General features: G+C 36.9%; 1 protein-coding gene across 1 annotated transcript; it reads right to left on the bottom strand.

Annotated features, from left to right (window-relative positions):
* Positions 1 to 31,078: 31,078 nt before the first annotated feature.
* On the bottom strand, positions 31,079 to 66,592 carry LOC145111854 (uncharacterized). Its single transcript, XM_079048100.1, has 6 exons — positions 66,555 to 66,592; positions 66,313 to 66,465; positions 65,465 to 65,962; positions 64,877 to 65,023; positions 32,469 to 32,944; positions 31,079 to 31,783 (listed from the first exon to the last, which is right to left on the bottom strand). The coding sequence occupies exons 2-6, from the start codon at positions 66,443 to 66,445 to the stop codon at positions 31,163 to 31,165; spliced, it is 1,875 nt and encodes a 624-aa protein (XP_078904226.1). The 5' UTR covers positions 66,446 to 66,465; positions 66,555 to 66,592; the 3' UTR covers positions 31,079 to 31,162.
* Positions 66,593 to 72,089: the final 5,497 nt, after the last annotated feature.

Here is a 72,089-nt window from a genome sequence, read left to right as displayed (position 1 = left end):
GCAAAAAGTATTTTATGTGAATTATTGCCCTACTTTATTGCGATAATTATAGTAATTCAATAAAAATAAATTATTTTCTGAAAATTTCCAGAACTTCTTATTTTATTGATGGGATTCTGAGAAAAATCAGGTTTATGCATAAAATGAGTTTTAGATATTTTGGTGGATTTAATTTGTTTCTTGTATGAATATGAAACTTTTAACAACATACCTTGATGAATGCTTCAAGAGGGATGAAGATTTGAGTATAATAGATTGTTCTTGGATGAAATATGAGTATTCTTGGAGGAAATTTCGAGATTGAGAGTGACAGAAAGAATAGAGAAGGTTTAAGTGGTGAAGAGAATAATGTGTTGGGAGAAAAAGGAAAGGAAAGTGGATGGGAGGTGTGAGTGGGAGACCATGGGAATAATCTTTTTTGCTTTTGGTGGTCTTCATAATTTCCCACTAACACAAGCATCTTTTACATAATTAATATAAGAGTTTTATAAAATTTAATGTAAAGTTTATAAAAATAGAGTTTTATAAAATTTAATGTAAAGTTTATAAAAATGGAGTTTTATAAAAGATGAGTTATTATTTGATTATAACAATCTACTTTGATTTGAAGTTTAATTATAGCATTCAAGTTTGATTCTTTTAAATTTAATTAGAGCATTATACTTTGATTTGATTTTAATATGGTATCATAATTTAATTTGATTATAGTTATAACGTTGTACTATACTATGTTGCTATTAACGTCAATTTATATCGTAGTGTATGAGTTTTGATCCTATTAGCGTCAAGTAATCTTGAGTAGGGTTTGAATGAGATTGAGAGAGGTTTCGTTTGTGATCTTTTTGAGTGTCCGGTTTCGCAACGCAAGGTCCATAGACCCCGTTAAGCCATGATTTAGTGTCCTACACAATCCCGATGATTGTGCAATAGTGTTTTATCGCTTTGGGTCATTGTTTAACACTGTTAAGGCTAAGGAATATCAAACACATGAACTTTCCAAATGATGTTTTCTCATTAAAATAGCGAATTGTATAGTGATTACATAACGTAAACCCTAACATACAAGGGTTAATGGAGTTGACCGGTTTAACTTGTTGACTTTGTTTGACTTTGACTTGACCGAAATTTGATGGTTGTCACAAGTGAAGAGTATTGTTTAACTCTTATATAATAGTAATAATAGCTAGACTATTAATTAGTCTCGTTGAACATTAGACTAAACTCTAGTGGTAATGATACTAGGTTTTGTCAAAGGAATTGTTTTAAGATTAACGAAGTGCTGTCCGAGTGAAGAATCACCACCTTAACAGGTGAGTGCATAGTTACTTTCATCTTACACATAGATATGAAGTATTTTATATAAATTACGTGATATGTGTGCATATTATCTGTATACTTGCTATCTATGATGGATGAACGATTTTATACATGTTTTAAATGATTTAAACTGTATATGTATTTTATATCTACAAAATATGTTGGGTAAAATATGGGTAGATGAATTATGAGTTGGATGATGAGATGAGAGGTGATATAGACCACTAGATAAGGGTGAGAGGTGAACAATGAGGGAAGCCTTTTACCCAAGCGTTGGACCCGTCATCTAGCAGAGTATGGATGACAACCACAGACTATTCTAGACATTCAAGTGGAACACTAGCAGGCTCGCAACCTGTAGGTGTTGTGAACGATGTGTTCACCCGGTGTACTCTAAAACCCGGGCAACTATGCAGACTTAGTGCCCGAATCTTGGCGATCATGCAGACTTGGTGCCTAAACCCTGGCGATCATGCAGACTTGGTGCCTAAACCCTGGCGATCATGCAGACTTGGTGCCTAAACCCTTGTGAGCATGCAGACTTGGTGCCTAAACCCCGACGACTATGCAGACTTAGTGCCCGTTGTGTAAACTATGGCAACAATGGACTTCGTGCTGATTCCTTAGGATGATCTTTAGGAATGAATGAATGAGTAATAGCTGATTCTTAGGGTAGATCCTTAAGAATAAGGAAGATAATGGGGATGGGTAAGTTGGTTAATTGTTTGATGATTAAATATAATATAGTTATATTATTGTGGGTTGAAAACCCTATGTACTCACCGGGTTTCCCAACCTGACCCACTCAAGCTTATTTATATCACAGGTGTTGATATGAAGTCACATTACACTGAGAGTTTAAGGAGATATAAATCACTAGTGATAATGAATGTAAGTTCTGTTTATGCTTATGTTTTCTGTATTGACGATTGTTGGGTTTTTGGTATAATACAACATCCTATGGTTCACATACAACCCTAAATACCTTGGATCTATGTTTTGTCTATTATACATGCAAATATGAAGTTTCCAAGGTATTACCCTATACTAGCATACAAATATCATATACTACACAAGAATCTAGTTAGGATAACATACCTTATGGTGGAGCTTGAAGTCTTGATGTATCTAGCCTTATGAGCTTAGCCCCAATAGTGTGGAAGCCTCAAGTGGAATCACAACACGCCATGGACAAAGGATGAACTTGAGAGAGAATCTCCATGCACCCCAAAAATCACCCATGAACTCCAAGAACTTCATGTGTAATCACAAGTGGCGTTTTTAGGTCATGATGCATGTATTTATATGTGTGGTATTTCAAGAGTCATGGGTATAACCCAAATCCATACCCATGGGTTTTATGATCCATGGTTCATGTGGACCAACTCTTTATGTATCCATACATAAACTTGGTCCAACATGGATCATAAGCCCAACACATATAAATATAACTAATTAACATAATTAGTCCCCATAGATTTAATTAGTCTCTTTTGATCACTAAATTAATTCCAAATTAATTCTTGATCAGTACTAATTAAAACATATGATTTCATATTAATATATTATAAATTATAATATATTAATAAACCATAAATAACCTTCTCTCAAATGTCCATCCTAACAAATTGTCCTGATGATATGCAACCCAAATGGATCATGCTACTCTCGGGTCAAGTACATACCAATAATAGTTTTGGACTTAGAAATCTAATCCAACAGTCTCCCACTTGGATAAGTCTAACTATTATTACAAGTACGACTTTATAACCCGACTAGCAATCGTAGCTCTTAAAGCTGCTGTCGAACTCTGAATAAATCAAATGACACATCCATAAGATAAGGGATCATATATTACTCCATTCTAGATATCATATGGACTGAGACATGGATTATAATCATTCTCTCTGTCCATTTGTTGTTTCCCGATTTCCGATTTATGACGACTGACTAATTGAACAAATCAAATCAGTCCAGACTTGGCCAAGCACTTAGGGGTGTCATCACTAAATCATCGAGGGGCCCACAGATATCGCTTTTATCCCAAAGGTAAAAGGAATGGATAAACTTCGACTCATATGGCTTGTTCTACTACTTGTTGAATCATACACAAAGGCACGTTTTATAACATCGAGTTACCAATGCGTTTTCGTGCAATCAATGTATAACCAACTCATAGTAACAACTCATATCTCTAGGTTTGAAGAATATAAGATATTATCGTCTCATGATCACTCGTGATAAAATCCATGAAGTGATTCAAATGAGCGTGGATTAAATCCAATACTCAGAACTTATGAGTACCCATGAGTGTTGTAGTAACTCTTGCTATGCCCAACATCTTAGACATCTACAAGCCAACGCATGACAGTCTTGATTCATATCTACTTCCAACATATGACCGACTGTGGATGGTTTGAATAACTTAGTCATCCGGGAAGAATGACCTAGTTTATTCTGGAAGTCAAAACATGCAAAGTGAAACACAAGAATAATACTAATCCTATATGGCCCCAACACTTTGAGTGTAAATAAAAACACCTTTTATCTAAGCACCATATTGATTACTCATTGTTTATGTTTCGATTAATCAACTTAATACTTGAATAAAAACAATAGTCATGCCATGCTCCAAGCATGCACACTATGTTTGTCCAAACAATAGATATGCCATACTCCAAGTCTGCACACTATGTTTGTCTATGGTCCTTACTTTTGAGAAATAGATCAATTGAACATGATTCCAATGATGCTCATATCACAATCCCAATACTTATTGTAAATGTAAGAATGCCAAACTCTTGCCATTACACTATACTTCCAATTGGCCATGAGCAACCAATCTTTGGTAGACCTCAGATTGTCCTCGACAATTTCTTAATCATTTTAGTCATATGGGACATGAGTCATGCTACAAAATTTTTATTTTCCATGTTCTTACAATTCGAACTATGAAGAGGTATGCCGTAATCATAATCGAATTTTGACGACGCAACATATATAGAATTTCCTTATGTTGAACCATTCCAACATAACATTCATATATATCCTTGACTAAAGTTGATTAAAATCTCAATCTAAGCTTTTAGAATTGAAATGAAGTATATCCTCTCCCTTAATTATAGCAAAACAACTTTTCACAACGAATCGAAATTTTTGTTTTCTATAATTAACATTGCTAACTTGCAACACTTAGCATAATAATCATGCTCTCACTAGCACAATGATTATTATCTTACTATCATAACACTTATGCTCCCACTAGCTTTGACATGTACCCAGAAATCAACTGGACTTCTAGAAATCAATACTTTATTGACTTCCTTACCAAAGTTCAGATTTTTGATATGAGATTGCTTTGACAAGACTTTATCAAAATCATACACCTTATCTTAGATAACTCACATGTGTGTCTAAACAATTTCATAACTACGAAAAGAGATGCCGTAATCATAGTCTCAATTGTTTAGACCTTTTCATTTCTCATAAGTCCATGTTAGTGTGCCGGTTAACCACGCACGCTCCATTAACGACTTTGAGAATGCAAAGATCACAATTGCTATCTACTTAAAATCTACCCAGTGAAAATGTTTCCTCACCATCATTTTCATGAATCGGAGAGAAACCTTATGACACTTATAATTTTACGGTGTACGTGTTCCTATCCATGTGAATTTGTGAAACCATAATCACAAGACTAGGTTAGTGACAAATCCTAACTCATATGGACTGAACTTGTGAAATCTTAACCTTTTGCCACTTGGTAGCACAAGACCTACCATTGCTTCCAAGTAGTTATGCAAACAACTGAGAACATGTAGAACTCAAATGCATAGCCAACTTTAACTGGAATGGGCACAGATCTAAGAATATGTCAACACGATAGGTTATAAACCTCTAGTCATGTTCTAGTGATGAAATACATGTTTTATTCTTGATTAGTTCTTGAAACTATTTCAGGATCTTTTAGACTCCTACTATCCTCTTGACATATAAGACTCTCTTGCCAAATATTTTAGAGATAGTGTGGATTCTAATCAAGACAAACACTTCACACAATTGGCATTAGTTGGTCTTTGTTTTATCCAAAACAACACAACTTACCAATTCCAAATGTACAAGAGTAAGAAACATGTTACTCTACATTTGAAAAGTGTTATAAACCTTTCTTAAAATCATGTCACTCAAGTTACAATATTAGAGTATGACTCTAAGACTTTTTTTTTGGAACGAAGTATGATTTATCTTTTGATTTAACCATTTCAACAATTCATGATTCCTCTCCTTAGCCAAACAAATGCACTAAGATGTCTTTAGAGGATCAATTGTGATATGGTTATATAATCATTAAGATAATCATAAAACAAGATACTTAAAGTACTCTCCCATCTTTTCAGATTTGAGAAACTTTTATCCTTCTGCCTAATTTGATTCTTCTTATTCGCTCTGTCAATAATTGAAACTTTTCCAATATTTCAGAATTACACTTAAACTTGTAAGCATAACCATATTTACTAAAATTTAGTAAATCATGACGAATAGTCTTATTGACATTTTGTGGTGGACTTTGACTAGTGCACAAGAATGTGTACTTGATCCCTTAGTCCTTCACTTGAGCCACATATACATGTGAACAAGGACTTAGTCTTAATTTCCCAAAGATGACAATTCTCATTCGTCACACAATACAACTTGCATGATTCCAAGTTTCTATCCAACTGAAACTTGGGTGATGAGAATCTTTCCTTATTTGGTAAATTATGACACTACCACAAATGAAAGAATCAAATCCATTTTCCAATATTGCTATCAATGGAAACATGTAAACAACAATTTTTCACAAATGTCATTGTAAGGATACTTAAAATAAATAAATCAAAACTGTTTTTTTTATTTTAAAACTTGCGGAAAAATCTTATCCTTACAATGCAAATACATATGAAAACTTTGTTGATATCTATTCCTAAGCAAGTTATCGTAAATCTTAAGCAGTTGTTCAAAATTCTGATCACCGAACCAACTTCGCGATCAGAATCAGCATACTCTTTCCTTAAGCTTCCTTTGATTCTCTAAAACATCAAAATGTAATTAGATTACATTATGTATTAGGAATCTCCAAAAGATATTTAATAGAGTTAGATAATGGATTTTACCTGAAGTAGAGTCAAACTTTTGACTTTACCATATCTTTTAGGTAAATCTGGAAGCTTCGCAACCAATGCCCCTTTCTTTTGGCATATGGACTCTTTGGAAATGGTACATGAGACTATCTCAGACTTATCCTTTCTCTTTACCATTAGGTCAAATGACTTGACCATGGCCGATCCCTTTCCATTGGGAAGAGAAAGCTTTTCTGGACTTCTAATGTTACCATTGTCAATGTCCATGGAAGTTTGGGAAGTTGATCTTCCAATCAAATTTTGCTTTACCAGTGCCCCAAATTATTGCTGATTTAGTAGCATCAAGCAAATAGGTAAGATCATTAAGGGTCATGTCTTGATCTGTCATCAGGGTGTGACTGAAGAACCAAGTCAACAACCAGCTACCTCGAGACTCTGACACCCGACTCTCCCGGCTTGACAATAGGGATTGAGTGACCTTGAACTTTTCAAGTATGTGAACTTGTGGGATAGGGAGAATAATTGGAGGAGGTGGAGGAAGTGAAGCATGATTTCCAGTCCCATTAATGCACAACAAAGGGATTGATCTTTCACCTTGATTGCCATGTGGGATATCATCTTCATCAGGAAAGCTTTTTCCTAAAGATTTGGGAAGACCATAATCGTCTTAACTAGACATCTATAATGGGAGAAATTCAAGTTTAGTTGATTTAAAGTCATTAATATAACACCCAATATGAAATATTAAGGCTAGGACCCAACAACCTATTTATAACTGGAAGAGGGATGCCGTAATCGAAGTTATAAAATAGTTGAAGGTAGGTAAATGACGATTTACCAATTTCCACCATGAAAAACAAAATATAATTAAGTTTTAATTGGATTTGAAACTCCTAGATCTGTTGAGATACATTGAGCTTTCAATGGCATGTTTGAATCTCGATTGTGCCCTCTCAAGTTTGTGACTGGGATGCCGAGGATCACAAAAAAGGTGTGAATAACCATGCAAATTAACTTGGTACCCTTAACTTTATCACCTAATTGATGTGCCGGTTAACCACACACGCTCCACCAATCTATGATAAACTTAAGTTACCCTTTGCCACACATTGTCAGTCCCATGTTAGTGTGCCGGTTAACCACATACGCTCCACTAACGACTTAATAAAGGTGAAAAGTGTAATTTCATGGGTTAGCACCATTTCACAGTTTCCTAAGTAACTAAGATTGGGAATTTATAAGTGTTTAGTTACTTAGTATTTATCATTATACTTTTAATGTAGGGAGAATTATAGTCTTTATCATACCCGTTCGGCTAACGACCCTCCACCAGTCAAGGAAGCGGTGGGTGAGAGTGGACACCCATTAAACTACCATTTTATAGGCAGTAACCTTATACCCCCCTTAGAGACTGGCTTCGTGAATGGGGCCTACTAATGGTAAGATTGACTTATTCTTATACATATCTATATAATTAAAATTATAATAATAGTATAAGGGTGTATTTTAAACATTTAAAATACTTGGTGGTTTAATCTATTAATTAAACTATACTCTTAATTTAAATAAACTTAAACCATGTTTTTATGGAATTATTAACTATTTTAATTAAACACTTTAATTAATTTAATGAAGTCCATAAAGTTTGAATTTTAACTTTTAAAAATTCTAAGGGTTGGAATTAAAGTATACATGGGGAGTTAACTTTACAAATTCCAAAACTTGAGGGCAAGTTTTGAAACTTTTCAAAACTCTTGGATTTTCATAACTTATGAGTTTAATTATGGTTTAATGAAAAACCTTTCAAGTTCCATAACTTGAGGACAAGTTATGGAAGACATAAAATCATTTAATGATGACATTAAAAATAGAGACTCTTCCATTTTCATAACCTATGAGACTTAATGACACTTTAAAAAGAAAAACTCTTTATTTTCCATAACTTGAGGACAAATTATGGAGTTCATAAAAACCATTATGATCAAATATTTCAATTAATACAATAATCAAATAATTTTTTCTATGATCTAGATTAAACTCATAAGTAAAGATAATTCACATCAACAATTTTCAAGAAATTAGCTAATCATATAAACTAATACAAAACTTGAAACTTTGACAATTATCATTTGAAGACTCTTGGAATTCATAACCTAAAGAGTTAATGAATGAGACATTTCACATCCATAACTTATGGAAGTTTCAAAACTCTTAAGATCACAACTTTTAAAAAAAGACTTTTGAGCTCCAAAATTTTATGACAAAATTTGTAACTCCTTAAAAACATTTAGATCAAACTTTTAAAACTAATAAAATAATCATATCATTTTATCTTTTACTAAATTTGACCTAATTCAGCTCATATAGCAAATGATTCAAATTTTACAAATAATTAGTTTTTCACAAAAACAAGTAATTATCTTAAAATTTGACAAACTTCATGTTTTTTTTTTTTTTTCAACTTTGAAAATCAAACATTTGCATGAATATAACAGAAAACAACCCATGGCTCTGATACCACTATTGGGTTTTTTGGTATAATACAACATCCTATGGTGCACATACAACCCTAAATACCTTGGATCTATGTTTTGTCTATTATACATGCAAATATGAAGTTTCCAAGGTATTACCCTATACTAGCATACAAATATCATATACTACACAAGAATCTAGTTAGGATAACATACCTTATGGTGGAGCTTGAAGTCTTGATGTATCTAGCCTTAAGAGCTTAGCCCCAATAGTGTGGAAGCCTCAAGTGGAATCACAACACACCATGGACAAAGGATGAACTTGAGAGAGAATCTCCATGCACCCCAAAAAAACACCCATGAGCTCCAAGAACTTCATGTATAACCACAAGTGGCGTTTTTAGGTCATGATGCATGTATTTATATGTGTGGTATTTCAAGAGTCATGGGTATAACCCAAATCCATACCCATGGGTTTTATGATCCATGGTTCATGTGGACCAAATCTTTATGTATCCATACATAAACTTGGTCCAACATGGATCATAAGCCCAACACATATAAATATAACTAATTAACATAATAACCCCATAGATTTAATTAGTCTCTTTTGATCACTAAATTAATTCCAAATTAATTCTTGATCAACACTAATTAAAACATATGATTTCATATTAATATATTATAAATTATAATATATTAATAAACCATAAATAACCTTCTCTCAAATGTCCATCCTAACAAATTGTCCTGATGATATGCAACCCAAATGGATCATGCTACTCTCGGGTCAAGTACATACCAATAATAGTTATGGACTTAGACATCTAATCCAACAACGATGACATCCCAAATGTTTTAAAATGAATAAAAATACTTTTCTTCATAAATGCTTTGATAACGTATTTATCATGTTTTACTAAGAACAAATTCCGCAACATTTTTATTAAAAGAGATACTCTGATTTTTATAAAGCATAAACAAAATCGGTCTTTTCTGGCCGTGAAAATGGGGATGTCACACATAAGTTGTTTGGTGTAGAGCATTTCAGAAATAGATGGATAACCGAATTAGGAGCGCACTTGCAAGATGGGCATATCGTGCAGTGAATGAGGACACCTCTTTGCAACAGATTGTCCATGTTAGGCAGTTTAGAACGGTACCACATGTATATATGCAACTAGATCACTATGAGATTTAAATGATTTGAACATCTCATTAAATGCTGTGATAAATGACTCATGAATTATCGACATTTATCAGAAAGTCAACGTGAATTCCTATACATTCACAAAGCATTTTATGACACTTGTTTCTTTGTTATGTTCCTTTGTGATCGGTACATGTAATTTAAGAGCATCGCTTGGTGAGGTTAGGTTTGTTAGTGGGTAGTTAGATTTTAACAATGATTCCATTTGGAAACGTATTGTATTACTTGAGTATTTTACTCCTGCAATAATAAAAAAATCTTGATGTTTGTTTTTGAAAGTTGGTACCGTGTGGTTGGAAATGTTTTTAGTACATAGTGAAAGTCTTCCGCTGCATTTTTCCATTAAACGGTTTAAAAAATGGAGTAAAATGATGACGTTACAATTGACCACAATTACTGTTTAGATAATTGCTTCCAACTTTAGAACTTGTAACACTTGGTTCTGGTATAAGTTTATTTCCCCAATTGTTTATAATTCCTTTGGGAATCGACGAGCTGGAAGCTTCAACTCGGCGTGTTGAGAGGGTTTTGGCAGCGGAAATTAATGAACCAACTAGGCGAGTCGGGGTGTCCCAACTCAGCGAGTTGGCGTCTAGGAAGGAAACCCTAGTTTATAGGGTGTTGCACCCTATTTAAAGGCCTTAAGTCCCTTGGCTGGTCTCCTTACCAGCCTCCTCTGTCCAGAAACCCTAAATAATGTGTATCATCTTCTTTTGTGAGTGTGTGAGCTTGTGGAGGGTCTTGAATGTTGATCTTTTGTGCTCTTTTGAAGAAGCTTGGAAGTTGGAGGTGTAAAGCTTGGAGGGAAGACTTAGATCCAGAATCTCCCCACTTGTTGCAGTCTCTTTGTAACGCCCCGTTTCTAGTACATATTTGATCTACTTTTATTCCATTTGTATTAGTGACTCGACAAGTGGGAGCCCTAACTCGTCGAGTAGATGCGAGGTTGGGGCGCGGGTTTAAGTAATCTACTCGCCGAGTCCGCGCTTGGACTCGACGAGTAGGCCAGTCTGGATGAAACCCTAATTAAAGGGTTTGCACCCTATTTAAACAACATTATGAGCTTCAGGTCCAGCCTCCATCACCCCCAGAGCATTACTTTCACAACCCTAATTCCCTTTTTGGCAATCTTGAGCTTTCTTAGTAACTTGGAGGGTTTTTGGTGCTTTGTGTATCTAGTAGAAGAGTTGGAAGGAAGAAGGATCAAGGGAGAAGGACTAGATCCAGGAACAACATCAGTTTCTCTTCACTCTCAGGTAATCAAGCTCAAAACTTGACTTGTGGTTTTATATATTTTCTCTTTTGCCCCTTTATGGAGTTTGGAGTCAATAAGCTTGATCCTTAAGACCTGGACGTCCCAAGTCGATTCACCTTCAGATCTAGGCTCTAGAACCAAGTTCATGGCATAAAGATGCAAGCTCTATGGCCATATTAGCCCATGCACTTCTTTAGACCTCTTTTTGGGTCCTTAAAGCTTATACTTCCATGCATGCACGTAAAGTTCATAACTTTACGTGTTAGATCGACCTTAGAGGCCCAGATCTACCTTTTGGACGAGAGTTGTACATCAGAAGTCGAGTTATAGACTTGAGCAATAGGCGACTCGACGAGTGGTTCTTGGAACTCGGCGAGCCCGGGGCTTGAGTCCCCAATCTGTTGTGGTTCGAAGGAGCCCAGTTGAGTGTTAGCAGAGGTTTAGAAAGGTCCCAGGGAGTGTTTCGACGTTTTAAGAGTTAGCCATAATCTGGAAACCATGGGACTCAACGAGTGTCAGAACACGCTCGGCGAGTCCAAGGCAATCTTCTTACCCACAAGAACAGAATCGACGAGTTGTTCATACAACTCGGCGAGTCGTAGACTGGACGTGTTCATATGATGAAGGAGGACTCGACGAGTTGTTCATACAGCTCGGCGAGTCAGATGAAGGTTGACTCGATGTTATTATAGAAGGAGAACTCGTCGAGTCTTTGCTAAACTTGACGAGTAGAGTCGGGTTGGGGAATAAAAGAAAGGATAGGGACTCGGTGAGTTGACGGCCCAACTCGGCGAGTCAGGTCAACTGACAGTTGACTTTGACCAGGAAGTTGACTTTGACCAGGGGTAAAATAGTCATTTTACCCTGAGATTAGTTATCAGTATCTGATTTAGTGTTTATGGGATTTGTAGCCGGGGAGTTCCGGAGCAGCAGTCAGACAGTTTCAGATTTAGCACTTCAGCAGCCAGCGTTACGAGGTGAGTTTCCTTCTAGTAGGAACGGGTATACGGCCACAATGCCGGTCCGTTTAGTTAGCAGTAGTTCCGGACTTCGGTTCGATGCAGTAGTTCAGTGTGCTTGATGTCTTTGTGATTCAAGCATGTCTTGTGTTATGAGTTCCGGACTTCGGTCCGATGCAGTATGCAATATATGTGTTTATGCTAATAGTTATGATTATGCTATGCTATGTTCAGTCAGTTTCCGGACTTCGGTCCGATGCAGAGGGCAAGGCCCTGGTTAGTTCCAGACTTCGGTCTGATGCAGAGGGCAAGGCCCTGGTTAGTTCCGGACTTCGGTCCGATGCAGTTTCCGGACTTCGGTCCGATGCAGTGGGCAAGGCCCAGTAGTTGCTTTATATGCTATTGTATGGTATGTGGTAGATTGGGGGGCTCACTAAGCTTTGTGCTTACAGTTTCAGTTTTTGGTTTCAGGTACTTCCGCTAGTAAGGGGAAGAGCTCGGGATGATGGCATGACACACACCACAGCTTCAGTTTATCTTGGGAGTTTTATTCAGACATTTTGATATGTTTTGACATCAGTTGATTTGATTAACTTATTATGACATTTTGAGACGTATGATTCATGGATTTATCTTTTAGTGTTTAATATTATGGTTTAGTTAAGTTTTAAAATGAAAAATTTTTGGGTTATATTTTGGGATGTTTCACTCTTGGAGGTATCAAGTTTATACCTTGCTTTGTTATCATCTAAATCTCTTTGTTTTGGGGTTTTATCTTGATTTTGGGCTCATGTTTGGGTTGTCCAAGAAGTTGAGTGTTCCATGGGTTGTTATGTTAGATCTGACCATTTTATGGCCTTATTTGGCTTAAAGTTGCAAGCTTTACTAAGTTCTAGTACCCATTCATGCAATAAGTCCTTTATTAGCCCATCTTGAGCCCTAGGGTTTCTTTTTAGCATTTATGGATGTAAAGTTGGGAACTTTACGTGATTTACCAGCCTTTGGATGCCAGATGTGCATTTTGGGTCTATGCCTTTGGAGTTTAAGGGCTTAATGGGTCAAACCTCACTCTAACGAGTCTAGGGTTCGGGTTTGACTCATTGTGGTGGCTCCTAAGGGTAAAGTTGGAAACTTTACCCTTCTAGACATCATTTTGGAGGAGATATGAGATTTGGAATTCTTAGATTTGATGGAAACAACTTAATGCATTAAGCTCTTGGATTTCTGGCTAACTCCGCGAGTTCATTAGTGAACTTGGCGAGTTGATGAGATTTTTTCCGATCTTTGCAGTTAATGGAGAAACACGACAAGTTGAAGGACAACTCGGTGTGTTGGGTCAACTCGGACCGTTGACTTTGACTTTAACTTTAATCTTTGACCAAGTTTGACCTTTAAGGGGTTTTGGGGTATTTTGAGTGTATTTAAGAAATTTCTTCTGTATAGGGGTTGATTGGAGCTGATATTCAGAGCTGGGACCCAGTCAGCTATCGTTCAGTATTCGAGGTGAGTCCTCTCACTACACTCATGGGTCGAAGGCACCAAGGTCGGCCCATTAATTGATATGATATGATTAGTAATGGAGTATGTAATGGTTACTATTTGATATATGTGTGAACTTATATGAAGACCATGGGAGGAGTCCATGACACTTGGCAAGACCATGGGAGGAGATCATGGCTAGGGGATACAAGACCATGGTGGTAGCCCATAGCATTCCAAATGAAGACCATGGAGGGAGTCCATGGCAAATTTATATGTATGTATGCATGACATTATGTGAGTATATGTTTTGCGTGCTTTGGGAAAACTCACTAAGCGTGTGCTTTCAGGTACTTCTAGTTCTAAGGACAAAGGTCCGGCTTGATGGCGCAACGTGCATTCTCCAGTGTTTTCATATTTAGTTTTGATACTCTGATATTTTAAAACACTATAGGCATGTAATGAGATTTTCTGGAAACAATTGTGGTTGGTATTTATGATTATAAAAATTAAAATTTTCTATAATTTGGGCTGTTACAGAACTCTTATGGAATAAAACAGGACGTCCGCGCTAAACAACACTACGAAATTGAGTGTACATTAAAGAAAGAAGAAATGTGAACCTTTGTGGAATCAAAAAAGTTTATATGACTTTATTTTTTCATTTATTTTTTATCTTTATTTTATTTTTTTGTTTTTGCATATAGTGGTTATTGAATCAATTTATTCAAAATGTTTTTTTTTCTTTTGGTTTTTGTAACAAGCGAATTGTTGATTTAATTTAAGATGATGTTGGTTTAGATTAAAACAATTATTGGTTTTAATTTAAATACTAGGTGTGAGACCCGTGTATTACACGGGTTGATTTAAAAAAAGATTAAACATTAAAGTGTAAACACAAAATATTTTTTAATGTACAATTTTAAAATAAGAAAGAAAGAAATGTATTTTTGCAATTTAATATGATATATATGATATTTAATACTTTACATATATAAGTATATGACTTTAATTTTAAAAATTGAAACAAACCAAAATTTGACAAGTGGATAATATTTATTTCAAAAATACCATAAAATGACAAGAGTCAAAACTCATGAAAGATTGACATGTGGCAAAAAGACCTTCATTTATTAAGGAGGATGATGTTTGTTGGTTTGTAAGAAACAATTGTTGGTTTAGATTCAAAAAATTATTGATTATAATGAAATGAGACTTAATAAAGGATAAAATTTTATTGGCATTTTTGCATGAGACTTAATAAAAGATAAAATTTTATTGGCATTAATAGCAAAAAGTCAAAAAAAAGTCTTATTAAAAAACAGTAAAAATAATTGAACCTACGAGGGAAACTCCGATTTCATGCATTCAATCTGAACTGCGATCGATCACCTTCCTCACTCGGCTCATATATCTTGCTCGTGGTGCCAATCTATATAGCTCTCAAATAATCTCTATTTACTCAGGCAATTTTCTATCCCAATCGCTTCACTGGTCTTCCTCTCGTATATGAGTATATCTCACCTCTTGGTAAACTGCGTATCAAGAAGCGGATTCTTCCTCTGCCTATCACCAATTTCACCTTGTCATTCTCTCAGGAGTCTCTCTTCTACTCGAATCAGGTATGGAGACATTATTTTGAGTTATTTTTCAAGGCTTTCAATGGTTTCTTGCTTACCTCAATGTGGATGCTTGCATATTCTGGTTTTCCTTTTACTTATTTTGTTTATTTTGGTCATTAGTTCATTTATTTAACAAAAAAAAAAACACTACCCTTATTTCGTATAATCCCAATTTCTAACATATGACGAGTTCACCTTAAGGTAGTGTTCTCTATGTGCAGACATAGATAGCTCTTTTTATTTATTTAAATAAAAGAATGAAAGCAAGATGTAAGTTGTATCCTAAATTCTGGAATTTTGGAAACAGCAAGTATCCTATTCAAAAAAATGAAAAATAAAGTAAGTTGTATTTCTCAATTGTGGTCTGCCGTTTTCCAGATTTTAATCTTCTAGTTTTTGATTAATAACTACATTAAGGGGGTGTTTGGGATTGAGTGACTTGGCTTTTTAAAAAGCTAATAAGTCAAAAAATGTGTTTGACAAACTCAAAAGCATTTCTCATAGTAGCTTTTCGATTAGCTTCAAAAAAGCATGTAAAACTTGGCTTTTTGAAACTGCTTTTAGTTTTTTAACCAAAATAACTTCATAAATGAGTTTTTAAGCCAAACACTTTTTAACTTGCTGACTTATTGGCTTTTTCACCATAAAAGCAAATCTAAACACTTTTTAAAAAACTCCTTTTACCACCACTATATATAAGCCAATAAACACTTTTATCTAAAAGTGTTTTTAGAGTTCAAAAAGTATTCCTAAACACCCCTAAGTAGGTGGATTATAATCTTTAAAATACTGGTCTCTATTTCCAGAAAAATCATTTCTAAGAATTTTCTATAAAACAATTCTGAAACCAAAGATGCATTTACGATCAATTACAGCATGGGTTACCTGAATTTCTGTAGAAAATAGATGAGAGCTATGAGGAATTATATATTTCGCATCCAAAATTATATTAATAATTATGAGAATTTGGTTTTTTGAATTCCAGTTTTTATGTTTAATTTGTTTGAAACTAGTGATTAAATGCTTGTTTTTCTATATGTAAAGGATGTGAATTTACAGGGGGCATACTAAAAGAAGTAGAATCGTTCATGTAAACTTCAGGTGAGTTTAATATGTCATGTAATTGGGATGCTTTGAGTATTATCATTTTTTTTCTTATTTAGGACATTGTTTTTGATAAATTCATCCAATTATAACATCGTAGTTTGATTTTTTCATTTACAACATTCAGCTTTAGTTTTTTCTTATTTAGACATTGTACATTGAAAATCCACCCAATTGTAGCATTCTACCTTTATTTTACAAAATACCCAAATTACCCTTCATGGGTCGTGCTGAGCACGATCCTTAAAACGTCACTAGTATATATATATATATATATATATATATATATATATATATATATATATATATATATATATATATATATATATATATATAAGAATTTATTTTCTTTGTTCAAGTGTGTGTGTAACAGTAAGAAAAAATATTATTGAATTGCATGTATATGAAATACAATCTAAAGAGTTTTTTCAGTTTTGTACACTTGAAGTCAAATTATTCACATCTATTTTGTAATTTTGATTCGGCCTTTTGGAATTACTTTGTAATTTATTTTATTCACAATAATGAATTGAGTCAGATTTAGGAATATTTTTTTCTGAAAATTTTTAATTGCATTACTTTGTATTCAGCTCGCCTTTCTGCAAACAGATCACTCATTTGGGGGGGGGGGGGGGGGGGGGGGGGGGGGGGAATACACAAATAGAGTAACATTATAATTTAGAAAAAAGTTTAAATCCCAACCAAATATTCTTATTTTCACATATTGGTGATTATTATTATTTTTTTTGGTACAAGTGATTCCCTAATTTGTTTTTTATTCTGTTACATTCGTATAACCAGGTAGAGCCACCGGTTATGTCAATTTTTTTTTTGTTCCAAAACGGCCTCTAATTTTTTTACCCATAGGGTCCTTGAACAACTAAACTTATATTTGAGCTTTTGTATATAATTTTTACTCATTTAATGTATTTCCTCATAATTAATTTCTCTTAGTTTGAGAAAAGGGTCATTTCTTACGGTATTCTCCCTATCTAACAAAAAATATTATCTTAGTGTATTCTCTTTGTTCTGATATAGAATATTATCTTACTAGAAAATTAAAACTAAAATAATAATGTAAAAGTAAGTCAAGTAAGTACCTTAATTATCAAAGTCGGAAGTCTTTCCTAGCTTTGTTGTTGTTGGTTTAGAAGTTTTTTCGAGAAACGTGTCTCATGGAAGTACGTAGCTTATAGATATATCATGAGTCAGAACTCGAACTAGCAAGAATATTAGATTTCCTGATGGAGACGTAAGAGAAGGCGCCCTAGCAGTTGGGATTACACCATAATCTCATTATGGTAATCTTAAAGGTAGCTCAATCAGTTGAAGTCAATCCTGGGGTCTTTGTTGTTGTTAGCACTTTAAATTAACTTCTGAAAGTATCCATGACCTCGAGACAGAGGTCTAATATGCAATACTTGAATTAAGCTTAATGGACTAATTTCATAATTGGTAAAATGTTTTGTTGAAGATTAAATCTTATCTTATACCGTCGGTTAAAATTTTGATTGCTTCATTTTTTTGAATATTTGGGTATTTATCTATTAGGTTTTTTAGGTTATACTCCCTTTCTTCAAAAAGTTCATCGCTATGCATCTTGGTTTGTTTAAAAAAATATTACTTTCCTTTTTTCAGAAAGGTTTATTATGCAAATTTAAATATTTGTTAATTTTGTCTTTGTTGAAATATTTGATTAAAATACTCTATCATCTCCCAAAATAGACCATTGACCTTTGAAATCAAGACCAACATCTTTCAAGCCTTACTTCTAGTCCTAGCTAATTGCCAGCCATTCTTTTCAATGCAATTTATTGTATTTTCCTTATTTAGTTTTTTGTATAGACTATATATTCAGTACGTGGGCTTGTTCATACATATAAGAAATATAAAAGTTATTCTACTTTCTCTTCCATTCCTCTGATCATCATGGTTAACATGGTATCAAAGCGGTGTTTATGATCCAAAAACCATTTGTGCTCATCATCTACCAGAACCAGAAGCAATGTCAGAAGAAGATAACAATAACCTAGCCATCCAAATAGTCAATCTCCTTAAAAATGGAGTTCAAATTCAAACCCAGAACCCAAAACCAAATCCCTCTGATAGCCTAAAAATTAGCCTCAATCTTACTAGCCAAAACTACCCTCTATGGGCTCGGATGATACGAGTCGCCATAGGGGGGAAATCAAAAACTCTTTTAAACCATCTCACCCAAAACCCGCCAGAATCCAGTGATGATCAGTGGGAACAAGATGATTTAATCGTTTTTTCATGGCTCATCCAAAATATCGAGCCGGTCCTTGCTAGTAACTTAACAGAGTTCCCGACAGCGAAAACGCTATAGGATGCTCTTACGGTTACGTATAGCAGCGGCAATGACAAACTTCAGACTTTCGATCTCCACGTCAAAGCAAACGAGTTCAAGCAAAATGGCATACCGTTAGAAGAATTTTGGATCGTGATGTAGGGTATCTGGGGAGAAATTGAACGGCGAGATCCAAACCCGATGACGTGTTCTACCGACATTGCCACTTACAACAAAGTCAGGTCAGAAAACAAATTGTTTCAATTTCTCAATGCCCTTGATCAAAAGTATGATTCCCTTAAAAGAGAGATCCTCCGGTGGGACCCCTTGCTGTCTGCTGAAGCCGCCTATGCTGCTGTCCGAAAAGAAACAGCACATCAAAGTATTTTCGGGAACATACAACAAGGGGTGGCGTCGGGTCTGAACTCAACCGGTGATTCCGATGGGTTAGGGCTCGTTTCCAAAGGTCGCCGGTCAGACCAGAAATCCAATCCGTCATCACCCCGGGTTGATAAAAGCAGATTGAAATGCGAGCATTGTGGCTATTAGACGAATATATATATATATATATATATATATATATATATATATATATATATATATATATATATATATATATATATATATATATATATATATATATATATATAGATATACATTATTAGAGGGTGTAGTTTGTAATTATGTAACCTATTTATATTCATGTCTTCTCCCGATCATTAATATACAAAAATATATATTTTACCTAGTTTAATTTGGTATCAGAGCTAGGTCAACCCTAGCCCAAAACTGCCGCCACCCACCATACCTGTGTGATTTACAATCACAGGCCCTGTCCCCCCCCCCCCTTTTTTTTTTTTTAATTCCAACAGACTTCAGCAGTTGACTGCGATGATAGGCCCTCTTGTTGCCTTCTCTTATGTTGAGAAAACGACACACAATTCTCACAAATTTGGTTTCAAGTTATCCCCTACAACTATGGATATTGGAAGTCTATGCTCCGATCTTTTCTTCTTACAAACAACTTATTTGGATACGTTGATGGCACCATCTTGTGCCCTGAACCGCTGACTACATCATCCGGAAAAGAGAGTGTTGCCGCTGCTTCTACATCAAATCCCAATCATGGGATCTGGATAGCTAATGACGCCCACGTTCGTATGCTTCTCATGTCAACCATCTCGGAGGCATCTTTCCAACACGTTCAAGGTAACACTTCTCGTGATCTTTGGTTGGCTGTTGAACGTGCCTACGCCCCTAATACTTCATTACGAGAATTCATATTGAAAACTCAGTTGCTGAGAATACAAATGAAGGGTGACGAAACCTCTGCAGCTTACCTCACTAGAGCACAAGAGTATGCCAATGCTCTTGCTAATATCGGGCAGCCTATGCCATAAAAAGATGTTGTGATGTTAGTCATTGTAGGTCTTCGGGAAGAATACAATGGGGTTAAACAAAGCCTTCTTGCTAGACAATTCACTGCTGTCTTTTCAGAACTTCCTGGACTATTAGCTGATCATGAGTTCTTGATACAAAAACCGGTTCTCGATGTTGCCCCAGTTCAAGCATTCACTGCTACAACCGCAGCTGGTCCCTCCCTCCAAACTGATACAATTCAGGCTTTACAACAACTAGCTTCGCGCCTTGGTTTCCAACTTCAGCCGACCTCAAATACAACATCCGCACAGCCACCTCCTCAGGCCTTTTACACAAACCGACCTTTTACACAAACCGATCTGGTCCTCCTAACAACAGTCGTAACCGAGGAGGATACAACTCACGTGGTCGTGGCGGTCGTGGTAACAATACCAACACCAGTTTTAATCGAAATCAAGGAGGTGGAAATTGAAATCAAAACCAGTTTAGTTGGGCTTCGAACCAAAACACAGTGTATGGTACGTGTAACAGATGTGGAATTGGTCATGTCCCATCACAATGTCCGAACTGCGACCCATCTACACTTCGGACACGACAGCCTTCTGCAAATTATACAGACTTTCGCTCACAGTCGTCAACTTCCTGGCTCCCCGATACAGGTTCCAGCAATCATGTCGCACCTGATCTGACAAGTTTTAGCTCAGCCGAGTCCTACTATGGGGACAATAATTTGCATGTTGGTATCGGTAAGGCCCTTCCTATCCTCCACATTGGTTCCTCACACCTTTATTCACCAAACAAAACCTTTTACCTAAATAATATCCTTCATGTTCCTGATATTAAGAAACATCTTCTTTCTGTTCAAAAGTTTTGTCAAGATAATCATGTCTACTTTGAGTTTCACTCATCTTTTTTTGTTATTAAGGACAAATCTACTCACAATACCCTCCTCATGGGTCCAAGTGACGGTGGACTCTACTCAATCACTCTTCCAGCAACACAATCAATTCCCAAAGTCGCTTTCTCAACAACTCGAGCTACCACAACCACATGGCATCAACGATTGGGACACCCACATTCCCAGCTGTTTCAAACTATGCTATCAAAATATTGTTTACCTATTTCCAATAAAACTTTTGATTTTCATTGTAGTTCCTGTTCTGTTGGAAAATCTTCCAAACTCAATTTATTGGCTTCTCCATATACAAGTACTCATATTCTAGATTTAGTTTTTTGTGATGTTTGGGGACCGACTCCAGTAACCTCGTTTGATGGTCATTCTTACTTTCTTCTATGCGTTGATCACTTTTCCAAATTTATGTGGTTGTTTCCTTTAAAACGTAAATCTGACGTGTTTGATGTGTTTAAACGGTTTGTGACCATGGCAGAACGTCAATTCTCAACCAAACTTAAAGCTGTTCAAACCGACTGGGGGGGGGGGGGGGTGAATTCATAAATTTATCCCAGTTCTTCTCCTCTATTGGCATAGTTCATCGTCTCTCTTGCCCGCACACTAGCGAAAAGAATGGTGTTGTCGAGAGACGTCATCGTCATGTTGTTGAAACCGGACTTACCCTCATGGCACAAGCTCATGTCCCTCACCGTTTTTGGCACTTTGCCTTTGAAACAGCTGTCTACCTTATAAATCGAATGCCTTCACGAACAAACTCAACCATTTCTCCTTTTGAACATCTCTTTAAACACAAACCCGACTTCTCTTTTCTTCGTGTTTTTGGATGTCAATGTTACCCGCATCTTCGCCTATATAATCAAAACAAGATGGATCTCCGATCTACTTCTTACATTTTTTGGGTTATAGCAACACACATCATGGATATCGGTGTTTTGATCCCAACACTGAACGCATTTATATTGCCCGTCACGTTCGGTTCAATGAAACTTCTATCCCTTTTGCTACTTCACCTATCGATACCTCAAAATCTACTCCCACCAGCCCCTATTTCTCCTCTTATCCCACTGTCATCCCAACACCTTACTCACCTACCTCTCCCTCTCACTTGAACAACCCTCAACACACTACTCCTCCACAACCGACCAGCCCCTTACCCACTCATACATACTCTCGTTGTACCACCGTTGAACCTACAACCTCCATAACTTCAGCCTTTGAATGGTACACAAGCACACAAACCGCTCATGTCCCTCCTACCCCTTCTCCACCACCTACCATTTCAATACTGGACAACCAACAACACTCCTCTACATCTCCTACCATACCTCCCTCACAACACCCCAGACCTGCCCACCTCCGCCAAAACCCTAAAAAGACTAAACCATTCGATCCATCATCTTTTCACACCTCTGTCACCACATCCATAAACGAACCCCCATCCTTTACCGTTGCCAACAAAGACATGAACTGGCGTAAAGCCATGGCAGATGAATACTCGGCATTGATCCGGAATGGCACCTGGACATTGGTTCCTCGTGTTCCTAATACCAATGTGGTCGATTGCAAATGGGTCTCTAAAATTAAAAGAGATCAACATGGGGCGGTTCAGCGTTACAAAGCACGTCTTGTTGCAAAAGGTTTTAAACAACAATCGGGTATTGATTATACAGAAACTTTCAGCCCAGTGGTGAAGTCCACTACCATCTGTGTTGTTCTTTCACTCGCGGTCACAAAACAGTGGCCCCTACGACAACTTGATGTCCAGAATGCATTCCTTCATGGCAATCTGAAGGAAACTGTATATTTGAAACAACCTCAAGGCTTTGTTGATCCGCGTAAGCCGGACCATGTGTGTCTTCTTCACAAATCTTTATACGGTCTCAAACAGGCACCAAGAGCTTGGTTTCAACAACTCTCCTCTGCTTTGATCTCTCTTGGCTTTCGCGGTTCTAAAACAGACCCTTCTTTATTTATTTACTCGGCTCGTGGTACGATTATGTATATGCTCGTGTATGTTGACGACATTATTTTGACCGGGAACAATAACATTGCTATTGACCAGATCGTTCATAGTTTGAGTAACTCGTTTGCTGTCCAAGACATGGGAACCTTATCTTATTTCTTGGGCATTGAGGTGGTCCGTAGAGATTATGATATTATTCTATCTCAACGAAAATATATAAACGAGTTGTTGACGAGAGCAAACCTCTCTCACTCAAAGCCTGTTCCGTCACCCTGCACCACCAGCGCCAACCAATCTCTAGGTGACAACGCTCCTTTTGATGATCCGGTGAAATATAGACAAATGGTGGGTGCATTACAGTATGTTACGCTATCACGGCCTGACATAACCTTTGTTGTTAAGAAGGTATGTCAATTTATGCACTCGCCTACTAGGAATCATTGGTCTGCGGTCAAACACATCTTACGTTATCTTCATGGTACGACGAGTCACGGTCTCTTAATCTCTCAATCCTCGTCCTCGATGCTACATGCGTACACTGATGTTGCGTTCAACTCTTTGAGTGCCTTTTCTGATGCCGATTGGGTTGGATGCCCAGATGATCGTCGATCCACGGGCGGATATGCAATATATCTTGGATCTAATCTTGTCTCCTGTTTTGCTAGAAAACAAAAGACTGTATCCGGTCATCTACAGAATCGGAATACAAAGCATTAGCAGATACTGTCGCAGAGTTAACTTGGCTCGAAACTTTGTTACGAGAACTTCATGTTCCAATGAAATCGATTCCAACTTTGTGGTGTGATAATTTGGGAGCCACGTATTTGTCTGCTAATCTTGTCTTTCATGCGCGAACAAAGCATGTGGAAGTTGATTTCCATTTTGTTCGTGAAAAAGTTGCACAAGGAAGATTGTCATTTCCATTCATTTCAACACATGATCAAATTGCCGATGTCTTCACGAAGCCACTGTCTTCTGAGCGCTTTCTCTTTTTGAAGTCCAAGCTAAGAGTCGATTCTCGGCCTTAGCTTGAGGGGGAATATTAGACGAATATTTATATATATACATTATTAGAGGGTGTAGTTTGTAATTATGTAACCTATTTATATTCATGTCTTCTCCCGATCATTAATATACAAAAAGATATCTTTTACCTAGTTTAATTGTGGCATGACCAAGCATACGAAAGAACAGTGTTTCAAACTCGTGGGGTACCCAGAATGGTGGGCCGACGGACACAAAAAAGGGAGAGATGGCAAGGCCGCAGTCGCCGTGGGCAATCAAGGGACCACCAGCAGCGGCGATAGCAGCGGCGACCACTCAAAACCCGCCGGAAATCAAGAGAGCACCAAAAAAGGAAACCATGGAGGGAATTGTTGTTTTGCGGCAATTAAAGAAGAACCGAGGGGCATTGCAGGTATAAGGTTTGAGAATTACACCTCAAACCCTTCACTCTCTCAACATTTTCATTCACAACCCTATAGTTCCAATATGACAGTCAGGTCAACAAATTCTTTAACGTTGGGGAAGTTAACATGGCAACAAAAAATAAAAAAAATAAAGACTCATGGATATTTGATTGTGGTGCTACTGATACAATGACTTTTGAAATTTCTGACATGTGCTCAATGTCAAAACCACAAAAATCAAGAATTCATACTGCAAATGGAGAAGTTCTCCAAGTCAAAGGAGGAGGGACCATTCAAATTTCACCAAACATGAAATTAAAAAATTGTCTCTATGTTCCATCCTTATCTCATAAATTGCTATCGATCAGTCATGTTACCAAAGAATTAAATTGTGTTGTTCTAATGCATCCAACCTTCTGTATCTTACAGGACATCAGAACGGGGAAGATCATTGGGCATGGTACTGAGCAACAAGGACTATACTATGTGGATGAAGTGACTCGACAAGGTACTGTAATGCTAGCTCATGGATCTACAGATAGGGAGGCTTGGTTATGGCACCGAAGATTGGGACACTCATCCAGTGGATACTTGCATCATTTATTTCCTGAATTATTCCCAACAAATAAAGTCTTAAATTGTGAGACATGTTTTTTGGCTAAGAGTCATAGACACACTTACAAATCAAATGATACTAAGGTTGATTTTCCTTTTTTGTTGATTCATTCGGATGTGTGGGGGCAGCAAAAGTTGAGGGGGGACAAAATTTCCGTTATTTCGTTGCATTCATTGATGATTGCACCCGCATGACTTGGATTTACCTCTTGAAAAATAAATCCAAAGTTTTTTCAAAATTCAAAAGTTTTTGTGCCATGGTTAAAACCCAATTTAAAAGTGATATACAAATTCTTAGGTCCGATAATGAGGGGGGGGGGGGGAGTTTGTTAATACTTCCATGAAACGGTTTTGTCAAGAGAAGGGAATAATTCATCAAACCTCATGCGCTCACACCCCCTAACAAAATGGGGTATCTGAAAGAAAAAACCGCTTCCTCTTAGAAAGAACCTGTGCGCTCATGATTGAATCCCAAGTTCCGAAATCCTTTTGGCCCGAAGCTCTTGCCACAACAACCTATCTTGTGAACCGTCTTCCAACAAGAGCTCTTGACTTAAAAACCCCAATTCAAGCCATGTCTAAATTTCACAAACCTCCATCTACCCTTACCCTTGAACCTCGTGTCTTTGGTTGTTCTGTGTTTGTTCACATACCAAAATCAGAACGTTCCAAACTTGATGCATGTGTTGAGAAATGTGTGTTTGTCGGTTATGGAGTCAATCAACAAGGTTATCGATGTTACAGTCCGAACAAATGTCATATGTACACCACGATGAATTGTGACTTTCTCAAAACCGAATATATCTACAATACCCAACATACTGGTCATGGGGAAAAGGAGTATGATGACACATTGGGTTGGATAAAATGGATGCCATCATCAGTAGAAATTAATCACGGCACCCAAACCATGTCACAATCCACGAGTCCAGAAGATAGTACCACTAACAATGATCCTCCCAACCTGGCGTCAGAGGTAAGTAATTCTCAAACTCAAGAGCATGTTGATTCTCCCATTGTCTCTGAGTCATCTACTAACTGTGAAACTCATGAGCATGTGGAAACTCCTAACCATACGACAGAACACGAGTCATCATAGGTTGAGCAAGCCAGATATGTTTTACCCCCAAGATCCAACAGAGGAGTTCCTCCAAAAAGATACTCTCCCGAGAAGGAAGCTCGAAGTTCTCGATACCCTATGGCAAACGTGGCAGCCGGAAATTTATCACAAGAAGCCCAGGCTTTTGCCACATCTCTATGCTATGAAGAAATTCCAACTATAGTTGAACAAGGTCTTGAGTCTAAGGACTGAAGAAAGGCAATGAAAATTGAAATGGACGCACTGAATAAAAATGACACATGGGAAAAATGTACCCTTCCTCCTGGAAAAAAACCAGTAGGATGTCGTTGGGTCTTCACTATAAAGTATAAGCAGGATGGAACCATTGAAAGATACAAAGCCCGACTTGTAGCAAAGGGATACACTCAAACTTACGGAATTGACTATTCCTATTCATTTTCTCCCGTGGCCAAAATCGACACAATCAGGGTCCTATTCTTTATAGCTGCAAATAAAGGTTGGCCTCTCCTTCAATTTGATGTAAAAAATGCCTTCTTACATGGAGAACTTAAAGAAGAAGTCTATATGGAAGCCCCTCCCGGATTCATGGGAGACTCTAAAGAAGTGTGTCGCTTGAAGAAATCCTTATATGGATTAAAACAGTCTCCTCGTGCCTGGTTTGGCAGGTTTACTTTAGCCATGAAAAAATATGGCTTCAAACAGAGTAACTCAGATCATACTTTGTTCCTTAAACGGAGGAATGGACTTGTAACATGTTTAATTATTTATGTCGATGATATGATAATCACAGGTAATGATGAGGAAAATATGAAAAGGTTAAATATAAACCAATTCAAAGAATTCGAAATGAAGAATCTGGGAAGACTTAAATATTTCCTTGGAATCGAAGTCCTGAGGTCCAGATAGGGGATTTTTATCTGCCAAAAGAAATATGTCCTTGACCTGCTAGCAGAAACAAGGATGATAGATTGCAAACCTGTGGATACTCCTATGATGGTAAACCAAAAGCTCTATATGGAGGAAAAGGCTAAGCTGGCCGACAAGGGAAAATATCAACGGATAGTAGGGAAACTAATCTATCTCTCACATACCCGACCTGACATTGCTTATGCAGTGGGAGTGGTGAGCCAATTTATGAATCAACCTCAAGTTACCCATATGGAAGCCGTGTGGAGAATTATCAGATATCTCAAAGGGACACCTGGTCATGGAGTTCTGTTCAAGAAAAATGGGCATCTAGAAACCCAAATATATACCGATGCGGACTGGGCAGGGGATAAGGGAAATCGGAGATCAACATCTGGTTACTTTACCCTTGTTGGTGGGAATCTTGTTACTTGGAGGAGCAAGAAACAAAAGGTGGTGGCTCTTTCAAGTGCTGAAGTAGAATTTCGAGGAATAGCATGCGGTCTAGCAGAGATACTTTGGATACGGAAACTCTTGACAGAAATCGGGTACCCTCCAACCCAATCCAGCAAAATTATATGCGATAACGAAACAGCTATTCAAATTTCAGAGAATCCAGTCCAACATGATCGCACAAAACATGTTGAAGTAGACCGACACTTCATCAAAGAAAAACTTGAAACAGGGATAATTGAACTTCCGTTTTTCCGCTCAGAAGACCAACTCACAGATATATTAACAAAGGTGGTCAATGGAAAATTTTTTAATCATTGTCTTGGCAAGTTGAGTATCGAAAATCCCACTACTCAACTTGAGGGGGAATGTTGAAATATTTGATTAAAATACTCTATCATCTCCCAAAATAGACCATTGACCTTTGAAATCAAGACCAACATCTTTCAAGCCTTACTTCTAGTCCTAGCTAATTGCCAGCCATTCTTTTCAATGCAATTTATTGTATTTTCCTTATTTAGTTTTTTTGTATAGACTATATATTCAGTACGTGGGCTTGTTCATACATATAAGAAATATAAAAGTTATTCTACTTTCTCTTCCATTCCTCTGATCAGCATGGTTAACAGTCTTGAAGGGGTATTTACGTTCTATTATTTTTTCTCTTGTTGGCCCTTGTAGGTAAAATACCCAAGCTCCATCTAATATAATATTACTGATCACAAGGACGGCCAAAATTCAAAATACTATGTTGTTCAGATCATCTTTTTGTTTTACTTTTTTTTTGTCATGTCTCTTTAAGCAAAATGCCACATACATTGCCTTTAATTTATCTTCTAAGTATTTCTTTACTGAGTACACTAAGTGCCGAAAATGTGAAGAACTTTCTTTATTCACTCAATAATGGCAAGATACCCAAAAAAAGATTCTAAGTGTAAGTAACATCTACTATAAATTTGGATCTACATTTTGTATAAAATGAATTTTGGAGGACTAGAAATAGTTTGAAGTTCCTCATAATTTGGGTTAAATGCAAGAAATAGCAATGTAATTTCATATATTTGTGCATTAAAGCATCCTACTTTTTATTTCTTTCTATTACAGTAAAGGTTCTAAAAGGCGTGTGCCAAGGCATGCCATAGCGTGAGGCGTGACTCCGCCGTCCCAAAAACCCTCATGGCAGGGCTGTTAGGCGTGATTCAAGTTTTTTCTATATGAGGCTTGTTTTTTCTTCTTTGTTTTGCATTTTTCTGATCCGACATAAAACCATTGAGCTTTTGTAAACTTTTTGTTATTAGTTGTTGATAAAACATTTCTAAAAATTTGATATATATAATTTGGAAAAATAATTCATCCAAACTTTGAAATACATGATGATAATCGGTGATAAATGAGAAATTGTTTCATATTAGCAAAGTATGATTTTTAACATTTTTATTATGAAAACATGAATTTAAAAATGATTAAGAATGTGATTTTTTTTATTAAAACCGTCTTTAAATCTATATTACCATAACACTATCCAATGTAAACTTACTATCTTTAATATATTGCTAATAAATTTTTTTATACTACATGTGTTTGATTTTTATAAGATAAAATCTGTTTTCGCGTTTTCGCAAGATATTTATGTTTTCGCATAAACCTACTTATATATATATATATATATATATATATATATATATATATATATATATATATATATATATATATATAGTGCTAAGTTCAAATGTGGATTTACATCTATTGTGAGGACATGTGGACAATGTTATTCTGTGAAAATGACAAAGAAAATATATAGTTATGCATTAATACAAAATCACCATCTTACATCAAGCTTTGAAAAACGCCGTGGGTTGTAGGTTTGACATTGAAGCCACGCTGCGCCTGACACCTATTAGAACATTGGTTACAAATAATCACTCTTTTTTCTAAGGCATCATACTTTGGAAAATCTACTTGATTATAACATTTTACTTTCAAAATTTTATTCTTTTTATATTAGAGAAAAGTGATTTGTATGTCAATGACATTGCTATAATCGAGTAGATATAAAAGTAAAATGTTGTAATAGGAAGAAATGGATGTATGATGCTATAATAAACAGATCAATGAAAGTACATTGTTATTTCTCGTCGATAACCTTGTTTCTTTTTGCTTAATGATGATAGTTCTTGTTTTTTGTTTTTCTATTAAGTGTTGTCTGGATAAATGATTTTTGAAAATGTTTGAGAAAATAACGGCATATTTAGGAACTAGAAGGAAAATAAATGAGGGCCAAATTTGTAAAAACTTAGGACTTAATGGGAAAAGTCTCATTTCCCTTGCCTTTCACTATCGTACTTTTGGCATTAAGTTAAAAAGAAGGATTCGGTATATAATTCAACTCAACGGATTAAGTGTTTTTTTTTTCATTCCGCATAGTGATGTTTGAATAAAGTGTTAGAATGGATAAATGATGTGTTTGCAGAGTAATTGTATATAAACAAAGACTGTGTCTTATATGGATTGAGTGAAGCGTCTATATGTGAGTAAATGACCATTTTATATTTTCTGTCTATAAGTGATGCTTAATAACAAATGACTGTTCAAAATTGTAAATGACAAAGTTAAAACATGTTGAATACTTAAATAAAGAACACATGTGAATAAGTGATCATTTTACCCTTACAGTAAGACTTGTTCATATAGAGATATCACACAAGTTAACGGGTTTCAACACAATTGAGTAACATGTTTTGGCATGAAAAAAGATGTTCCGATAATATACTTGGAGAAATCCTGTAGAACTTAATTTTTTGTTTATGCGATTCTAAAATGTTATATATATGTAGGGTTTAGTATTTGAATTTAATGTAGAATGTCGCAGGGAGATCTATTTATAATGGAAAAAATTCACATATGACTGCTTGTGGGCCAGGGTCTACAAACCCAAGAGGTCACCATCTGGTCCAACCTCTGGTCAGCCTTCAAGTCAGGATTCTGATGAAGAAACTAACAAATTGCCCTGGTAGTGGCAATGAGGCCAAAAGGCAAATCATACTCCACAATTTGACACTATGATCATGGATTATTTAAAAACTACTTACATGTAAATTGAAGCAACCAATTTAAATGTGTTTATGTCTCAAAATAGGATTGAAACAAAGATAACATACTTGATTTGATGAATCTCAAGATAAAGATAATAATCGTTTCTTTTTTTAGTGCATTCGGAGCCGGACCAAGAGTACATTGAGTAATCTCGTAACTCGGAACAATCAATAATTATCTTTACATCAACATCTACATAATGTTATGTTCTCACTTAACATGAGAAAATTTGTTGACTAATGCATGAAGATCAACCACAATCTCACAAAATTGAGGAACTTTGCAGTTTAGTTACCAAAAATGTACATAAAAAATAGCAATCAAAACGAGCATTTGTTAAATGTTGTTCACACCATAACCATGGATGATGGCACTTGATCATGTTTTATGCTAATATAATATAATTGGCTTCAAACGGAAAACATAATCATGCATGCGCATTATCAATCACCATCAATAATTTATTAAAGTACATATCGTAAACAAACATTACAATGACTTTTAATGGTAAAGCATACGTTTCTTGGGATGAAAGAGAGCTCTAGACCGATATGTTGAGTAGAAGATATCCTTCAAAAAAGTAAATTGTATGAGGGCAAATAGAACGATTAGCTCAGCAACAAAAACAGCGACCATGATTGGTATCCATTTCAAATTCTTATTGTAATAAAGTACGAAGAAGCTCGCACTAAATGCAATCATCATGGTCACGATAGAGAGGTAGAGTGTTGCAAGACTAAGCATCAGTTTTTTGGGTAGTACTTCCAAGAAATCACGTTCAGCATAACGACTTGTGAACATAGATAGCAACATGAGGATCGAGGCTGAAGAGAATATTAATGAAAGCGCATCTGCGATCAGAAAAGTAAGGAAGGCTGGTTTGTGGAGCAACATCGGAATACCAGTGTTCTGATCATATCCACCTGGAGCTGTAAAAGAAGCTGTAAATACCATTGTTGCTATAATTGTCGCACCCACCAAACATTGTGGAGCTGTTTCCTTTATCCACTTCTCACTTTCGGCAAGTAGCTTATCATGGTTCTTTGTGAATATTTCATATGGTGTTTCACCAACTCTGTTCTTCTTTATTCGATAAGCAGGAGGGATCATATGTTTTACTACCTGTAACACATACATATTCAATCATCTTTAGTACACTGTCAAAAACAATTACTGTTGTCTGTGGTTTATAAATTTAAATCTCAGATACGATATATTCTGGAAAGTCAATGTCGCTTGACGAACTTATCAGAAGCTAGCCATTTTTTTTTGAAACAGAAAATTTAATCTATTCTTATTCTACTCTTAATACCACTTATGTCCTAAGTGGGACTTAACCCTGACCTCATGAAGGGAGGGCAGACACCATACCTCTAGGCAAAAGGCCTTTTGGTAGAAGAAGCTAGCGACTAGCAGCATGCGTTAAATATGCTAACCCAAAATTTTGTATAGGTTCAAAGTGTGTGTGTGTGTGTGTGTGTGTGTGTGTGTGTGTGGGGGGGGGGGGGGGGGGGGGGAGGGATTTCGTCTGGGCTCAGCCCTTTGGATCACCCCTTTGACCCCCCACCTTCCGTCATGCTCGGGATCAAACTCGCATTATACAACTGTGACTTCACATGGCTAAACTTGTATTAGATCACAATTTGATTCTCTTAGGTACTAATTGTTCACTTAAATAGTTGTTGATTGATGACATATATATTGGATTTTTTTATTGCAAAATAGTGTTTATAGTTGTATGTCTATATAAAAAGCATGATATGAAGAAAGAAGGATTATTGATCATAAGCTTGAAAGAAAGGTGAACCTGGAACCATAATAACTCCCGTTGCATTTGTAGAGCAACTCCTGGTACGTCCTGATATATTTTCGGATTTGCAATCATTGCGACTATATGCAACATATTATTGCCATTTTTGTCTTCAATAGTGGTTATTAACTCTTTCATTGAGCCAATCTCGTATAACAAATTATATATAGCTTCTTGGCGATGTTTGACAGCTATGTGAAATATACTTAACCCTTCATCATCTAACGTCCACATTAAATCTGGATATGACAAAATAAGCTCGATTATAAATTTTAAATTACCCATTTTTGCGGCAATAAAGGGTATTCTAGATGGGTATGTTATCTTCTTATGGTGTTCCTCTTCAATTTCCACAGGTGGCCCTAGGAGTATTTCATCAATCTCATTATTAGGCATTATGGCGATCTTATTCCAAATTATTCTTAATAATTGCAAGGGGTCGCTTTCCTTTTGTACTACCCTCACACGGAATACTGCAAAAACGTAAAACAACATCCAATTAGATCATCATACTAGATACCTTAAGGATCTCAAAATATGAATTTTCATTATTATGAAGGAAAACTGTGGATACGCCATGTAGTTATTGAAGTTGAAGAAAAAAAATTCATGTAGGAATTAATATGAGCTATGTCCACGATGTTCCAGGTAAACACCCAAGAAAGTTGTGGAAGTGTAGAAGCGGAACTGATGGTAAGTAATAAGACATAAGCAACAAATATTGAATTTTGTTGCAAATCTACGTGCAAAGGTTTTCTTGCTTTCTGTTAAAAGTATTGGTGTTGGTTCAAACTTGACATTCCTTGATTTTGCAAGGATTAAATGTAAATTAGTTAAATGATGTTTTTGTTATTTATTTTTGTGTTCTGGGTTGTTTGTGACATTATTAGAAAGTGATGGGTTGCGGTGCAATTTACATCCTTCTTGTCCAGGTCAATACGCGGGTTGAAGAATCCGGTTACCCGAAATATATAAGGTGTTGTGCAGCTCATTTGGATCATTTTTTACACATACAAACATTTCAGAGCTCTTAAGGAAACTCTCTCGCTCTTCTTTGTTGTATAGAGTTTAGGGTTTGTATATTTCTTTTGTGTTAATCAATGTTCTTGATCTTCATCATAGATTAGGTTGATGTAGTGAGGCTTTCTTTTGTAAGTAAGTGAAAACCATCTGACTCTTTGTCCTCAAATGATATAATAGATGATGATGTTGGGAATATCTTTCTACGTGTTTTCACACGGTATCAGAGCTCTAGGGCTCCGATTTTGTGCTCCAATGATCATCTGTAATCTGACGTTCATCCAAATCAAAAGGTACTTTCTTGATTCTTTTTTGTAGATCTTCACAATTTGGTTAGCCTTGGGGTTTTCGTTGAAATCTTTGGTTCATTTAACATGTTTGTGAACATTTAGGGTTCTTTCGTTTCCGATCTAGGGTTTTCCTTTTGGATTTTCTCCTAAATCGAAAACGTTCTTTGTTTAGTGTGTTATTTCTTAAGATCCTGGTACTGCGAGTTCTTGTGTATTCTTGCAGGTTTGTCTTCGAGTGGAGATCCTTGAGTGACAATTTGTCTTCAAGTGGAGATCCTTGATTGATGAATCACATTTGATTAGTTCTTCGATAAGCCAGTCCCGTTCTCTGAAATAACTCTCCTGAGAACAAATTTCATCACCGTTAAATCTTGTAGGGAATGAAGAAACAGGAGTCGATCTGTGTTGGTTCTCTGGCTTATTGCTTAGTTGTGAGCATTTCTTGTTCCCTTCTACTCTTATTCTAGCTTTAGTTGTGGGAGATCCTAGTTGTCTTGAGTACACCAATTATTGTTTGTTGTTATTTGATCTTTGTAATTATTTTTTCGACTATGTGATTCATGTCTTGGGCCCAACATACCGTGGTGACCATCTAGACGCTAAAGGGTCATAGTTTTCTGTGGTTTCTCTGTGTGTTTTCTTTGATTGTTGTTTTTTGTGCTTGCTATTTGGTTGACTTTGTGTTTGCACTATGACTGGATCTACTCCTCCCAGTGTTGAGTCTAGTAGTGGTTCTAAGGTTGATCCTGTGAACTACAATGATCCTTTATACATACATCCATCAGATAATACTGTTACTACAATTGTAAATTTCAAGTTAATTGGGACCTAAAATTTTCGTGTGTGGTGTAGCTCCATGATTAGAAGCCTTAAGGTTGGGAATAAAATGGGATTTGTAGATGGGACTGTAATAAAGGACTCTACTGAGGAACTTAAAACATTAAAATGGGAACATGCTAATGTTGTAGTGCGTTCTTGGATCCTTGGATCATTGTGCTGTAGATATCTGGAATGAGCTTTTTGAAACTTATAATAAGGCAGATGGGTCTGTTATTTTTAATATACATCAACGCATTAACTCACTTAATCAAGATAGGTCTTCATTGTCTGAGTATTTTAATAAACTTGATACTCTTTGGAAAGAATTTGATGGTCTTACTAATCTTGCTGAATGTACTCGTGAAGCTGCTACTAAATATGATGATCATTCAAAACTTATAAAGTTAATGTAGTTCTTAAGTGGTCTTGATGACTCTTTTAATCAAGTAAAGAGTCACATTCTTCTGATGGATCCTCTTCCAAATGTAAAAATTGCTTTCTCAATTGTTTCTAGAAAGGAATCTCATCAGAAGAATGGGGCTCTGACATCATCTTCTAGTGTGTCTAAAACTCAATCATATGCCTTTAACAACAGGTTTAATGATAAAAGAGGTCAAAATTCTAGTTCTAATAAAGGAAGAAATCAAAACTTACAATGTAAGAACTGTGGTCTTAAGGGACATCTTATTATATAAGTTGATTGGTTATCCAAAAGACTTTAAACCTAGGAATGAATCTAATAATGATAATAAAAGAAATTAGAATAAATCATTTTCTATGAATTCTTAATTTATTCCTTCTAGCAGTTCTTCTTCTTCTAATACTACTTCTGATGTCTTTGGAAGTGGTGGTGCTCATTATTTTACAAGTGAACAATATAACAAGCTTTTGAGTCTTATCAATGAGAAGTTTTCTATTTCTGAGGATACTTCTGTCAGTGCCAATATGACAATGTGACAACCCCAAATTCACGGCCAGAAAAGACCGATTAATTTATGCTTTTAAAATAATTTTCAGAGTAATCATTTGATTAAAGGAGTTGCGGAATTTGTTCCCAAAACAAAATATGATAAATAAAATTTATCAAAGCATTCCTTAAAGAAATGTATTTTCATATATAACAAAACTCGGGATGTCATGTTCCGATACAGACCAAAAGCATAAACGACACATTATAAGCCTTACAACAGTTATATACAACTACGGGCCTATAAACAAAATAACTTGATGATTCATCCATCTTATGCCCTCGCGCCACTACCTGTAATACAAATGAAACTGAGTGGGTCAGGCTTGGGAGCCTGGTGAGCATATAGGGTTTTCAACCCATAATAAATAATTATATTTAATTTCACCAACCAACAATAACCCGATTACCCATTCCCGTTATCCTCACTTTACGTCCCTAAAACAACAACTATGACAATGGACCTAATCTAGGATTTTCATCGGGATAGACATTACTGTAAAGGGATTTCCTCAAAAATATATGTTCTAAAGGCAATCATGAGGGGGATAGAGTACACCGGTGAACACATCGTTCACAACACCTACAGGTTATGAACCTGTCAGCGTTCCACTGGACTGTCTAGAAAGAGTCTGTGGTCGTCATCCGTACTTCGCTAGATGACTAGATTAACAACAACATCGAGGCCTCTCATCATTTTTATTTCATCACACACCAACTATCTACCCATGTTCTACCCAACATACTAGTAGATAAAATATACATATTTTATACATGGCTTAAAACCTGTATAGCATGTTAATTCAATACTCATTCCAATAAACAGATGATACATATACACATAACACGTATTCCATATAGTATAATTCATATATGTGTATTATCAGAAAGCGACTGCACACTTATACTCATATCATATATCTAATACATTCATCAATACTTGTATTAAAATCGTGTATATGAAAGGGACTATGCACTCACTTGATAAGTCAATGCTCGGACAACACTACGACTCTTTAAAACAGTATTCTTCGGTGAAACCGGGATACTTCACAAAAACCGGACTTCTCGCGGGCAGAGCTTCGACTCGAAACTCTTTTCTTCTCGGAATCTTCGGAGCTTCGAGACTCGCTTCGGGTGTCGGGATGATACCGGGGCTTCGGGGGTACTTCAAGACGGCTAGAGAGAGTATCGGGAGTGAGAGAGTGGGGAATTAGCAACCATGGTCGGCTGCCCTTCAACTTCTATTTATAGGGCTGAAAATCTATGCTCATGTCGTGAGCTCGAATATGTCACTGTGTTCCTCTTTAGGCCACTTGCCGTGGAAGACGTCCATCACCTGCTCACGTCGTGAGTTCTGACACAGGTGGAAGTTCGTGCCCCTGAACTTCAGAAATTCATATCTTTCGCATACGAGATCCGTTTTTGATGTTCTTTATATCCACGCGTAGGTAAGATTATGCTCTACAACTCTTGTTTAGAATCCGTCGGCTAATTTTGACTTTTACTTTTATTATATTATTTTTAGTAGGCCGGGACAGGAAAACTCTGTTAGAAATTCATAACTCCTTCATCTGACGTCCGTTTTCGTCTGTCTTTTTACTGTTGCATTACTATCGACGAGATCTTCGATTCTCGTTTAGATTGTTTCGGCTAGAAATCACTCGATCTCATATTCGAACTTTGGGCTGCATACTGCTAAGTCGAAACTTAGCAAAATCATAACTTCCTCATACGAAGTCAGATTTAGATGTTCTTCTTATGCACGCTCTCGGTTTAACGTATTCTACGACTTTTGTTTAGATCACTAAGGCTAAATATCGCTCTATCGTAAAATCACTATTTATGTCATGCAGTGTCGTACCGGTTCTGTCGCTAAACTTCAACAGGTCATAACTTTTTCGTTATAACTCGGATTTCGACATTCTTTGTATTTTCGGAATCCTCGTAACGACCACTACGACTTCCTTCATAGATATTGGGCTTATCTAATATTTTATTTTTACGCTTATTTGTATTCTTAATTTATTTAAGCCACACAATTAAGCATAAATCACATAATACTCAAATAATACATTCATATTATTTCAGAATGAGTTACAAAGGTTAACCTAGAGTATTACATCAACATTAATGCCTAGCCTAGAAACACGGGTGTTACAATTCTCTCCACCTTTGGATGATTGCGTCCCCAGAACCACACATCAACAAACAAATGCGGATATCGACTCATCATGTCACTCTCCGTCTCCCAGGTGAGATTTGGCCCATTCGCATGTTTCCATCGGACAAGCACTAATTCGACCATCTTGCGTTGTAACTTCTTAGTCTTACGGTCAACGATTGCCTCTGGTTCTTCAATTAACCTTTTGTTCTCATCAATTCTTAACTCGGAAATTGGAATTATGTCGGGAACTTCTCCCGTGAACTTCCTCAAATAACACACATGGAAAGTGTTATGAATTCCATTCAGTTCTTCGGGTAACTCGAGCTTGTAATCTTGGTTCCCAATCCTCTAAAGAACTTTAAACGGTCCAATAAACCTTGGACTTAATTTTCCCCTTTTTCCAAATCTTATAAGTCCCTTCCACGACGAGACTTTAAGCAAAACCGAATCCCCAACTTTAAAAGTCATCGGTCTTCGCTTGTTATCAGCATAGCTCTTTTGACGATCCTGAGCTGCTAACATTCTGTCCCTAATTATTTTCAACTTTTCAGCAGTTTGATGGACTATCTCGGGTCCCATAAACTGCTTTTCCCCAACCTCAAGCCAACAAGACGGCGTACGACATTTTTGACCGTACATAGCTTGATAAGGTGTCATCTTTATGCTCGAGTGGAAACTATTATTGTAGGAGAAATCTACCAAAGGTAAATATTCATCCCAGTTACCTTGGAATTCCAGGGTATATGCTCTCAGCATATCTTCAAGCGTTTGTATCGCTCGTTCGCTCTGCCCATCAGCTCTGAGGATGGTAAGTTGTACTCAAACACAACTTGGTACCCAATTCCTCTTGTAGACTTCTCCAAAATCGTGAGGTGAAACGGCTGTCACGATCTGACACAATCGTTAATGGAACACCGTGAAGCCTCACAATTTCCTTCACGTAATAATTCGCAAGCTTATCCATAGACCATTTATCATTGGCTGCTATGAAATGCGCACTCTTAGTGAAGCGATCAACGACCACCCAAATCATGTCGTGACCATTCTTTGTTCTGGGCAGTTTAGTGACAAAATCCATAGCAATGTCTTCCCATTTACCCATAGGTACAAGCAAAGGTTCTAAACTCTCGTATGGTTTCTGATGCTGTGCCTTAACCCGCGCACATGTCACACACTCCGCCACGTACTTTGCAATATCAAGCTTCATCGTAGGCCACCAGCAATAGGGTTTCAGGTCCCTACACATTTTAGTGCTGCCAGGATGAATTGAGTACATGGTATTGTGAGCTTCTTCCATCAGAAGATCTCTTATTCCTCCTGACTTAGGTACCCAAATACGATCTTGGAATACCTTCAGTCCATGACCGTTTGTACCAAACACCAACGTTTTGCCCAAACGTTCCTCTTTTCGGTCATTCTTTTGAGAAGCTTCCTCTTGAGCTTTCTTTATACTCTCCACAATTGTCGAGACAACTTTTATTCTCAACGCTCTTGGCCTTTTTCTTTCAAGATTGACTTTCCGACTGAGAGCATCAGCGACAACATTTGCTTTACCGGGGTGGTAAAGTATCTCACAGTCGTAGTCTTTAAGTAGTTCTAGCCAACGTCGTTGCCTCATATTCAATTCTTTCTGATTAAAGAGATATTGGAGACTCTTATGATCAGTGAAAAGTTTGCACTTCGAGCCATAGAGGTAATGCCTTCATATCTTTAGAGCAAAATACTACCGCTGCCAACTCCAAATCATGAGTGGGGTAGTTCTTTTCATGCTCCTTCAGCTGTCGAGACGCATATGCTATCACCTTTTCTCTTTGGGTCAAAACACAACCCAATCCAACACCATACGCATCGCTATAGACCGCGAAGTCTTCGACTCCATCGGTTAGAGAAAGAATCGGTGCTTCACATAGCTTCTTCTTTAGCAGCTCGAATGCTTCTTTGTGCTTATCACTCCAAGTATAAGTAGCTCCTTTGTGGGTCAAAGCTGTCAATGGAGTAGCGATCGAAGAAAAGCCTTGGATAAACCTTCGGTAATATTCGGCTAATCCCAAAAAGCTTTGGATGTGGGACTTTTCGGTTGTTCCCATTTCATCACAGCTTCAATCTTTGTTGGATAAACCATTATCCCTTCTTGGTTGACCACGTGACCCAAGAATTGGACTTCTCGAATCCAAAAATCACATTTGGAGAACTTGGCATATAACTTCTCCTTCTTCAAGACTTCTAACACTTCTCGCAAGTGTCTGCCATGCTCCTCTTAGCTTTTCGAGTAAATCAGAATGTCATCTATGAACACTATCACTGATTTATCAAGGAACGGTTTACAAACACTGTTCATTAAATCCATGAATGCTGCTGGAGCATTGGTTAGTCCAAACGACATAACCAAAAAATCGTAGTGTCCATATCGTGTTCTGAATGCAGTATTCTCGATATCCTGCTCTCTTACCTTTAGCTGATGATATCCTGAGCTTAGGTCGATCTTTGAAAAATAACTTGAACCTTGTAGTTGATCGAACAGGTCATCAATCCTCGGCAACGAATATCTATTCTTTATTGTTGCCTTATTCAGCTCTCTGTAATCGATGCACATTCTCATACTCCCATCCTTTTCCTTTACGAATAACACCGGAGCTCCCCAGGGTGATAAACTAGGTCTAATGAAACCTTTGTCCAATAACTCCTGAAGTTGCATCATCAGCTCCTTCATCTCCGTCGGTGCTAGTCTGTAAGGTGCTTTTGCTATTGGCGTCGTCCCTGGTAACAAGTCTATTCTGAACTCCACTTGTCTATCAAGCGGTAATCCGGGAAGATCTTCAGGAAATACCTCCGGATAATCACACACGACAGGAATGCTCTGCATCTCCTTTTTCTCCTTCTTAGCATCGATCACGAATGCTAGATACGATGTACATCCTTTGACCAAACACTTTCTGGCTTTCATTAGAGAAATAATTCGAGAATTTACTCTGCGTTTGTCCCCATACACCATAAATGACTCTTTCCCTGGCGGGTTTACTTTTACATTCTTCTTCTTGCACAGTATTTTGGCATCATTGGCGCTTAGCCAATCCATCCCCAACACGATGTCGAAACCATTTAGCTCAATAGGCAATAAGTCCTCGTGTAACTTGTTCCCATTCAAGTCAATTAAGATGTTTTTCATACGATGGCTAACAGGTATAAACTTGCCACTAGCAACTTCAACTAATAAAGCATTATCTAGTCTATCGATAGGAAAAGCTAGTTTTCTACCAAATTCATGCGAAATAAAGGAGTAGTTGGCTCCAGAATCAAATAAAATTTGGGCAGGCAATTCGTTTACGAGAAAGGTACCTGAAGCGACATCAGCTTCATCTTTAGCAGCTTCCAGTGTCATCTGGAAGGCTCTCGCATTCGACTTTGGTGGAATATTGGGCTTTGTTTCCTCCTTCTTTTTCGGACATTCCCTCAAGATGTGCCCTTCCTCACCACACCCATAGCCGACTTTCTTGGTAAGGGTGCATTCGTTGGCATAGTGCCCTTGCTTTCCACATTTTAAGCATGTGGCTTCCCGCCACATTTCCCAAGATGCTTCTTCTTGCATTTGTCGCACCATTTCGCTTCGCCTCCTCCACCTCCTCTCGAACCAGACTTCGAGAATTTACCCTTTTTGCTGGACCACGAGGGTCCGTTGAACTTCCTCTTCTCACCAACCTCTGACCTCTCCAGACCTTTCTCCCTGATCTGGGTCTCAACATTTCTAGCAGCCCAGATGGCGGCTTTCAATGTGGTTGCTTGCTTAACCATTGGACCATAGTCCGCTGGTAGTCCGAGGGCAAACTTATTGACCTTAGAGAGTTCAGTTGGAACTAAATATGGAATAAGCTTCATCTTTTCCGTGAAACTAGTAGCGTATTCACGAACGCTCATTTTTCCTTTCTTCAAATTCTGAAACTCATTATTGATTTCCAGAAGGTCCTGCTCAGAGCAGTATTACAATTTGAGTTGCACCACAAAGTCTTCCCAAGACATTTTGCTCGCTTCTCCCTTTGGCATCGAGTCATCTAACAGCTTCCACCAACTCAACACACCAGACTTTAACAGAGGGATCGTAAGAGCGGTCTTCTGTCTGTTGCTGCATTTGCAACTCTCGAACATTGTCTCCATTTCGGAGATCCAATTTATAACTTCCACCGGCGTCGGGGTTCCGGATAGACATGGTGGCTTGGATGCCATGAAATCCTTGTACTTGCACCCACGCCCATCATTTCCTCCATTCTGGTTGATTTGCCTAACAATTAGTGGGTTGGCTTGACCAACAGTCCCACTGAAGTTTCCTCCTTTCGAATTCCCTTCATTCAATTCGGGCTGTTCAATCGGCATTGAAGGTTCTTCACGATTCTGTTGAAGCAGACGTCTAGTTTATTCCATTTGACGATCCAACATCATTTGGATCATCGCTTGTATCCCAACCATTGTCATTGGCTCAGGTGCTGCTGCTACAACAGGTACTCGCTCAATCACAGGTGGTTGATTCCTGTTTTCATCTGCGTTTCCAACGCCACTTCTGGTTCTTACCATTTTGATCTATACACCGAATAAGGTGAAATTAGATCTTCATTCACGATAGATAATTAAATCGTCCTTATCACTCCGAAACATTTACATGCTAGTCCTAATACCGTAATCATACGCTTAGAATCCTAAACACATAAGGTCTCCAGATCCGGTTGGCAACAAACCGTAGATCTGAACAAATAATATCATATATGACATGCATATAACATTTAGCACATAAAATCATTTTAGGCATCTTTCCTAAAATAGACTAGTGCTCGTGTCTAAAATATAACAAACACTTATTTCACTTAGCATTCTAAGTTTAACTCTAGAAACCTACAAATTCCTAGTTCTCTTAAACTAATGCTCTGATACCAACTGTGACATCCCCAATTTCACGGCCAGAAAAGAACGATTTAATTTATGCTTTTAAAATAATTTTCAGAGTAATCATTTGATTAAAAGAGTTGCGGAATTTGTTCCCAAAACAAAATATGATAAATAAAATTTATCAAAGCATTCCTTAAAGAAATGTATTTTCATATATAACAAAACTCGAGATGTCATGTTCCGATACAGACCAAAAGCATAAACGACACATTATAAGCCTTACAACAGTTATATACAACTACAAGCCTATAAACAAAATAACTTGATGATTCATCCATCTTATGCCCTCGTGCCACTACCTGTAATACAAATGAAACTGAGTGGGTCAGGCTTGGGAGCCTGGTGAGCACATAGGGTTTTCAACCCACAATAAATAATTATATTTAATTTCACCAACCAACAATAACCCGATTACCCATTCCCGTTATGCTCACTTTACGTCCCTAAAACAACAACTATTACCAGGGACCTAATCTAGGATTTTCATCGGGATGGACATTACTGCAAAGGGATTTCCTCAACAATAGATGTCCTAAAGGCAACCATGAGGGGGATAGAGTACACCGGTGAACACATCGTTCACAACACCTACAGGTTATGAACCTGCCAGCATTCCATTGGACTGTCTAGAAAGAGTCTGTGGTCGTCATCTATACTCCGCTAGATGACTAGATTAACAACAACATCGAGGTCTCTCATCATTTTTATTTCATCACACACCAACTATCTACCCATGTTCTACCCAACATATTAGTAGATAAAATATACATATTTTATACATAGCTTAAAACCTGTATAGCATGTTAATTCAATACTCATTCCAAATAACAGATGATACATATACACATAACACGTATTCCATAGAGTATAATTCATATATGTGTATTATCAAAAAGCGACTGCACACTTACTCATATCATATATCTAATACATTCATCAATACTTGTATTAAAATCGTGTATATGAAAGGGACTATGCACTCACTTGATAAGACGATGCTCGCACAACACTATGACTCTTTAAAACAGTATTCTTCGGTGAAACCGGGATACTTCACAAAAACCGGACTTCTCGTGGGCAGAGCTTCGGCTCGAAACTCTTTTCTTCTCGGGATCTTCGGAGCTTCGGGACTCGCTTCGAGTGTCGGGATGATACCGGGGCTTCGGGGGTACTTCAAGATGGCTAGAGAGAGTATCGGGAGTGAGAGAGTGGGGAATTAGCAACCATGGCCGGCTTCCCTTCAACTTCTATTTATAGGGTTGAAAATCTATGATCACGTCGTGAGCCACTAATGCTCACGTCGTAAGCTCGAATATGTCACTGCGTTCGTCTTCAGGCCACTTGTCCTGGAAGATGTCCATCACCTGCTCACGTCGTGAACACTGTGCTCACGTCGTGAGCTCTGACACAGGTGGAAGTTCGTGCCCCGAACTTCAGAAATTCATATCTTTCGCATACGAGTTCCGTTTTTGACGTTCTTTATATCCACGCGTAGGTGAGATTATGCTCTACAACTCTCGTTTAGACTTCATCGGCTAATTTTGACTTTAACTTTTATTATATTATTTTTAGTAGGCCGGGACAGGAAAACTCCGTCAGAAATTCATAACTCTTTCATCTGACGTCCGTTTTCGTCTATCTTTTTACCATTGCATTACTATCGACGATATCTTCGATTCTCGTTTAGATTTTTTCGGCTAGAAATCACTCGATCTCATATTCGAACTTTGGGTTGCATATTCCTAAGTCGAAACTTAGCAAAATTATAACTTCGTCATACGAAGTCAGATTTAGACGTTCTTCTTATGCACTCTCTCGGTTTAACGTATTCTACGACTTTCGTTTAGATCACTAAGGCTAAATATCGCTCTATCGTAAACCCACTATTTACGTCATGCAGTGTCGTACCGGTTCTGTCGCGAAACTTCAACAGGTCATAACTTCTTCGTTATAACTCGGATTTCGGCATTCTTTATATTTTCGGAATCCTCGTAACGACCACTACAACTTCCTTCATAGATATTGGGCTTATCTAATATTTTATTTTTACGCTTATTTTTATTCTTAATTCATTTAAGCCACATAATTAAGCATAAATCACATAATACTCAAATAATATATCTTATTATTTCAAAATGAGTTACAAAGGTTAACCTAGACTATTACATCAACATTAATGTCTAGCCTAGAAACACGGGTGTTACAGACAAGTATTCCTCTCTTTAGATCTTATAACTCTACCATTAAACATCAGAAGTGAATTGCTGATTAAGGTGCAAATCAACATATGACTTCATCTAAGTCACTTCTACATGATATTGTTGATGTTTCTAAACTAAATCTTCTTGTAAATCTTCCAAATGGTTCTTTTGCTAAAATTGACAAAATTGGGAACTTATAATTTTCCACAAAATTAACACTCTTTGATGTCTTTGTTGTTCCAGATTTTAATGTAAACTTCTTTCTGTACATAAGTTGTGCAACGACACAAATAGTGAAGTTGTTTTTAATGAACACGACTGTAAAATTCATGCTTTGCAATCTGTCACACCCCCAAACCAAGGATGACGGAAACGTCCGGGGGTGGAGGACTTCATGTATAGTATCATAACAGCAATTGTAATAGTAATTCAAGCAAACACAACCAACATATATATAATTGAAAAAAATTACATCATTGTATGAATTACATGTTTACGAATCAATTACAATATGTTGATAAAATATGAAATAGTAGACGCCTTAGCGTCCCATCCTCAAAAGCACTTGATTACCTATTTAATGATTTCCTGATAATACAAGTTGTTTGAAAAAGTGTCAACACAAAGGTTGGTGAGTTCATAAGCTTTTGTTTGGTATTATTAAAAGCCTTTCGTTTGTAAAAGTAGTATTTGTGTTAGAAAAATCCAATATTTTCCTTAATGTGTAAATGTAGTCTTAAAACCCAAAGACCGAAATGTACAAGTAATTTGTCATATTTATAGTACAACAATGCAAGTTTAAATCGACATAAACTCGTTAAATTTTAATGAAGTTCCCGTAAATTCCAATGTTTGTTAATACTTTATGTGAGTTTATTATAACCATACTATGACCAAGGTTGCCTAAAACGACGTTCTTCAGGCGTCAGAACTGTTATGACATTTGTCACCCCAGACCTATCGGTCTAACTGTTGCATGCAGTTTAGGTGTGGGTTTGTCAAACCCAATATAGATCTATACACAAGTATCACGCTCTCCCTCAAGGAGACTCTGGTTACAATACAGGACTTAATGGTAATTTGAAGTAAATGTCTCACAAAGTCATTAACGGAATTACGTGTTATGAAAACTTGGTACCGTATGGTCGTACCTTGCTTAATGAAAATATCCTTAATATAAATGTACCCTTTTTAAATGTATGTGTTATGTAATGTATCATAAACTATACCTATTATAGTTTATCAACCAAGGGTAGTACGTGGTAATGTATGCAAACTATATTCAAAATAGTTTATTTAATGTTTGAATGTATCGATTGTACTTTGATTATAATCACTTGTTATTCTTTATATTTTATATGACCAAATCCATTTGTAAACTGATGTGTGTCTAAATATTAAGATAAAATGTCATATATTGCAGTAACGTATAATCACATAAAGATATACACCTTGCTCAACATGATACAAGGTGAAATGAAATTAACAGCAACTTTTCGTTGAAAACAGTTTCTGTTACTGTTATTAGAAAATTTATAGAAAAATCATCAAAGCTCTAAATCCAAATCCGCAAATTTTGAGAGTTTGGAATATGAGTCTAGTTTGTTCGTAAATTTTATCATGATTTTTAGTGATCTCTAACAGAGGTGAAAATGTTCATAATCACAGATTGGTACGGGTTTGCCTCTGAAATGACAGGCAGTTTTGTAAAAATCACCATAAATTGTAGAAAAATCATATGGAGATGTGCAAGTAGCCATTTTAAAGCTAAGAGTTTGAACTGCTTGCACCTGGAACAGTTTTGAAAACTAAAATATTTAAGTTGACCAAAACAGTTCGTGATTAACGTCCATCTTTTCTGATGTAATCTGTTAGAAAATGTTTAATTGTATTCTTGATGATTTTACTTGTATTCCCCCCTTAAAACTTAAGAAAAACATGTAAATGTATGGGTATGAACTCACCTTATGTGGTTTCAGTAGATGAAAGTGAGAGAGAGGAAGTGTTCAACCCAAGAACACTAAGAAGATGTCTTGATGATTCGAGAATCTAACACCGAATAAGATGGAACTTGTGTAAGATATCAATGATTTGAGTAGAATGGAGTTTAATAATTATGTGAATGATGAAGATACTTACTAATTGAAGAAAGAAATCCATGGAGAAAGCCTTGAAGTTCTTGAAGTTGAGAGAAAAGATGAGAGAATTGTGGAGAGTGTTCTTGGTTGCTAAGTGTAGAATGAAAGAGTTTTATGGAGAATGAGGAGAGAGGATCAATCCTCCAGTTCTTAGAACGTGGGAAGAGCTGGAGATTGGCTGTAAAGGTCCACTAAGGAGACAAGGGGTAGTGGGAAAGAGTGGCTAATCATAGAGTGAGGTGGTGGTGGTTTGCTTTTGCCATAAATTAAGGAAAAGCAAATATTCCCTCAATAATTAGTTCAATCACTAATTCTTTTAATATATTTTATAAAAACCCTGAAGATTTATATATTTTGAGGCCTTAGTTTATAAAATAAAGTTTTGGGTGAAAATCCCACGTTAAAATAATGAAAAACGGAGTTAAAACGAAGTCGTAGTCGAAAAACCGGTAAAAAGGGGCTGTCTGCGAGACCTCTCGCATGGGGGCCGAAGATGCGAGGCTTCGGATGCGAGGCTTCGGACGCGAGGCTTCGGATGCGAGGCTTCGGATTCGGATGCGAGGCCTCGGCTTCGGATTCGGATGCGAGGCTTCGGTTTCGGATCCTTAAAGCTATTTTACTCGTTTTTACCCCGTTTCAAGCGATTTTTGACCCGGTTAAGGGTCGAGATGACCCAAATGATTACAAAAAGTTAAAGTAACTTTTGAGATAGACTTGGGAGAGATTTCAAATAAAAAGAGATAGAGTGAAAACGATTTAGAGAGGTTTCGTTTGTGATTAATTTGAGTGTCCGGCTTCACAACGTAAGGTTCGTAAACCCCGTTAAACCGTGTTTTAGTGTCGTACACAATCCCGATGATTGTGCAATAGTGTTTTATCGCTTTGGTTCGTTGTTTAGCACTGTTAAGGCTAAGGAAAATCAAACACATGAACTTTCCAAATGATGATTTCTCATTAAAAATAGCGAATTGTATAGTGATTACATAACGTAAATCCTAACATACAAGGGTTATTGGAGTTGACCGGTTTGACTTGTTGACTTTGTTTGACTTTGAATTGACCGAAATTTGACGTTTGTCACATCATCCCCCCGTTAGAAGGAATTTCGTCCCGAAATTTTCATTTTGACTGGGATTTCAAGAGTTTGGGAAGAGATGTGGATACTTTTGTTTCATCTGATCCTCGCATTCCCAGGTGAATTCGGGTCCTCGTTTAGCGTTCCAACGGACCTTCACGATGGGAATACGACTTTGTTTCGTTCGTTTGATTTCCCGATCCATGATTTCGACTGGTTCCTCCACGAAGTGGAGATTTTCGTTAACTTCGATTTCGCCGAGTGGTATTACGAGTGTCTCATCAGACAAACACTTCTTTAGGTTCAATACGTGAAATGTGGGATGTACTTTGTCGAGTTCCTGAGGAAATCGAAGTTTGTATGCTACTGGCCCAATCCTAGCAAGGATTTCGAATGGCCCGATGTACCTTGGATTTAGTTTCCCGCGTTTGCCGAATCGTATCATTCCTTTCCAAGGGGAAACTTTTAGTAGTACTCTATCACCCACCTGGAATTCCAAGGGTTTGCGTCGTTTGTCTGCGTAACTCTTTTGCCGATCGCGAGACGCTTTCAGTCTCTCTCGAATTTGAACGATCTTTTCTGTGGTTTCCCTTATGATTTCAGGGCCAGTGAGGGTGCTATTAGAGACTTGCCCTCTAGCTAGCTGAGTATCCCCCACCTCAGCCCAACACAGGGGTGATCTGCATTTGCGACCGTAAAGAGCTTCGAATGGAGCGACTTTGATGCTAGTATGATAGCTGTTATTGTAGGAGAATTCGATAAGCGGTAGATGGGTATCCCATGCTTTACCGAAGTCTATCACACAAGCTCTTAACATGTCTTCCAACGTTTGAATGGTTCGTTCGCTCTGTCCGTCGGTTTGTGGGTGGTAGGCCGTACTCATGTCAAGCCTAGTTCCCAATGATTTTTGTAGAGACTGCCAAAACCGTGAGGTAAATCTACTATCTCTATCGGAGATAATGGATATCAGCACACCATGGAGTCGTACAATCTCTCTGATGTACGTTCTAGTCAGCTTCTCCATCTTGTCGGTTTCTTTTATTGGTAGGAAGTGTGCTGATTTGGTCAAGCTGTCTACGATTACCCATATTGTGTCAAGCCCGCCCGATGTCTTAGGCAGCTTGGTTATGAAGTCCATGGTTATTCGTTCCCACTTCCACTCAGGTATATCCGGCTGTTGTAATAGCCCGGATGGTTTCTGGTATTCGATTTTGACCTTAGCGCAAGTCAGGCACTTGCTCACATAGGTAGCAATCTCAGCTTTCATGTTCGGCCACCAGTATAATTTCTTGAGGTCCAGATACATCTTATCCGACTCGGGATGGATGGAGTATCGAGTCTTGTGTGCTTCATTCATGACGACATCTCGGAGTCCACCGAACTTCGGTGTCCAAATCCGGTTCATGATATAACGTGCTCCATCATCCTTGACTTCTAAGTTTTTATCCATTCCCCTTAATGTCTCTCCTGCCACCTTTTCTGGTTTCAAAGCTTCCAGTTGAGCTTCCTTGATTTGTATGGTCAGGTGGGAATGGATTGTCATTGTTAAGGATTTTACTCGGCGGCCCGAGTACTCCTTCCTGCTTAGAGCATCGGCCACTACATTGGCCTTGCCCGGATGATAACGAATTTCGCACTCGTAGTCATTCAGCAACTCTACCCATCTCCTCTGTCGCATGTTGAGCTCTTTCTGATTGAGGATATGCTGAAGACTTTTGTGATCAGTGAAGATAGTGCATTTCGTGCCGTAGAGGTAGTGTCTCCAGATCTTCAAAGCGAATACCACTGCTCCTAATTCCAGGTCGTGCGCAGTATAATTAACCTCGTGCGTCTTAATCTGTCTTGATGCATACGCGATAACCTTCCCTCTCTGCATGAGCACACATCCGAGGCCTTGATTCGAAGCATCACAATACACTACGAAGTCCTCGGTTCCCTCTGGGAGAGACAAGATCGGTGCGCTGCATAGGGCTTGTTTTAACGTTTGGAAAGCAGTTTCTTGTTTATTTTCCCACTTGAATATCACACCTTTCTGCGTCAAGGTAGTGAGTGGTTTCGCAATCTTGGAGAAGTTTTGTATAAATCTTCGGTAGTAGCCAGCAAGCCCAAGGAATTGTCGAATTTCGGTTGGCGTCTTGGGTGCTGACCAATTCTCGATTGCCTTGATCTTGGAGGGATCCACATGTATGCCTTTCTCACTTACCACATGTCCAAGGAAATCCACTTCTCTAATCCAGAATTCACACTTAGAGAACTTAGCATAAAGCTTCTCCGCTCTTAGTGTCTCTAGCACTTGGCGTAGATGTAGGCGATGCTCTTCTTCGCTTCGCGAGTAGATCAAGATATCGTCGATGAATACGATTACAAACTTGTCTGGGTAGGGTCGACACACTCTATTCATTAGGTCCATGAATACCGCAGGTGCGTTTGTTAAACCGAAGGACATCACCACAAACTCGTAGTGCCCATAGCGAGTTCTGAATGCAGTTTTGGGAATATCTTCTTCTTGGACTCGTAGCTGATGGTAACCTGACCTTAGGTCGATCTTTGAGAAGAAATTTGCTCCTTGGAGTTGGTCGAAAAGGTCGTCGATTCGGGGTAGAGGATATCGGTTTTTGATGGTGAGTTTGTTTAGTTCCCGATAGTCGATGCACATGCGAAAGGATCCGTCCTTCTTCTTTACAAAAAGGACTGGTGCTCCCCAAGGTGAGAAGCTTGGTCTGATGAACCCTTTGCTCAAAAGCTCGTTCAACTGACTGGACAACTCTTGCATTTCTGATGGTGTGAGGCGGTATGGAGCTCTGGCTACGGGGGTAGCTCCGGGTATTAAGTCAATTATGAAATCGACTTGTCGTGCGAGTGGTACACCAGGAAGATCCTCTGGGAACACATCCGGGAAGTAACACACTTCGGGGATGTCTTTGATGTCTTTCACGTCTTGTTTCTTGTCTACTACATGGGCTAAGAAGGCATGGTACTCCTTCCGGAGATACTTTTGGGCTTTGATGCATGAGATGATTTGTAAATTCGCACTAGGTTTGTCACCATAGATGAGAAGGGTTTCGTCATTTGGTAGATTGAGGCGAACGGCCCTTTCGTAACATAGAATGTCGGCACGGTGAGGAACTAACCAATCCATCCCGATGATTACGTCGAAGCTTTTTATGGTGACCGGCATCAGGTCAATTTTAAATGTATGGTTGTCTAGAGTGAGAGTACATCCTGAGTATATATCGCTAGTGCGTTCTACTTTCCCATTTGCCATTTCTACTACATGAGTATCCTTTAGTGATTGGGGATTTTGTTCAAGTAAATGTTTATATTGGTGGCTCACGAAACTCCTCTCCGCTCCACTATCGAATAGTACGCATGCATAAGAGTTATTGAGGAGAAACGTACCGGTAACCACCGTGGGATCCTCGACTGCTTCCCCATGTCCTATTGCCAGGACTCTTCCTACTCCACCAGCATTAGGGGCTTGTGCTTTGGGGCAGTCTCTTTTGAAGTGACCTGCGTCTCCACAGTTGTAGCAGGTTCGGGTTGCCCCCGTACTGGCGACTTGGTTGATTGGTCGAGCCAGCGCTTTACAGAAACGAGCAGTGTGCCCCTTCCTGTCGCAGTTGTTACAGTGCATCTCCCTACAAGCACCATTGTGGTGAAAGTTGCACTTGTTACACTTAGGTAGGGTTCCCGCATATGGCTTCGGTGGTGCTGGAGTGGTAGCAGTAGTGGCAGCATTAGTGGCAGCATGGACATCAACAATTTGTTGCTTCTTAGCGGGGTCCTGTGCTGGTTGGCTCTTTTTTTCGTTCCAGAACTTCCTTTTGTTGTTTCCTCCTTTTGATTTATCAGTGGTGGTGGTTGTAGTATTATGACCGGCTCGGTGGTCAACAAGTTGTTGTGCCAGCTCCCTGGCACTGTCAAAAGTAGTTGGCCTTGAAGCCAGGACACTACTTTGCACGTGGAGAGACAGTCCCCAAAGGTATCGCTCCACCTTTTTCTCCTCCGGAGTAACCATTGTTGGGCAAAGGAGAGCCAATTCATTGAATCGGGTGGTGTAGGTTTCAAGGTCAGAGTCCGTCATCCTGAGGTTCCAAAGTTCTTGTTCCAGCTTTTGAATTTCACCTCTCGGGCAGTACTCCTTCATCATCAACGTTTTTAGTTCTGCCCAGGTTATGGAGCTAGCCACTTCGAGAGTAAGTGACTTAATCCGGCAGTTCCACCAAGTAAGGGCCCGGCCGGTGAAGGTGAAGGCTGCGAACTTAACTTTGCTCGCTTCGGGGCAAGAGCACACCTGAAAGACTACTTCGGTCTTTTCAAACCATTGCATCAAAGTGATGACTCCCCCGCTTCCATTGAAGTTGTCGGGTTTGCCATTGGTGAAGTCTTTGTATGAACACTCTCTTGCACGCCACGTACTGTCTCCGTGGTTAGAGTGTGTAGCTCCCGATCCCGAACCACCAGCTCCGTTTGTCCCTATCTGCAACATTGCGGCCGCTACGGCTGCTGTTACCGCAGCCTGGAACATCGCGGGATCAAACTGTGGAGGCGGCGGCGGAGGAGGTGTTGATGTGTTGTTGGAAGGTCTTGGTCTTCTCCTTGGCGGCATGGTTCTGTCATAAGTCGTAAACCAATGTACTTTTAGTAAAAGTGTATTTATAGGAAGAGAAATCTTTTATACATAAAGTATATTATTACGTTGTTTTCCGGTATGTTTACGATACATACGATTTTATACTTTTAATTGACCCAATACATTGGGTTATGAGGTAAAATGAAAGTATAAAATATTTTATTTGAGTTTCCTTGTTTCCAAGTATATGACTGTTTGTAGAAGTTTCACATATACTAATTTATTCGGGACATAATTAATATATTATATTTTAAAATGATCTTTATCGGTTACTTAATTAGTTGCAAAGTGCATACCAGTCATATGTGATTAAGATATAATAGTCCTTCGAATAGATGACCCTAACTCTAAGACCACAACCAAACAAGGACAGGAAGTGAAACAAAGATACATAAATTCTAAGTCTATAATATCTTAGTTACATATGACCTTAGCGCATCCACTTAGCAGCTATTGATCTATAAATAAAGACCTATTTAATTCTCAGATAATTTATTATAGTAACACAAAATACTCCTATAGTATTTGTAAATGTTTAGTTTTGAGTTCTTAAAGTATTCTTTGTAGTCTGTTATTAGGTTTGTTAGATTTGTTGTCCATCCTGACCATCCCCCGGTATATGCAAGTCAATTCCCGGACAGATATAGTTGATCAGGCTATATCCTTCCCAGACTTGATTTACATATACCAAGGCATACCCATAATGTACAACTCCTCTTCTTTTATTTTATGTTCTTCTAGTTATGACACTATATGAGCATGTATGCATGTATTTATATTTTTAATAAAAAAAAATCATTTATTTTCTAAAAGTATATTTATTTGAAAAATGCACAAATCAGAGACTATTAGTCCCAATTGTGTTTATAGTTTGTATATCTTATGTGGTTTGATATACTTAATTCACTATAAACTGCGCTCTGATACCAATCTGTCACACCCCCAAACCAAGGATGGCGGAAATGTCTGGGGGTGGAGGACTTCATGTATAGTATCATAACAGCAATTGTAATAGTAATTCAAGCAAACACAACCAACATATATATAATTGAAAAAAATTACATCATTGTATGAATTACATGTTTACGAATCAATTACAATATGTTGATAAAATATGAAATAGTAGACGCCTTAGCGTCCCATCCTCAAAAGCACTTGATTACCTATTTAATGATTTCCTGAGAATACAAGTTGTTTGAAAAAGTGTCAACACAAAGGTTGGTGAGTTCATAAGCTTTTGTTTGGTATTATTAAAAGCCTTTCGTTTGTAAAAGTAGTATTTGTGTTAGAAAAATCCAATATTTTCCTTAATGTGTAAATGTAGTCTTAAAACCCAAAGACCGAAATGTACAAGTAATTTGTCATATTTATAGCACAACAATGCAAGTTTAAATCGACATAAACTCGTTAAATTTTAATGAAGTTCCCGTAAATTCCAATGTTTGTTAATACTTTATGTGAGTTTATTATAACCATACTATGACCAAGGTTGCCTAAAACGACGTTCTTCAGGCGTCGGAACTGTTATGACATTTGTCACCCCAGACCTATCGGTCTAACTGTTGCATGCAGTTTAGGTGTGGGTTTGTCAAACCCAATATAGATCTATACACAAGTATCACGCTCTCCCTCAAGGAGACTCTGGTTACAATACAGGACTTAATGGTAATTTGAAGTAAATGTCTCACAAAGTCATTAACGGAATTACGTGTTATGAAAACTTGGTACCGTATGGCCGTACCTTGCTTAATGAAAATATCCTTTGTATAAATGTACCCTTTTTAAATGTATGTGTTATGTAATGTATCATAAACTATACCTATTATAGTTTATCAACCAAGGGTAGTACGTGGTAATGTATGCAAACTATATTCAAAATAGTTTATTTAATGTTTGAATGTATCGATTGTACTTTGATTATAATCACTTGTTATTCTTTATATTTTATATGACCAAATCCATTTGTAAACTGATGTGTGTCTAAATATTAAGATAAAATGTCATATATTGCAGTAACGTATAATCACATAAAGATATACACCTTGCTCAACATGATACAAGGTGAAATGAAATTAACAGCAACTTTTCGTTGAAAACAGTTTCTGTTACTGTTATTAGAAAATTTATAGAAAAATCATCAAAGCTCTAAATCCAAATCCTCAAATTTTGAGAGTTTGGAATATGAGTCTAGTTTGTTCGTAAATTTTATCATGATTTTTAGTGATCTCTAACAGAGGTGAAAATGTTCATAATCACAGACTGGTACGGGTTTGCCTCTGAAATGACAGGCAGTTTTGTAAAAATCACCATAAATTGTAGAAAAATCATATGGAGATGTGCAAGTAGCCATTTTAAAGCTAAGAGTTTGAACTGCTTGCACCTGGAACAGTTTTGAAAACTAAAATATTTAAGTTGACCAAAACAGTCCGTGATTAACGTCCATCTTTTCTGATGTAATCTGTTAGAAAAAGTTTAATTGTATTCTTGATGATTTTACTTGTATTCCCCCCTTAAAACTTAAGAAAAACATGTAAATGTATGGGTATGAACTCACCTTATGTGGTTTCAGTAGATGAAAGTGAGAGAGAGGAAGTGTTCAACCCAAGAACACTAAGAAGATGTCTTGATGATTCGAGAATCTAACACCGAATAAGATGGAACTTGTGTAAGATATCAATGATTTGAGTAGAATGGAGTTTAATAATTATGTGAATGATGAAGATACTTACTAATTGAAGAAAGAAATCCCTGGAGAAAGCCTTGAAGTTCTTGAAGTTGAGAGAAAAGATGAGAGAATTTTGGAGAGTGTTCTTGGTTGCTAAGTGTAGAATGAAAGAGTTTTATGGAGAATGAGGAGAGAGGATCAATCCTCCAGCTCTTAGAACATGGGAAGAGCTGGAGATTGGCTGTAAAGGTCCACTAAGGAGACAAGGGGTAGTGGGAAAGAGTGGCTAATCATAGAGTGAGGTGGTGGTGGTTTGCTTTTGCCATAAATTAAGGAAAAGCAAATATTCCCTCAATAATTAGTTCAATCACTAATTCTTTTAATATATTTTATAAAAACCCTGAAGATTTATATATTTTGGGGCCTTAGTTTATAAAATAAAGTTTTGGGTGAAAATCCCACGTTAAAATAATGAAAAACGGAGTTAAAACGAAGTCGTAGTCGAAAAACCGGTAAAAAGGGGCTGTCTGCGAGACCTCTCGCATGGGGGCCGAAGATGCGAGGCTTCGGATGCGAGGCTTCGGATGCGGATGCGAGGCCTCGGCTTCGGATTCGGATGCGAGGCTTCGGTTTCGGATCCTTAAAGCTATTTTACTCGTTTTTACCCCGTTTCAAGCGATTTTTGACCCGGTTAAGGGTCGAGATGACCCAAATGATTACAAAAAGTTAAAGTAACTTTTGAGAGAGATTTGGGAGAGATTTCAAATAGAAAGAGATAGAGTGAAAACGATTTAGAGAGGTTTCGTTTGTGATTAATTTGAGTGTCCGGCTTCACAACGCAAGGTTCGTAAACCCCGTTAAACCGTGTTTTAGTGTCGTACACAATCCCGATGATTGTGCAATAGTGTTTTATCGCTTTGGTTCGTTGTTTAGCACTGTTAAGGCTAAGGAAAATCAAACACATGAACTTTCCAAATGATGATTTCTCATTAAAAATAGCGAATTGTATAGTGATTACATAACGTAAACCCTAACATACAAGGGTTATTGGAGTTGACCGGTTTGACTTGTTGACTTTGTTTGACTTTGAATTGACCGAAATTTGACGGTTGTCACACAATCAAAGAAGGTGGTAGAAAATGGTAGGGAGTATGGGGGATTGTACTATCTTGATGCTTTTCCCTCATGTATTAGTTATTGTAGTTATTGTAATTTTGTTAAATTTTGTGTTTCTAAACTTACATGGCATAGTTGGTTAGGTCATCCTGTTGAACAAGCTTTAAATTCGTTAAAAGACAAACTTAATTTTGATAATACTTCTCTTCCTCCTTGTGAAATTTTCATAAGGTTAAGCAAACGCGTGAGTCTTTTCCTCTTAGTGTCCATAGTTCTTCCAAACTTGGAGAATTGATCCATCTAGATATATGGGGACCCTATAAAATGACTACTAGAGAAGGCTATAGTTTTTTCTTGACTATTGTGGATGATTTCACAAGGGCTACTTGGGTTTATCTTTTGCAAAATAAAGACAAAGTTTATAGTTGTTTTACTTCTTTTTTAACATTTTGTTGAATCAGTTTGATTCTAAAATTAAAAATGTTCGTTCTGATAATGGAACTGAATTCTTAAATCTTAGAATGAAAACCTTCTTTGAACTTAATAGTAATTTTCGTCAAACGTCTTGTGTTTATACACCACAACAAAACAGGGAGGTGGAAAGGAAACACATGCATTCTTAATGTTGCTAGATCTTTACTTTTTCAGTCTAGTCTTATATAAAGCATTGGGGAGATGCTATTCTTACTTAAGCTTTTTTTTTTTATAAATAGAATGCCAACCATTCTTTTAAAATGTTTATCCCCATATGAACTTGTTTTTAAGAAAATACTTGTTTTGAACACTTAAGAGTGTTTGGTAGTTTGCGTTTTGCTACAAAACTTAACAATCATGATAAATTTTCTGAAAGGGCTGCAAAATGTGTTTTGTTAGGATGCTCTTTTGAGAAAAAGGGTTATAAATTGTTGAGTCTTGATACAAATTCTATTTTTGTTACCAAGGATGTGAAGTTCTATGAGTCAGATTTTCCTTTTAAGTTGGAGTCCACAACTATTAACAACCAATTTGATTTTACTAATTCAGTAGACCTTTTTTCCTACGATGACCTAAATAGTTCTGAATATATGAATGATTTAATTGATATTAATGACTTGAGTGTTGACCATCAGATGGATGGTTCTAATGCAGCTCAGAATCTAAATGAGATTGTTCTTGATACTAAACTAGTTGATAATCGGACTAGCAAGGCATCTTCATCTAATAGGACTATGCCAAGTCATTCAAATTTAACTGAGGAAAGTAGTCAGTTAGACTCATTTCCTTCTCTAGGACAGTCAGTTGGGGTGACTAGGTCTAGAAGAGAGTCTCGAATGCCTATGAAATTTAATGATTATATTGTTGAAGGGAGGCATAGATATGGTATTGAACGTACTCTTAATTATTATGTTCTTCGCAATCAAGATTAAGGAATTGATATCTTGGTTTCATTGATTGATTTGGTGACATTACAACGAAATATAAAGAAAAGAATAATTACACTTTGATACCCTAAAGAATAGTAATAATAACAATCTAATTATAAACTACCAACTCAGGTTAATGTTCCCCCGCAAGTTCAGGGCAGTTAGCAATCTGCAACTTGGAATGCAAAAACTCAATCTTCTGAGATGACAGGGGCTTTGTAAAAACATCAACAATTTGGTTGTCTTTAGAGATGAACTTGACATTTAGTTTTCCCTGAGTTACTTGTTCACGAACAAAATGATAGTCAACTTCAACATGTTTAGTACGAGCGTGAAATACTGGATTAGCCGTGAGATATGTTGCACCGAGATTGTCACACCAAAGTGTGGGTGTCGCGCTAACCAAACCAAGTTCTCAAAGAAAGGAATTCAACCAAATCAATTCATCAACAGTATCTGCAATAGCCTTGTACTCGGACTCTGTTGAAGATCAAGATACAATTTTCTGCTTGCGAGTAGACTAAGAGATGAGATTCGAACCTAAATAGATAACAAATCCCTCCGTGGATCGACGATCGACTGGGAAACCTACCCAATTAGAGTCCGAGAAGGTCTAAAGATTAGCGTGCCAATTTGAATCCGAAAAGGCTTGAAGCTGATACCCCGTATTATGTCGAATCCATAATCCCAAGTCGATGGTGCCCTTAAGATAACAAATGATGAGTTTAACACCGGCCCAATGGTTCTCAGTTGGAGCGTGCATGAACTGACAGACTTTATTAATTGCAATGGCAATATCAGGGTGAGAAAGAGTAGCATACTGAAGAGCTCCTACTGTCTGCCTATAACAAGAGGGATTATCAAGTAAGGGGTTATCATCGGGTAACAACACGTAAGAGGTGCTCATAGGGGTTGATATTGGCTTGCACTTGGCAAGACTAACAAGGTGTAAGATCTCACGGACATATTTCTGTTGGGAAAGAACCAAGTCAGAACACCTGTGAACAACTTCAACCCCCAAAAAATAGTGTAGTTGACCCATATCCTTAAGTGCAAAGAGAGAATTGAGTTTCTGAATGATTGACGCTACAACAGTGGAGTTGTTTCCGGTGGTGATGATGCCATCCATGTAAACCGGAAGATAGAAAAGTGAGTCGGATGAGTTTAGTATAAAAAGGAAGGGATCTATTGTGGACCCATAAAATCCCAACCGATGAATCGAGGTAGACAACTTTGTAAACCAAGCCCGAGGAGCCTGCTTGAGGCCATACAAGGATTTATGCAACAGGCAGATGTGATCAGTTTTTGTTTGATCAATAAATCTCGGAGGTTGGCGCATATACCCCATTTCCTCAAGATCTCCATGAAGAAAGGTAGTTTGAATGTCTAACTGTCTGAGAGGCCATTTGTTACTGACAGCTAGAGAGAGAATCGTATGAATGGTGGCATGCTTGATGACCGGACTGAAAGTCTCATGATAGTCCACACCATGCTATTGATTAAAGCCTTTTGCTACGAGACGAGCTCTGTACCTGGTAATCTTTCCATGTTCATCAGTTTTTACCCTGTAAACCCATTTACAAGCAACAATATTAACATTAGAGACAAGGATAAAAGAGTCCACATGTCATTCCTATAGAGCACATATAACTCTTCGGCCATTGGTTGACACCATTCTTAAGACTTGTTAGCAACGGTAAAGCTGGTAGGTTCAAGGGGAGGAGATGTGGAGGTGGAGGTGGTGTAGGCAGCGGGGTTATATCGATCTGGTTGTTTAGGATTAGGGCGAAGGTTGGATGGCTGAGGCCGAGGAGCTGGTGGTGGAGGTTTTTATTAATTTTCATCTACCAACAATAAATTTATTAATTTCATCAAACAACAATAGCCCTGATTACCCGTTCCCGTTATCCTCACTTTACGTCCCTAAACACCTTTCATAAGGGACCTAACCTAAGGATTTTCATCGGGGTGACAACACTGCTTTAGGGGATTCCTCAGTAATTTATCTCAAATAAGGGAACCATGTGGGGGATGGAGCATACTATTGAACACTAAGTTCACAAACACCTATAGGTTGTGAGCCTGCTAGCGTTCCACTGGACTGTCTAGAAAACTCTGTGGTCGTCATCTATACTCCACTAGATGACTGAAACAATAACAATATCGAGGCCTCTCATCATATTAACACACATCAACTATTATATTTACTCATGTTTTACCCAACATATTTGTAGATAAAAATACATATACAGTTTAAAACTTGTATAAAATATTTATTCAACACTCATCTCAAATAAACAAACAATAAAATTACACATAACACGTATTTTATAGAAAATATTTCATATCTATGTGTAAGAAGAAAGTGACTATACACTCACTTGATATGACGAGTGTAAGCTTCGAATCGTAAAGAATAATTGCTCAAGTTCTTATTAACTGAAATTCCCCTTTTAAAATATTTTCTATGATTTAAAAAAACTCAAATGGTTTCCTATTTATAGTACTACATAAGAGGATAAAATCTGAACTACTACGTGTTGCTTTCGTTTCCTCCACGTTGGTCTCTACGTATGCTCTTTTTTTTATATATTATTATTATTATTATTATTATTATTATTCTTATTTTGCTTGACACGTAAGTTCTACTTTTTGACTGCAAATGGAATTGTATCGAGCTTCTCTTGTATGATCAACAATCTCCAAGTTGTATTCTTATCTTACATATATAGTCCCTTAAAAATATATAAACATCATATATAGTTCCTTAAAAATATATAAACATCTATTTGTACTTTTTTTACTGAATCATTAATTTGTATCCATGCATACGTAAGGATTATAAAACTCACATATTAATGTATGCATTTTTTTTTCTCAAAAGAAAATAATATCAAATAAATTTCAAAATATTTGATTAGTTTTATTAATATATAATGATTATTTTATTTTATTATTATTATTATTGATGATTATCAAAATTTAACATCGATAGTTAACGTCGTAAAATATAATTGGTAACTATCGTTGAAAAACAGGTGTAACACAAAAACATTACCATTTTACTATTTGGGTTCACACCGGATGTATTTAGACTAAATACATTTTATAACATATAATTTGTAAATTTTATTTTCGTTACAACTTTCGTTACGATTATTATCCTAAATAATCTTTTTATTATTAACGTTTGTCTTAGCCATATTTATTAAGTTGTTTTTTTTTAAATAAATTTTTACACAAGTATTATATATACATAATAATTCTCTAATTTACATGTATGTAATACATATACTCGAATAATTCAATTTCACTTATTCTTAAAAGGTTACAATCGTCGAACGACGTAAATACAAATTTTATAATGATGCCAAGCAAGAAACGTAGGCGTTACAGTGGTAGGTTGGTATTAGTTGGTGGAGGAGATTGAGGTGATGGTGGTGGATGAGATTGAGGTGATAATGGTGGTTCATGGAGAACGTTAGATAAGGTAAAAGTTTGAAGAGTCTTTGACAGCAGTGAACGCAACCTTGGGCAGAGACTTGAGTTGTGGAAGGCAAATGGAGTACAGACCCTACTCATTGGGCCCGGAAAGAGGGTAGTGTGAGTAGACTCGTCCTTCACAACAAAATAAGAAGAATGAAATTCAAAGAAAGCATTGTTGTCAAGAAAAAAAATTTGAACAGATAAAAGATTTTGTTTTAGTTGAGCAACATGGAGAATGTTAGATAAGGTAAAAGTTTTGTTTGGTGAGTAGATTTTGGATGAACCAATGTGAGAGATGGATACAAAGTTACCGTTACCAACAAGTAAAGAATCATTACCATAGTAGGCCTCGAAGCTATCCAAGCTAGATAGGTCTGGAGTGACATGATGAGCTGCACCGGTTTCGAGCTTCCAAGTGGGTCCAGAAGATGTGTCAGCCTCTGAGCGTGTTGTAAAGTTGGCATGTGGAGCAGGTTGAGATTGGTTCAAATGAGTCGGACACTGAGATGGTAAATGTCCTATACCATACCTGTTGCAATTGACCATAGACGGTGTTTTGGGTGGAGGCCCAAGAAAACTATCGTGTGCCACTGCTGTCCCGAGAGCGATTAAAACCACCACGTGAGTTGCCACGAGAAAAGCCACGAGATCCACGACCGCCTCGGTTATTATTGAAAGACCAATAACCAAAATGAGCTTGAGGCCGTGGAGATTGAATGGGGTTTAGTTGATAACCCAACTGAGTAGCCATCAGTTGAATAATTACACTTTGATACCCTAATGAATAATAATAATAACAATCTAATTCTAAACTACCAACTTAGGTTAATATTAACAATGAAAATAAGTGTTTTTGTTCTAACCTTAATAAAACTATTGAACCAAAGAGTTTTGAAGAAGCCTCTACTGATCCAAATTGGATTAAGGCCATGAATAATGAAATGGAAGCTTTGTATCATAATCATACATGGGATATTGTTGATCTTCCTAAACAAGGAATCGAATAGGTTGTAAATGGGTATATAGAATTAAGTATAAAACTAATGGATAAGTAGAAAGGTATAAGGCTCGTCTTGTAGCTAAAGGATATAATCAGAGAGAAGGGGTTGATTATTAAGAAACCTTCTCTCTAGTAGCCAAAATTGTTATAGTTCGTGTTATTATTTATTTGTTTGTTAATAAGTCATGGCCTTTATATCAACTTGACATTAATAATGCTTTTCTTTATGGAGATTTGACTAAGGATGTATATATGAGCCTTCCCCAGGGATCTCATACTAAAGGGGATACTAGAGTATGTAAGTTGGTTAAGTCCTTATACGGGTTAAAGGAGGCCCTTAAAAAGTGGAATGAAGAGTTGTGTTCTGAACTATTAGTTATGTTTTTTCTCAAAGTATAAATGATTATTCTTTATTTGTTAAGAAAATGGATAAATCAATTGTTGTTTTCTTAGTTTAGAATGTAAAATATTTTTTCAATTCAAAACTTTTAATAAAATATTTGGGAAAGTTGAATTATTTTCTTGGAATTGAGGTTTTGAGTATAAATGGAGGAGTTTGTTTAAATAAAAGAAAATATTGTCTTGGACTTTTGCATGAATTTAGGTTTTTACGTTGCAAACTGGTTCTAACTCCTTTAGAAGCAAATTTTCTTCCAAAAAGAGATTATGATGATAGTGATCATTTACTTGAAAATATTACTGAATTTAAAAAATTAATTGGAAAGCTTATATATCTTATTATTATCAGACCATATATATCATATTGTGTTCAACTTCTCAGTCAGTTTATGCACAAGCCTCATAAGTCTCATTTGAATATAACTTTTAGATTACTTAGATATTTGAAGGGAAGTCATGGAAAATGTATTTCTATAGTTAAGTGAGATAATTTTGACTTAATGGATTTTGTGGATGTTGACTGAGCAAAGAGTCTTTCTTCTAGAAAATATGTTACCGGGTATTTTGTTTATTTTGGAAATTCATTGGTTAATCCGGAACGCAGTCCGAGATAACCGTAACCGTGTATATATCTAAATATATCTTCGATGCGGTCTGTCCGCTTCAACCGCTCTTTCACCTCCCATAGAGCAAAGTTGGCTTGATGAGCGCTCCGAATGTGGGCCTAGAAGCATTAGCCGAGTCTCTGAATATTCCCGAGGGTTCTCAGGATTCTTGGAAAAATAAAAAACAAGCAACTGTTTCCAGATCATCAACTGAATCTGAATACAGACAATTGGGTTCTGTAACTTGTGAAGTTATTTAGATTTTGAAACTCTTGTTTGATTTGGGTGTTAAAGGTTTGACTCCTCTAAAAGTTTTTTGTGATGAGTCTACTATAAAACTTGCATTGAATTCAGTTTTCCATGAGAAAACAAAGCATTTTGAAATTGACCTGCACTTTGTTAGGGAAAAAATAGCAAATGGAGTTTTAAAAATTGAAAAAATAAGTTCTTCTAAACAAAGAGTTGGTATTTCAACAAAGTTTTTAAACATTTTTCAAACATAATTTTTTGTTAAATGAAATTGGTTTGGTTAATCCTTTTAACAAAGATTGATGTTTTTCTTGTCCTCAAATGTCAAGTTTGAGGAGGGGTGTTAAAAGTATTGGTGTTGGTTTAAACTTGTCATTCCTTGATTTTGCAGGGTTTAAATGTAAAACGGTTAAAGGATGTGTTTGTTATTTATTTTTGTGTTCTGGATTGTTTGTAACATTATCAGAAAGTGATGGGTTGCGTTGCAATTTATGTCTTTCTTGTCCGGGTCAATATGCGGGTTGAAGAATCCGGTTACCCGAAATATATAAGGTGTTGTGTAGCTCATTTGGATCATTTTTTACACACACAAACGTTTCAGAGCTCTTAAAGAAACCCTCTCGTTCTTCTTCGTTGTATAGAGTTTAGGGTTTTTATATTTCTTCTGTGTTAATCAGTGTTCTCGATCTTCATCATAGATTAGGATTGAGTGATTGTTTTGAGAGTAGATTAGGTTGATGTAGTGAGGATTTCTTTTATAAGTGAAAACTATCTTTCTACTTATCCTTAAATGATATAATAGATGATGATGTGGGAATATCCGTTTCTACATTTTTTTCACATTTTCTTCAAAATTCGCGTATAAATGTAAGATACACACCTGTAACCATTCTTAGATTAAATAAAATAAAATAAAAATTCTATGCAGATTAATCTGTGACCTAAAAGTATCTTGGAATCAATTTGGCTATGTAACCCATTTTTTAACATCCTTCTAATCCTTCAAGTTTGAGTATTTGTGTTCTGATCCAATCTATTAGCCTAACTCTAAGAAATTGGCATGAGAAATGAATGCATAATATCACAAATCACAAGCATAAGAACATTTTGCATATACCAAAAACCAATCATGCATCACACAAAAACTAATTTTAAGCACACGAAAACAACCAGCTTAAAAGCGTTCACACATTAAAAGAGGATTAAAACAGAGATATTAGACTAAGGAACAGATGCTTACTTGACTTCGCGATTCTCAAGATAATATTATTTGGTTTCCTTTCTATGAATGCTTCAGGCTTCTGAGCCAAAAGTAAGAGTACATCACGAAGTATTCTCTTATCAGTGGTGAGTTGGGTGCATTCATTCACTATTTGTAGAGCAACATCTACAAAAGGTTATGTGGTCAATTAATTAGAGAAAACTTGTTGATTAGCGAATAAAAATTAAGCATGTAGTTCAGAAGATATAGCATAAAGATTCTGACAAGTAAAATCGGGGTTCATATTTCACCAAATCAAATGAAAATGGATCGATTTGTGTCGAAAGTTTCACAGTTGCTGATCTCTTTTAAATCTAAATTCATGCTTTCAGTCAGATTCTTGTCATGAATGAAATCATTTTTTATGACTTCAGTTCGACTGAGACCATTCAGTTCTAAGGCCTGGAATCTAACTAGATAATAAGGTAGTTTTTCAGGGTATAGATGTGCTCAAGAACCAGCGTCAATGACTTCCCATTTAGAGCTAGAAACGCAGAATACTTGCTAAAAGTGCACGAAAACAAAGAAGCCATGTTAAAATAACGAAAGTTTGTAACTAGTACTTACCAAAGATATTTGCTTCAACACATTTTAGGAGAACCCAACCCCGATTCTCATTTGTCCAAAAATCACTAGACATGTTATTGGAGTTAGCATGGAGATACCTCACCATCTCATCTCTTGCAAATAGAGCAGCCACATAGAGTGGCATCATTCCATCACTACCAGGGATTTCCAGCACGGCTTTATTTTTATGCAACATCATCTTTGCTGTTCTGACATTTCCTGCGGTAACTGCTAAAATGAAGGCAGTATTGTAACTTTTATTTTGTAATTCAATATCTTTCCTTTCCATCATGTCCAGTAGATTTTCCACAAACGCTTCCACAGCCATGGTCGATTGCGCAGATGCTGCAATATGAAGTGGGGTATCAAAATTTTTGGTGATAGCAAACCGCACCATCTCTGGATTTTTCTCGAGGATAGCTTTAGCAGCTTTCCAGTCTCCTTTGATTGATGCTTCAAAAAGAGGAGCACCAATCTTGATGTAGTCTTCTCTACTTCCTTCAGTTTAAGCAATTTCAAAAGTTAATTTGTTTTACATTAGAACTAACTAACCAGATTATGGTTTGACTTTTCAGGTGTAACCACCCCCAAAATTATTATTTACATATTATCTATGAGGATTAATTGAAATTCATCTGCATCTTTTAAAAGTTTCAATGCGAATCCCCTTTCCATCTACCGAGGAAATAAACATTAATCAATCATGATATATAAACATAATCCGACAACTAAACATGCATTAATCTTGATATATGTCGCAATTAAAACGTAATCTGACCAACTAAGCACGCATCAACCCTGAAATATGTTGTAAAGTTTTCCTGGTAAAATTCCAAATTAGAAATTACCTTCAAATAGCTGTCCACAAGGTAGGTTCAGTGGCAGTGGCGGTGGTGGACCAATTGGAACCATGATTTGGTTCTGTTGCTGCTGCAGCTGGTTTAAGGTGTTCAGTGATAGTGGTGAAGGTGCAGTGTTCATCTCTCAGGCTGCTTACTTCCCTGTGCACCGAGAATATCATTAATTAGCAACTCAAATACAATTACAAAACGTAAAGTTTAACGTTAATGGATGATTTATTCGAAAATACCTCCAACTGATACAAACAGTTAGTCTCTTTAGTCTGTATGAATGGATTGTTTAAGGAAGGTTGGACAATAAATTTATAATGCGGAGTCCCCTGCTGAAGTCAACGGCAATAAAAGTCGTTTTTTATTAAGTTCCGGAAAATGCGTTATATGCACGTTAAAAGGGATGAGAAACATAGTATACAATAAACTCCAGGAGGGGATGGGTGTAATATGTACTTTCTATTATTTTCTTATTAGTTAGTAGTTACAAATTATTTGTTATGCAAATAAATAACAGGGAAGGACTCAGAGCATTTATAATTTTATAATGTCCCCAATAAAATTATATGGTAGTGGTAGCTATCACTTTGTAATTCAATATTATGTAAGTAGTTATCTTATAATTCAATACTATCTAAGTAGTTATCTTAATTGTGTTAACATCAGTTATTTATAAGGTTAAAAGGTATGGTCTCTACAAATGTTGCTAATGCCACATCATCTTCACTATATGTTCACTACCACACTATTAACCATTGGAAATGGTTATCACTCCATATTGTTTATCTTTTTATTTTTTATTTTTTTTGCTGACATTCGATTAAATAAAACACACAATTACTAAACATAAAAAAAATATTTTTACTAATAAAAAAGTACATTAAATTAAATAAAAAAACATAATTTTAAACTTAAATAAACATTTTACTAATTAAAAAAATACATGAAACATTAAAACTTAGAAATTTAAATCTACATTAGAAATTGAAAATACATAAAAATTAAAGCTTACATTAATAAAAAAAATGAAATTAGACTAGCAAATAGAAAATATCACTCTTCATCGACGTCATCATCGTCATTGTTCTTGTCCTCATCGTCATCGGCCTTGTTGTCATCGTCATCGACCTCGTTCTCATCGTCCGCGTCCTCATCATCTTCCTCGACATTGTCATGTTTGAATTGTCTTTGACATATGTGCTCAGTCAAATCGGGACATAGATTGTGATGTGTTTCACTGTTTTGTATTGCCAAAAGTCTTGTGAAGTATGTTGGGTTGTCAACTTGTATTAGTGCATGTGGATTAAGTATATCGTTTGAACTATGCACACAAATATCCCTACCCTCTTCTTATATTATCATGTTATGTAAAATAACACAAGCAGTCAACACCTTCGTTAATTTTCCCATGTCCCATAATCATGTCGGATGTTTGATTATGTGTCACTTGCTTTTTAGGACTCCAAACGCCAGTTCCACATCCTTCCTTGCCGATTCATGTGCTACCTGAACAATTTTCGTTTTTCATTGGTCGAATATAAGTATGAATTGACAAATGTAGTGTGCTCTGGATATATCCCATCACCAAGGTAATACCCATAATTATAGTGTCACAACTAGCATTTTAGCTAGGAAATTTTATTCTCATGTAATCATTCAACTATTGTAAAGCATGTACCCTAAGTGAATATCACTAAATGCTCATTCAAATACATCTCTCATGTTCAACTAAGGGTTGGAAACCCTAGAAATCCCGGTTCAAATTTATTATGGACTAGGATCCTCTTATTGGACCTTTTGGGCCAATAAATCTTCAATTAGACTATTTTGGGCTTAGAAACCCTAATTGGGTTCTAATTGGACTTGCATTAATAAAACTTAACATTTTGGACCATTTGGGTCTAGAATGATTCAGTCTAACCCCAATGAGAATTTTTGGGCCATAAATAAATTAATTAGCCTTAATGGGCCATAAACTCATTCCTTTATACTATATTGGGCCGTGAACCACCTTAAGAGCCCAATGAGCCAAAAAATATTGTTAAGCTACATAAATTCGAGCAAGCCAAGAAAAAGGAGCCCAAAACCATCTCATCCTCTTTCCTCTTATCCCATTCTCGGCCCATATAGTCATTTAAACAAAAAAAAAGGGGATTCTCCTTCCTTGATACCTCATTGTTGCATGGTGGATTTCCATGCAACATCACCTCAAATCTCTCTCCTCTTCCCCCCTTCTTCTACTCACGGCCGAGACACCCACCACCCACCTCCATTTTCTCATTTCAAGCTACTTCAAAACACTCTCTAGAACTCCTCTTTCTTCCATCAAAATTTCGAGATTTGTGGGTGCTTTCAAAAGGATTCTTCACCAATATCATCATCCTTGGTAAGTTTTTGCTTAGATCCATGGTTTAGTTTCTTGATTACTCCAAAAATCTCCTCTTAACTCATGTTATTTCGTGATCTTGCTTCTTAAAACCCATCTAAGCCCAAAAATCTCTCAAGAAGCTTGCTAAGGCCGAGAATCACATCATCTTCTTCCATTTCTTCTTCAAACCGAGACCAACAAAGTAAGGTGAGTTCATACCCCCTTGTTTTCGGTTTTATCCTATTTTTGGGGGAGGATACAAGGCATTATGTGTTAGAACTATGTATTTGTGCATGTTATGTGTGTTTATCTTGGTTTAAGTTGTGATTATTTGATGAAACACTATAGATCTCGAAAATTATAACCAAAAGTTGTAATATGTGTAACTAAAACACTTCAAATAACATACTATGAAGTTAGATGGGTTTAACATGTGAAGATTCATAAGAAGTTAAACAAAAATCTTGAAAAAGGACCATTTTTGAACAAATAAACAAAAACATGAGGTTTTATGACACTTTTGGTTTTATAAGGACTAAAAGAGCCAATTTTATACAAAAATGAGTTACTACGATATTTTTGGGGGAAAAGGGACCAAAAATGTAAATTTTTGAACATTGGGCCATAAAAATGGGCTTTTCGGTTTTAGTGGGCCAAAAATATAAAAATCACGGTTTTTAAGGAGTAAATCTTCATTTGAATCAAGTTTGAGTCCAAAAATGTAAATCTACGGTTTCATGGGTTAGAAATGAAATTTTTCCAAAGTTTGGGCCAAAAACGTAATTCCTATAAAAAGTGAGATAAAAATATAAATTTTTATAATCATGGGCCAAAATGTCATATTTATAAAACTGTAGTTAAATACGTCATTTTACTTAAAAATGGGCTAAAAATGTGAATCCTTACTACAATGGGCCGAAAATAACATCTATTATATATTTTGGGTCAAAAGTGTCAATCTCGATAAAAATGGGCCAAAAACATCATTTTATATACATTTGGACCATAAATGTAAATTTTGAAATAATGGGCCTAATATATCCATTACATGTTCATTTGGGCCTTAGTGGCCCATATACATATTTGTTGGGCCTAATATGTTCATTTCATGTTTATTGGGCCTTAGTGGCCCATATACATGCTAATTAGGCCTGAGTTATTCAATGTATGTTATTGGGCCTTGGTGGCCCATATACTTGTTAATGGGTCTCGTACATAGGAATACATACATTGGATTTGAAAATTTAAAACATATACGAAAAATATTATACAGCGTAAGACAATATACTTGTAATACATTACTCGTGAACAAGTTGAGGATCTAGTGAGACTTGTCGGTTGACACCATTGAGTGTATGATCGTAGCCTGTAGTTATAACCAGAGTCTCCTGGAGGGAGAGCGGGAGTTTGTGTATAGATCTATATGGGGTGACACCCCACACCTGAGCTGTTCGCTACAGCTAGACTAGGCCAGTCTAGGGTGACAAACCTTACCTTCGACAAACCGGCGTTTGATACGCCATGACAGGCGAGTTAGTCTTTATTAAGCATGGTTGTAACGACTCACAGAAAGATCAATACCATCAGAATATTACGGAATACAAATACAAATCGTGGCGACACAAAACATACACACACTAATACTTGGTCTTAGGGTTTTAAGACTACATTACTTTTATAATCAAAAAATATCGGATTTTCTAGGGGAAAAATATACATTTGCACACTGCCTTAAATTTACAACAACAGAATTTTTGGGAACTTATTTTTACATATTTTCTACAATGGAAACCACACATGCATTAATACTTGACTTGATACATCATTTCAAACTCTTTTGCAGAAAATATCGGATTTTCTGGTGTTGTACTATCGATACAAAACTTTTCATTTAAAATACTCTTATGAACTCACCAACATTGTTATGTTGACCGTTTTCAAAATAACTTGTATTCTCAGGAACTTGTTAAGCGGAAGAATCAACAAGAATATGGATTTTGTTTTGTGTACTGTTAAACATCGTACTTTGAATGTTATGGTCATGTAATTTAAAATATTGTACTTTATGTGAACAATGACAGTTGTATTATGTTATGCATGGTGATGATGATGTTATGTTTCATTTATATTCATTGTAATGATATGTCAAGATGAAGTCACGCACAAGCCCCTAGACGTTTCCGCCGTCTGGTTCGGGGGTGTGACAGATTGCTATCAGAGCATTGTTTATAGTGAACTGATATATCTAATCATACTTGATATGCAACTATAAATACATTGGGACTAAAACACTTTGAATAAAGTGCATACATTAAAAACTATAACATTAAAAGTCTCTGGAGGAGATGGAACACTGTGATTAAACCCGGGCAGTTATGTAGTCATATTGGGGGTAAATATAGCATGATCAACTATATTTATTCAAAATATGACCAACATGTGTTTGGGGGTAATCACAGCGGGAAATTGCCCTAGAAACTTACCTCATATCCAAAACTTCTCAGGAATTCAAACGCAAATAATTAAAATACTATAGGAGTATTTTTGAAATTTTATATACACACTCCCTTTACACACTTCTCACTCCCAGTTTCTCGCATAGTCGCCATGGATGGAGCACATCAGGGCGTTCTTTTCTACCAGAACCTAGTGGCCCACGGAGAAATTGAGGAAGACCCCGTGATGGAGGCAGCCCCCGGTCGAGCATGGACTACGAGTTTGAGGAACCCGATGGGGTCACGGAGGAGGGTGGAGATACGAGTGAAGTACCTAGCGAACCTCCCACTCCTGCGACAGTACAGGATCACCCTATAGCACCACGGGATCCCGTAGATGGGACTCACTCCCTAGAAGAGGAGGTTTCCACTCTTCGGCAACAACTTTTAGCAAAAGAGGCCCAAGCTGTCCAGGCCGAGCACGAGAGAGACGAAGTAGTCAGAGAGATGACCGAGATGGCTAATCTTGTCGCACGGCATTTCGGCATATGATATTGCGGGTAGACCCATATCATCATAGCTAGCGCCTGTTCATGTACTATCGTTATGATCTTCTTTTTATGTTTTACTCTATGTACTATCGACCATATGTTTAAGTGATTACACTACTCATAGGGTCAACATGCTGTCGGATTATATGTTTCCCCATGTACTATATGCCTTTGGCAGATTTTCATGTATTAAAAACAATTATTATTAATGGAAATGTTCTATTTTTTATCGTGATGTTGTTATCTGCTATGTGTTGTATTTCCTTGTTTAATGTTGATACATGAAATCACTTAGATGCACAAAATCGATTCGCCGAGTCTGTGAAAATCTAAACTCGGAATGCGATATGTACTCAACATCTTTCTGTTCTTTGACAGAAAGATGCCGCAAATACCCAACCGTGGAAACAACACAACACC

Source organism: Lactuca virosa, chromosome 5 (assembly GCF_052849685.1).
Source record: "Lactuca virosa cultivar CGN04683 chromosome 5, Lactuca_virosa_CGN04683_v6, whole genome shotgun sequence".
In the NCBI taxonomy this organism is placed as follows: Eukaryota; Viridiplantae; Streptophyta; class Magnoliopsida; order Asterales; family Asteraceae; genus Lactuca; species Lactuca virosa.
The sequence above is the reverse complement of the archived record's forward strand: the minus strand, read 5'-3'. Positions and strand labels throughout refer to the sequence as shown.

What these genes read in the sequence shown, in the direction of transcription:
- LOC145111854 (XM_079048100.1), bottom strand. Translation starts at nt 66,445, where the DNA reads ATGAACACTGCACCTTCACCACTATCACTGAACACCTTAAACCAGCTG. An exon ending in TTGTGGACAGCTATTTGAAG is followed by an intron (nt 65,963 to 66,312) that starts GTAATTTCTAAT and finishes CTTAAACTGAAG; the next exon opens with GAAGTAGAGAAGACTACATC. An exon ending in GGGAGTTATTATGGTTCCAG is followed by an intron (nt 31,784 to 32,468) that starts GTTCACCTTTCT and finishes TATGTGTTACAG; the next exon opens with GTAGTAAAACATATGATCCC.